This window comes from Henckelia pumila, chromosome 2 (assembly GCF_033568475.1).
Source record: "Henckelia pumila isolate YLH828 chromosome 2, ASM3356847v2, whole genome shotgun sequence".
Lineage (NCBI taxonomy): Eukaryota > Viridiplantae > Streptophyta > Magnoliopsida > Lamiales > Gesneriaceae > Henckelia > Henckelia pumila.
The window spans coordinates 106807050-106875967 of NC_133121.1; the positions used below are offsets into that span (position 1 = coordinate 106807050).

At 37.1% G+C, this 68918-nt stretch overlaps 9 protein-coding genes and 1 non-coding gene across 19 annotated transcripts; 7 read left to right on the plus strand and 3 right to left on the minus strand.

Moving 5' to 3' along the window:
• The first annotated feature begins 19541 nt into the window (after window positions 1-19541).
• LOC140882927 (protein NRT1/ PTR FAMILY 5.6-like) lies at window positions 19542-22425 on the plus strand. The gene is made up of 4 exons (XM_073289190.1): window positions 19542-19731; window positions 20407-20624; window positions 20712-21256; window positions 21347-22425. Exons 1-4 carry the CDS (start codon window positions 19590-19592, stop codon window positions 22203-22205), a joined length of 1764 nt encoding a protein of 587 aa, XP_073145291.1. The 5' UTR covers window positions 19542-19589; the 3' UTR covers window positions 22206-22425.
• Window positions 22426-22897: 472 nt separating this feature from the next.
• On the minus strand, window positions 22898-23951 carry LOC140885329 (protein MIZU-KUSSEI 1). The gene has a single exon (XM_073292298.1). It carries the CDS (start codon window positions 23855-23857, stop codon window positions 23087-23089), a length of 771 nt encoding a protein of 256 aa, XP_073148399.1. The 5' UTR covers window positions 23858-23951; the 3' UTR covers window positions 22898-23086.
• A 347-nt stretch (window positions 23952-24298) lies between these two features.
• On the minus strand, window positions 24299-27619 carry LOC140883238 (protein RETICULATA, chloroplastic-like). Of its 2 annotated transcripts, none has more exons than XM_073289623.1 (8): window positions 27417-27619; window positions 26692-27331; window positions 26497-26595; window positions 25855-26075; window positions 25619-25688; window positions 25387-25466; window positions 25053-25117; window positions 24299-24752 (listed from the first exon to the last, which is right to left on the minus strand). In XM_073289623.1, exons 2-8 carry the CDS (start codon window positions 27262-27264, stop codon window positions 24559-24561), a joined length of 1302 nt encoding a protein of 433 aa, XP_073145724.1. In that variant the 5' UTR covers window positions 27265-27331; window positions 27417-27619; the 3' UTR covers window positions 24299-24558. The 2 variants fall into 2 exon arrangements, with proteins under 2 accessions (XP_073145724.1, XP_073145723.1); XM_073289622.1 differs by having other exon boundaries at window positions 24300-24752; window positions 26692-27320; window positions 27417-27618.
• A 1044-nt stretch (window positions 27620-28663) lies between these two features.
• On the plus strand, window positions 28664-28737 carry TRNAV-CAC (transfer RNA valine (anticodon CAC)). The gene has a single exon. It is a non-coding gene; the product is annotated as a tRNA-Val (tRNA).
• Window positions 28738-28793: 56 nt separating this feature from the next.
• On the plus strand, window positions 28794-32386 carry LOC140881513 (PRA1 family protein A1). Of its 2 annotated transcripts, XR_012149974.1 has the most exons (9): window positions 28794-29179; window positions 29744-29784; window positions 29935-30013; window positions 30647-30733; window positions 30808-30896; window positions 30995-31066; window positions 31148-31266; window positions 31358-31442; window positions 32037-32386. XR_012149974.1 is itself a non-coding variant. In XM_073286887.1 (8 exons), exons 1-7 carry the CDS (start codon window positions 29022-29024, stop codon window positions 31249-31251), a joined length of 630 nt encoding a protein of 209 aa, XP_073142988.1. In that variant the 5' UTR covers window positions 28794-29021; the 3' UTR covers window positions 31252-31266; window positions 32037-32386. The 2 variants fall into 2 exon arrangements, 1 of the variants encoding a protein (XP_073142988.1); XM_073286887.1 differs by lacking the exon at window positions 31358-31442.
• A 4810-nt stretch (window positions 32387-37196) lies between these two features.
• On the plus strand, window positions 37197-38881 carry LOC140883046 (CASP-like protein 5B2). Its single transcript, XM_073289347.1, has 3 exons — window positions 37197-37627; window positions 38297-38429; window positions 38567-38881. The coding sequence occupies exons 1-3, from the start codon at window positions 37497-37499 to the stop codon at window positions 38765-38767; spliced, it is 465 nt and encodes a 154-aa protein (XP_073145448.1). The 5' UTR covers window positions 37197-37496; the 3' UTR covers window positions 38768-38881.
• An 8906-nt stretch (window positions 38882-47787) lies between these two features.
• On the plus strand, window positions 47788-53379 carry LOC140877739 (transcription factor EMB1444-like). 2 transcript variants are annotated; one of them, XM_073281307.1, is made up of 11 exons: window positions 47788-47966; window positions 48111-48717; window positions 49357-49560; window positions 50326-50419; window positions 50513-50554; window positions 50654-50713; window positions 50865-52079; window positions 52176-52277; window positions 52550-52696; window positions 52819-52944; window positions 53242-53379. In XM_073281307.1, the coding sequence occupies exons 2-11, from the start codon at window positions 48620-48622 to the stop codon at window positions 53332-53334; spliced, it is 2181 nt and encodes a 726-aa protein (XP_073137408.1). In that variant the 5' UTR covers window positions 47788-47966; window positions 48111-48619; the 3' UTR covers window positions 53335-53379. The 2 variants fall into 2 exon arrangements, with proteins under 2 accessions (XP_073137408.1, XP_073137409.1); XM_073281308.1 differs by lacking the exons at window positions 47788-47966; window positions 48111-48717 and adding an exon at window positions 48769-49140.
• Window positions 53380-53658: 279 nt separating this feature from the next.
• Window positions 53659-57814, minus strand: LOC140877740 (ultraviolet-B receptor UVR8-like). 5 transcript variants are annotated; one of them, XM_073281312.1, is made up of 11 exons: window positions 57109-57814; window positions 56363-56436; window positions 56173-56254; window positions 55941-56054; window positions 55599-55790; window positions 55176-55415; window positions 55046-55089; window positions 54607-54795; window positions 54096-54186; window positions 53881-53924; window positions 53659-53795 (listed from the first exon to the last, which is right to left on the minus strand). In XM_073281312.1, the coding sequence occupies exons 1-11, from the start codon at window positions 57323-57325 to the stop codon at window positions 53673-53675; spliced, it is 1410 nt and encodes a 469-aa protein (XP_073137413.1). In that variant the 5' UTR covers window positions 57326-57814; the 3' UTR covers window positions 53659-53672. The 5 variants fall into 5 exon arrangements, 3 of the variants coding, with proteins under 3 accessions (XP_073137413.1, XP_073137412.1, XP_073137411.1); XM_073281311.1 differs by having other exon boundaries at window positions 55599-55832; XM_073281310.1 differs by having other exon boundaries at window positions 55599-55838.
• A 2772-nt stretch (window positions 57815-60586) lies between these two features.
• On the plus strand, window positions 60587-61927 carry LOC140883437 (light-harvesting complex-like protein OHP1, chloroplastic). Its single transcript, XM_073289897.1, has 3 exons — window positions 60587-60781; window positions 60872-60994; window positions 61666-61927. The coding sequence occupies exons 1-3, from the start codon at window positions 60614-60616 to the stop codon at window positions 61732-61734; spliced, it is 360 nt and encodes a 119-aa protein (XP_073145998.1). The 5' UTR covers window positions 60587-60613; the 3' UTR covers window positions 61735-61927.
• A 2322-nt stretch (window positions 61928-64249) lies between these two features.
• On the plus strand, window positions 64250-65304 carry LOC140883436 (thaumatin-like protein). 3 transcript variants are annotated; one of them, XM_073289894.1, is made up of 2 exons: window positions 64250-64386; window positions 64458-65304. In XM_073289894.1, exons 1-2 carry the CDS (start codon window positions 64323-64325, stop codon window positions 65135-65137), a joined length of 744 nt encoding a protein of 247 aa, XP_073145995.1. In that variant the 5' UTR covers window positions 64250-64322; the 3' UTR covers window positions 65138-65304. The 3 variants fall into 3 exon arrangements, with proteins under 3 accessions (XP_073145995.1, XP_073145996.1, XP_073145997.1); XM_073289895.1 differs by having other exon boundaries at window positions 64482-65304; XM_073289896.1 differs by having other exon boundaries at window positions 64485-65304.
• Window positions 65305-68918: the final 3614 nt, after the last annotated feature.

Sequence of the window (68918 nt, forward strand, 5' to 3'; positions counted from 1 at the left end):
TTTGAAATTCAGTTCCGTGGTAACTACGGATCTGTTTTATTGAAAGATTTTTCTCATTCTCAAGTCGTTTGACAAAAGTTTTAAAATAATCAAATGCATCATTTTTGTGGGCTAAAAACAGTGTCCACGTGTAACGTGAAAAATCATCCACAATGACAAATGCATAAAGCTTCCCTCCTAGGCTAGCGTTCCTCGAGGGACCACATAGATCTAGGTGGAGAAGTTCAAGGGGCATAGAAGTTGATACAAAATTTTTGCTTTTAAAAGATTCTCTTGTATGTTTGCCAAGTTGACATGTATCACAAACAGAATCTAATTTTAAATTGAGTTTTGGCATACCAACAACTAAATCAAGTTTAAAAAGTTTTTCTATGGTACTAGGACCAACATGACCTAGTCGTCTATGCCAAAGAATGTTTTCATCAACATTCAAGGATACAAGGCTTTTAATATTTGATAAAGATAAATTATTTAAAGAAACCTTGTATACATTTTCACTTCTATATCCTTTGAAATTTACGGATTTGTCAGTCATGAGTGATATAGTGCAGTGTTGGGGAGTGAATTTGACTTCATAACCTCTATCGCACAATTGACTTATGCTTAGTAGATTATGTTTAAGCCCTTTCACTAGGAGTACATCATCAATCAAGCAGGATTTAGAAATACCTATTGAGCCGATTCCTTCGATAACTCCTTTGTTGTTGTCTCCAAAGTGACAGATCCCTTCTCCTTTGGTTTGATGGATTGGAGTAGCTCTTTGTTTCCCGTCATATGTCTAGAACATCCACTGTCTAGATACCATATGCTAGGGAGAACAGTTTTCCTATTTCCCTGCAAAAATTGGTTTTGGTACCCTTTAGTTCTTTTGGGTCCACAATGTTAGAAAAGAGAGATACAAAATAGACTTCTAAGAGTTCAGTCTCTCATAGCAACATCATCGCCACTTTCTAAGAGTGCTCCCAGTAGTAGGTAGGGCTATGACCTCTTTAAAAACCTATTTTCTTGGACAGAGCAGCGTTCATCAGGAAGACCAGTCACAAGTCAAGGCAGTTTAAACCGGTCTATGATGAACTCCCTTAGATCATGATCTCATAATGCCAACTGATGAGTTGTTAAGTACTCTTAGGCCTTCATTTCATATAACTCTTTTGATCATATTAAAATCTCAAGGATCTACATTTATATCTAGCATGACCAATTTTACAACAATAAGAGCATGTAGGGGGTGATCTCATTTTTGCCTTAGTAATTAGGCTAGTAAAGTCAATTGATTTCTTACCGTACCCTAGTCCACCCTTATCAAAACTACATTTCTGCATGCTAAGTAAATTATTCAAATTATTACTACTAACATTGAACTTATCAAAAGATTTTTCTAAGTGAGCTATGTCATCCTTTAATATTAGGTTTTCATGCTCCTTAGTCTCTAATTCATGTTTGAGCTTTCTATTTTCTTTTCTAAGAGATTTAGCCATATCAAACATGTTTTTATATGCATGTAGTAGTTCGTCATAGGAAGGTACCTCATCATCGTCGTTGGAGACGATGTCGTCACTTTTAGCCATGAGGCAGATGTTTGCTTCCTCCTCGTCATTGTCACTATCACTCCAAGTGGCTATGAGTGCTTTCTTCTTTTCCTTGTCAACTTTTTTCTTGAGAGGACACTCATTTGCATAGTGACCTTGTTGTTGACAATTGTAGCAGGTAACTTCTTTATCCGTCTTCTTTTTGAAGTTGTTTCCTTGCATAAATCTTTTGAATTTTCTTGCAAAGAGTGCCATATCATCAACTTCATTTTCTTTGGATTGGCTAGATAGAGCAATCCCCTTTGCCTTGATATCTTCTTTCTTTATTTCCTTCCTTATTGACAGTTCCAACTCATGGGTTTTTAGAGTCCCATGAAGTTGATCAAGGTCATAGGAAGCGGTGTCGCCTTTGTTGGATTCTATGATAGCCGTCTTCTTGGCATCCCACTCCTTGGGTAAGGCGCGTAGAGCTCTCCTCCACACTTGTTTGGTTGGATATTGTTTTCCGAGTTGGGCTAGCTCATTGATAATTTGAGTAAGCCTTCGGAACATAGTATCTACATCTTTATTTGATTCCATCTCGAATGTTTCGTATTTGAGTTGGAGTAGATCGATCTTCGTTTCTTTGACTTGATTAGTCCCTTCATGGCATATCTCCAACTTGTCCCATATCTCTTTAGTGGATGAGCACATTGAGATCCGGTTGTACTCATTCATATCTAAGGAACAATGAAGAATATTCATGGCTTTAGCATTTTGAGATATAAGTTTCATATCCTCCTTAGAAAAGTCGTCCATTCCCTTAGGAATTTTGACACCCTCAACCTCTTTAGTAGGTATGTAGGGACCTTTCACAGTAACCTTCCAAAGGTCATAGTCTACAGATTGGATATATAGGGACATTCGGTTTTTTCAATATCCGTAGTTTATGCCATTGAAAAGAGGAGGACAATTTGTTGATTGCCCTTGAGCATAGTCGCTCGCTAGATTTGCCATAAGAACCTTTTTGAAAATATTTTGAAAAAAGTGGCTCTGATACCACTTGTTAGAACCTAATGGGGGGGATTTAGGTTCTATTGGCAACTTTAGCAATTTAAAGCGATTATGCAAATACGCAAGCGAAAGACTTAAAGCAATTAATAATAAGTGCGGTAAATAAATGCGTAACGTAAATAAAGTAGTAAAAGGGATAAGAGATTTTTATGGAAGTTTGACGATAAATCGTCTACGTCTCACCTTCTTGGTTAAGATCGATTAACCAAGGATCCACTAGCACTTCGAACGACTTGGCTTTGATGGCTCCAAGGATAGCCTTACAACTTGACACGATCACCGCGCCGATACAACTCAACACTTGGCCTTAAGGGCTCCAATGATAGCCACAACACTCGTAAATACACTTGGCTTCACACACAAGTGTTTATAATAACCGAGCAACCAACTCACGAATGAACTTATACAAACAACCCTTGATTTTGAATATATATCTCACAAATATTTCTTTTAACTCTTGTAGGAGAGGAACTTGCTTGCAAAGAGAGTTGAGAGTGAATTGGTAAGTTGAGAAGGCTTCAAATGGCATGTATTTATAGGTGCAAATCCGAACGGGTTTGGGTCGTCCGAACGGGCCTTCGGGTCGTCCGAACCTTATCTGATTGAAATTCAAATTCTTACGGCTGGTGTACTGTTCGGGTGCTCCGAAGTCATCTTTGGGTCGTCCAAACGGCGGCATTAAATTCATTCCGGCAAATTTTCTTCCGACAAAATCTTCATGGCCGTAAAGGAGTTCGGGTCGTCCGAACCTGTCTTCGGGTCATCCGAAGTAGTCATTTCGTGGCCTCCGAGAGTGCCTCCGATCTTTATTTAATTTTTGGAAAATCTTTGGGTCGTCCGAAGTAGTCTTCAAAGTCTCCGAACTTGTCCTCCGATCTTTATTAAATTCTGGAAATACTTCGGAGCATCCGAAGTTGTCTTCGGGTCGTCCGAACCTGGACAGATTCTAACTTTTGAATTTTTATTCCCAATTTTTTATTATCGTTTCTTGCTTCCAATATTGTCTATACTCAAAAATATTATTACCTGCAAATTTCTCACTTTAAACTATTAGTAACGATTAACCGAGTTTTGTAATAATCAAAACAATTTAATTATGAGAATTGTTAATGCATTAAAAACATTAATCTCATTACACGAGATTTGTATGTGTTTAAAGGCGTAACAATCTCTGTAATAAGCTCTGTTCTTGAGCTTGGGTTGTTCTGTTGGTGATTAATAAAAGTGTTGTGTTGCTCTCCCGTGGACGTAGGCAAATTCATTGCCGAACCACGTAAATACTTGCTTCATTTAATCGCTTTCGCGTGAGTTGGTTGATTGATCTGTGTGCGTTGGTTTTATCTGCTTTCTGGGATTATTGTTCTTATCTGTGTGTTTCGTTTGCTTGGTGAATTCTCGATAACCAAATTTCGGATTGATTTCTAACAAGTGGCACCGTCTGTGAGAAACTAAGAAAAGATTGTGGGATCAATGAAGTTTGATATTGAGAAGTTTACGGGCAAGAACGATTTCTTGCTCTGGAGAATTAAGATGCGTGCAATCCTGATACAACAAGGATTGGTGGAAGCTCTTAAGAAGAAGGAGGAGATGTCCGATGAGATAAAGAACAAGGATGAATTGCTCGAGAAAGCACACAGTGCAATTATTCTCTGTCTGGGTGATAGACCTCTTCGGGGGGGTGGCCAGAGAAGAATCTGCAGCGGCTGTGTGGCTTAAACTTGAGAATCTATACATGACGAAATCCCTGGCTAACCGTTTGTACATGAAACAGAGATTGTATTCCTTTGTGATCAAGGATGAGAAGAAACTTGAAGACCAGATCGAAGAATTCACCAAGATATTGGATGACTTGGAGAATATTGAAGTAAAGCTTGAGGATGAAGATCGGGCTTTGATACTTCTAAATGCTCTTCCAAAAGCATATGAAAATTTCAGAGATGCTTTGCTATATGGAAGAGAACAGACAATAACATTGGAAGAAGTTATGTCTGCTATTCAATCCAAGGAACTTCAGAGAAAATCAAACACAAACACTGAATCACATGAAGAAGGTCTTACGGCGAGGGGCAGAAGTGATAAGAGGACATCCAGTGGGAAATACAGGCCAAAGTCCAGATCGAAGAGTCAAGGAAGATACCAGAACAAAAACTTGGGTAATATGAAGTGCTATGCTTGTCAGAAGGTTGGACATCTGCGAAGAGATTGTTCGGAAAGGAAAGGGAAGCAGCAGGAAAAACCCAAAGAAGATGGTACTCTGGCCGTAGCTACAGATGGATATGACTCAACAGAAGTATTGGTGGTTTCTAAAGGTGATCAGAACCACGAGTGGATACTGGATTCAGGATGCTCCTTTCACATGTGTCCTATAAGATCTTGGTTTGAAAAATTGGAGGAATCGGATCAGGGCATGGTACTGTTGGGGAATAATCAATCATGCAGAATAAAGGGCTCTGGAAATATCAGAATAAGGATGCATGATGGGATCGACAGAGTACTCACCAAGGTGAGGTATGTGCCCGAGTTGAAGAGAAACTTGATATCATTGGGAACACTTGATGCTCAGGGATATTCATTCAAATCAGGAGCAGGCAGTATCTCAGTGTCTAAAGAATCTCTGGTAGTTATGAAGGCTGTCAAGAGGAAGCTCCTGTATGCACTACAAGGTGAAACGATTATTGGAAGTACAACAAGTATTCAGGAACAGCAAGACAGAACCAAACTATGGCATCTGAGGCTTGTACATGTAAGTGAGAAGGGATTACATGAGCTATCTAAACAGGGTCTGTTAGGTGGAGATAAGATCGAATCACTTGAGCTGTGTGATAGTTGTGCTCTTGGGAAATTAAAAAGAGTATCTTTTGGTCAAGGAAGTCACACAACTGAGCAACCATGACCTACATTCATTCAGATCTATGGGGTCCTTCTCGGACAGAAACTCATGGTAGAGGCAGATACTTCATGTCTTTAATAGATGATTACTCAAGGAGAGTATGGATATTCATCTTAAAGACTAAGGATGAAGCATATGACAAGTTTAGAGAATGGCTGCTGGCAGTTGAGAACAAGAGTGATCGAAGAGTTAAACACCTGAGAACAGATAATGGGCTGGAATACTTATCAGATAAGTTTGTCAAGCTATGCAAGGAGAAAGGCATTACCAGACACAGAACAGTGGCAGGAACGCCACAGCAAAATGGCCTTGCAGAGAGAATGAACAGAACTCTTCTGGAAATGGTCAGATGTATGTTGATCAATGCTTCTCTTCATAAGTCCTTCTGGGGAGAAGCATTATCTACTGCGTGCTATTTGGTCAATAGGTGTCCATCCAGTGCGATTGGTTTCAAGACACCAATGGAAAAGTGGAGTGGAACACCTGCAGACTACTCAAACTTGAGGGTATTCGGATGTCTTGTTGTGGATTATACCAAAGCGAACATGACGATAATAGAAATTGCGGAATAAAATAATCTTCAAGAACACCAAAGATTTACGTGGTTCACCCAATATAGGCTACGTCAATGGAGCTGCTGCAAATCTTTATTACCGGAGAAATATTACAAGTGTATACAAAACACTATATCTCTCCACACCCAAGCCTCGAGTATTACCGAGAAAATATTTCTCTAACTCACACAAGAGATCATCGAAAAAAAAAACAACTCTTTTTTTCTACTATTTATTTTCTTCTCTACTGTCAATACAAAAGAGAAGAATGGGATACAATAGCTGAAATAAGGGAGCTCTATTTATAGTAGATCCTTCATTCTTCTTTCTTCAAACATTCGATGTGGGATTCTTTAATGGGCCTCACCCTTAACAATTCTCCCACTTGAAGACTTGATTTCAATCATGGCTTCACACAGTCAATGCAGCAACTCATCCCTCCTTGCTTATACTTGCAATCCAACTGAAGTCGAACACAACTTCAGTTTGTCAGTGGTCACCGCCTTTGTGAACATATCAGCTGGATTTTTACTTCCAGAAATCTTCTCAAGCATCAAGATTCGATCTTCCAAAACTGATCTGATAAAATGGTACCGAACCTGTATATGTTTCATCCTAGCATGATAAACAGGATTCTTTGCCAAATGAATAGCACTCTGACTGTCACAGTGTAATGTGCTATCCTCAAGCTTCTGACCCAACTCTTCAAAGAATGATCTCAACCAAATCATCTCTTTGCTCGCTTCCATGACTGCAACGTACTCAGCTTCAGTAGTCGAAAGTGCAACAATCTTTTGCAACTTGGACACCCAACTTACTGCCGTACCACCCAATGTGAACACATATCCAGTAGTACTCTTTCTGCCATCAAAGTCACCACCCATGTCGGCATCGACATATCCTTGTAAGTCCTGATTAGTCCTCCTGAAGAATAGAGATAAACCAGCAGTACCTTTCAAGTATCTGAGAATCCACTTCACTGCTTCCCAGTGTTGTTTTCCCGGATTGCTCATAAACCTGCTCACAACTTCCACTGCATGTGCTATGTCTGGTCTGGTGCACACCATTGCATACATGAGGCTTCCGACAGCAGAGGCATAAGGAATCTTATTCATATAAGCATGCTCCTGCTCCGTCGATGGTGATTGGACTTTGGTTAGTTTGAAATGACTAGACAAAGGAGTACTAACTGGTTTAGCTTCATCCATGTTGAATCTGCTAAGCACCTTTTTCACGTACTCTGCCTGAGATAACTTCAAGACTCCGTTCACCCGATCTCTTGAGATCCTCATTCCAAGGATTTGCTTTGTAGCACCCAAATCCTTCATTGCAAATTCTTTTGATAATTCTCTCTTGAGTTTATCAATCTCCACCAGACACGATCCTGCTATCAACATGTCATCCACATATAGCAGTAGAATGATATAAGAACCATTAATCTTCTTCATATAACAACAATGATCCGTCTGACACCTTAGGAACCATTGTTATTCATGAATCCATCAAACTTCTTGTACCACTGTCTTGGAGCTTGTTTGAGACCGTACAAGCTCTTCTGAAGTTTGCATACCATTTTCTCCTTCCTTCGTACTTCAAATCCCTGTGGCTGCTTCATATAAATTTCTTCATCCAAGTCACCATGAAGAAACGCCGTCTTTACATCAAACTGCTCCAGATGTAAGTCTTCCTTAGCCACTAGTCCAAGTACAGTTCTGATAGTGGTTAACTTCACCACTGGAGAGTTAATCTCGGTATAATCAACGCCTTCCCGCTGTTGAAAACCTTTCACAACAAGTCTTGCCTTGTACCGCTTGCTACTGTCAACTTCTTCTTTGATCCGGTACACCCACTTGTTGTGTAATGCCTTTTTGTCTTTCGGAAGTTCTGTTAACTCCCAAGTCTGATTGGATGACAGTGAATCCATCTCGTCTTTCATGGCTAACTCCCACTTGATTGAATCATCATTTTGCATCGCTTCATCAAAGGTCTCTGGTTCACCTTTATCTGTCAGCAAAATATAATGAAGTGCAGGGGAGTATTTTTGAGGTGGTCTGATTGTTCTTGACGATCTCCTGAGTTTAATCACCGGAGTTTGTGGATCAACTTCTTGTGCAGTTTTTTCTTCCTGCTTACTATCCTCCGACTCATTCATAGGAATATCTATCAATGTCACTTCATTTGACTTCTGGACTTCAGGACATTTATCTCCTGCTGCAATGTATGACTTGTCCTTGTACAAAACTTGCTCATTGAAAATGACATCTCTGCTTCGAATGATCTTTCGATTTTGGTCATCCCAGAACCGATAACCAAAATCATTATCTCCATAACCAATAAAGAAACATTTCTTTGATTTTGGATCAAGTTTCGTTCTACTGGCTGAACCGATGTGAACATATGAGAGACAACCAAACACTTTCAAGAACGAAAGGTTTACTCCTTTGCCGCTCTAGACCTCCTCTGGTATTCTGCAATGAAGTGGTACCGAAGGTCCTTTGTTGATCAGATACGCTGCAGTGTTAACTGCATCAGCCCAGAATGATTTCGGCAGTCCTGCGTGCAATCTCATGCTCCTGGCATGTTCATTCAGGGTTCTGTTCATTCTTTCAGCCACACCATTCTGTTGAGGTGTACCAGGAATGGTTTTCTCCATCTTGATCCCGTTTTGCGCACAATACTTCTTGAACTCAAAATCTTCATATTCTCCTCCGTTATCAGACCGTAAGCACTTCACCTTTAAGTTGGTCTCATTTTCCACCATGACTTTCCACCTCTTAAAGGTTTCGTAAACATCAAATTTTTTTTAAAAAAATAAACCCAAACCTTCCTGCTCGAATCATCAATAAATGTGACATAATATCGTGAGCCGCCAAGGGATGTCACAGGAGATGGTCCCCATACATCAGTATGAATCAAATCCAACTTTGCTGCTTTTGGTTCTCTACCGCCTTTCGAAAAGCTCACCCTTTTTTGTTTTCCAAGAACACAACTTTCACACAATTTGTGTTCGACAGTTTTTAACTCCGGTAGCTTTCCTTTTGATATCAGCATCTTCATTCCCTTCTCACTCATATGTCCAAGTCTACAATGCCATAGACTTGAGTTGGCTCCAGCATCCACAGCTGCTAACATTTCTCTGCAACTGGAAGTCATATAAAGAGTTTCAGTCTTTGTTCCTCGAGCAATAACCATGGCCCCTTTGCTAACTTTCCAAGATCCATCACCAAAGGTCACTTTATGGCCTTCGTCATCGAGCTGTCCCACTGAGATTAGATTTCGGGTCAACTTTGGTACATGTCTCACTTTGTTGAGCTTCCAGATAGATCCGTTTGACATTTTCAAACTGACATCACCCATACCAGCTATTTCCAAAGGTTTTCCATCAGCCAGGAAAACTTTTCCGTAATTACCAACAGTGTAATTACTGAATAGCTCACGATCACTAGTGGTATGAAACGAAGCTCCCGAATCCATAACCCAAGAATCAACCGGGCTTTCCATGGATAGTACTAAGGCATCATGTACATTCTCAGTAACAACATTTGCATTATTCTTGGGTGATTTGCAGTACTTTTTCATATGACCAGTTTCACCACAGCTCCAGCACTTCAATTTTTTTTCAAAAGTATTTTTGTCTTTTCCAGTTCTTGATTTGGATCTGCCACGCCATCGGTTAGAACTTTTTTCGCTGCTCCTGCCTCTGCCTCTATTCTCGAGATTAAGAGCAGATCTCGATGATGTCGCTTCTCCCGAATCCATCCTGCGAACTTCTTCACCAAGAATTCGATCTCTGACATCATTGAATTGTAATTTTCCTTTGCCAGCAGAATTACTAACCGCTGCCCGCATCGGCTCCCAAACATTTGGTAAAGACGCCAAAAGAATAAGTGCACGGATCTCATCATCAAACTTGATTTCCACCGATGTTAGCTGGGAAACAATCGTGTTGAATTCATTGATGTGTGCCGCCACCAAAGCACCTTCCTCCATCTTCAAGTTGAATAACTTTTTCATGAGGAACACTTTATTATTTGTTGATGGCTTCTCGTACATGTCCGACAAAATGGACATCATCTCCTCCGTGGTTTTTGCCTCCGCCACGTTGTGTGCCACGTTCTTTGTTAGGGTCAATCGTATTACACCTAACACCTGTCGGTCAAGGAGCTCCCACTCATCATCCTCCATCTTTTCTGGCTTTTCCCCGGATAGAGGTTGATGTAGCTTCTTGCTGTACAAATAGTCTTTAATCTGTAACCTCCAGAATGTGAAATCTGTACCGTCGAACTTATTGATTCCAGGTCCCGATCCGTCATTTCCGGCCATCGCTTCTCCTGCCTTAATAAAATTTCAAAAAATCTTTTCTCCAAGGCTCCCGAACACCGTTACAGCTCTGATACCAGTTGTTGTGGATTATACCAAAGCGAACATGACGATAATAGAAATTGCGGAATAAAATAATCTTCAAGAACACCAAAGATTTACGTGGTTCACCCAATATAGGCTACGTCCACGGAGCTGCTGCAAATCTTTATTACCGGAGAAATATTACAAGTGTATACAAAACACTATATCTCTCCACACCCAAGCCTCGAGTATTACTGAGAAAATATTTCTCTAACTCACACAAGAGATCACCGAAAAAAAGAACAACTCTTTTTTTCTACTCTTTATTTTCTTCTCTACTGTCAATACAAAAGAGAAGTATGGGATACAATAACTGAAATAAGGGAGCTTTATATATAGTAGATCCTTCATTCTTCTTTCTTTAAACATTCGATGTGGGATTCTTTAATGGGCCTCACCCTTAACATGTATTGCATATGCTCATCTGAAATATGACAAGTTGGAAGCAAAGGCAGTCAGATGTATATTCATTGGGTATCCGGATGGTGTGAAGGGTTATAAGGTTTGGAACCTGAAATCAAGAGGTCCAAAGTGCTTCAACACCATGGATGTGAAGTTTGATGAATCCAAACTGGGATATAAAATGAATACAGATGAAAAGGACAGTCAGATCAATGTGAATGATAAACTACCGATTGAGGTTGAGTCTTTTGTGCCAGATGAAGGTTCAGAAGAGATACAAGATGAGATTGTGACAGCAAGAGATCAAACAGAGGATTTGAGCACTTACAATCTTGCAAGGGACAGAACCAGAAGGGAGATCAGAGCTCCTAAGAAGTTTGGTGAAGCTAATCTGGCTTGGTATGCACTTACAGTAGCTGAGGAGGTGGAGCATTCAGAGCCAAATACTTATGATGAAGCTATGGCGAGTAAACAGAAAAACAAGTGGATTGAAGCTATGAATGAAGAGATGAACTCACTTGAGAAGAATCAAACCTGGAAGCTAGTAGACAGAACGATGCATCAAAAGACATTGGGATGCAAGTGGATTTATAAACAGAAGGAAGGAACTCCCGGTACAGATCAGATCAAGTATAAAGCAAGATTGGTTGCAAAGGGTTTTGATCAAATAAAAGGGATAGATTTTAATGAGGTCTATTCTCCAGTGGTCAAACATTGTTCCATCCGGATTATGTTAGCACTGGTGAACCAGCTCGATTTGGAGCTTGAGCAGATGGATGTGAAAACTGCGTTTCTACACGGTGACCTGGAAGAAACCATTTATATGGAACAACCAAAGGGCTTCATACATCAGAAACCCAGAACAAGGTCTGCTTATTGAGAAAATCATTGTATGGGCTGAAGAAGAGTCCGAGGCAGTGGAACAAGAGGTTTGATGAGTTCATGATTGGTATTGGTTTTGTGAGAAGCCAATATGATAGATGTGTCTATCTTAAGAAGGATGAAAGGCAGGTTATCTTGTACCTACTGATTTACGTTGATGATATATTGATTGCAAGTAAAAGTAGGACAGAGATATCATCCTTGAAATAACAGCTCAACACAGAGTTTGAGATGAAAGCTCTGGGTGAAGCGAAGAGAATTTTGGGCATGGACATAGTGAGAAACAGGAAAAGGCAGGAGATTCATCTGAGTCAGAATAACTATTTGAAGAATGTTGTTCTTTGGTATAACAAGAATCAAGCAAAATCTGTCTTGACCCCTCTGGGACAGCATTTGAAGCTATCTGCGAACCAGTCACCTGAATGTGAGGAAGACAAGATGAAGATGGCTGGTATTCCATATACTAGTGGAGTGGGGAGTCTCATATATGGAATGGTATGCAGTAGGCCTGATCTGGCATACGCAATCAGTGTTGTGTCGAGATTTATGGCTAATCCGGGAACATATCATTGGGAAGCTCTTAAGTAGATTCTCCAATATCTCATAAACACAACTGGGTTGGGGTTGAAGTTTGAAAAACAGCAAGATGGGATTGATCCGGTAGTTGGATATGTGGATTCAGATTTTGCTGAGAACTTAGACACGATAAAGTCATTGACTGGTTATGTGTTCACCTTTTATGGCACAATGATCACCTGGAAGTCAAATTTACAGTCAGTGGTTGCCCTTTCTACCACTGAGGCAGAATTCATAGCTGTTACTGAGGTCATAAAAGAAGGATTGTGGTTAATAGGAATGATAGCGGAGTTGGGTGTAAAACAAGATCAAGTTGTAGTACACTGTGACAATCAAAGTGCAATACACTTGACGAAACACCAAGTCTATCATGAACGATCGAAACACATAGATGTGAAGATGCATTTCGTGAGAGATGTGATTGAAAAAAGAGATGTGATCCTTGTGAAGATAGCATCAGAAGAAAACCCTGCAGATGCTATGACGAAGTCACTGCCGTATGCTAAGTTCAAGAAATGTTTGGACTTAGTTAATGCGGTGATTGAAAATTAGCCAAGGAGGCTAGGATGGAGAGCAACATTCAACCTGAAAGAATCAAGGTGGAGATTGTTGAAGTATGCTTCTATCAGATTGAATGGGAATAGAGAAGAGATCGGATCGAATAGTACAGATCAGATGAGCTCGGTGTTCAGATGAGTTCATGGCCCAGATCGTATACTGGGATCAGATCGATGTGATGGTCAGATGAGTCTTCGGATGAGTTCATGCAGATAGATTGCTCGAGTATTGTGATTTGGTTAGAAGTCAGATGAAGTTTCCGTAAAGCTGGAAGCTTGCAGGCAGATCGATGCAGATCGAAATACGAGGGCAGATCAGACTGATGAATGAAGGCTTATCGGGTTGGAGCAGGTTGACTTTATATTTGGGTCGTAAGTTACTGTTGACCTAAAGCCCAAAATAAAAGTCGGTCTAATTCTCTATATAAGCAGATGAAAGCTGGCCGCAACGAGAATAACAGAAAATCAAAATTCTTCAGAATATATTGAGAGAGAAGAATGAGAGATTTCGAAGGAAAAAACTAAGTGTAGATTGTAACGGGAATATTCAAGTATCAATAGCTTGAATCGTGTATGTATCTAGCTTGATAGTTTGTCTGAGTCCATCTCTGTAATAAGCTCTGTTCTTGAGCTTGGGTTGTTCTGTTGGTGATTAATAAAAGTGTTGTGTTGCTCTCCCGTGGACGTAGGCAAATTCATTGCTGAACCACGTAAATACTTGCGTCGTTTAATCGCTTTCGTGTGAGTTGGTTGATTGATCTGTGTGCGTTGGTTTTATCTGCTTTCTGGGATTATTGTTCTTATCTGTGTGTTTCGTTTGCTTGGTGAATTCTCGATAACCAAATTTCGGATTGATTCCTAACAAAATTAATATGGGGAATTGTATCTAAAGTTTGGGGCTATCATTGTCAAATGACTAACAACGGAAGCAAATATAACGCTAGACTTTGATTAATTTTTGTGAGCAGCTATTCGTACGTAGTATGTTACGCCAGTTGCCAAGTGTGCATGCAACTAAATTATGAGCCCATTTTTCATGGTTGATATATACTTGATATTCATACAATACGAGGGGAAAATATTGCATTTGAGATGGGGGTTTTGAGGTTTAGTTCAACCTACATTACGAGTATTAACTATTATCCTAATTGAAGATTTAACAACTTATGATTTGTTATGCCAGCACTGTAATATTAATTATACATATGTATTGAAACGTACACCCTTAAATGAATAATTTGGATATTACCCATAAGGTAATGTCTCATTAACCGGGTCTTGGGGAATGAGGATCATATCATTTGAAGAAAGGGAATATGTAACATGTGATGTAAAGAGACCTGCATCAAGGCCATTAATTCGTGTGAGATATACTGTATATGAATATGATTCTATATCCACATGGTTGTGTCTATGTATAGCTTCACACAGTGTGTTGTCTTTTTTATTTTATCATTATCAATTACGATTTTATAAAATATGAATCGAAATTTTATTTATAAGCCAAAAATTCAATTTCAACCATGCATGTACATATGCATGACATTTTTAGTTATATATCTAATTTCATTGAATCAGTAATTGGTTCAGCTCCATGTTCTGTCCATGGATTGATTTTCATTAGAGAAGGGGTGGACTACGCCTATAGGCCAGCCAGACCAACTATATTTTTATTTTTTTTGCTTGTAATATGGCTTTCCAAAATAATTAACACCGTTGTTAAGCGTTGTCTTTCTAAAATATCTCAATAAATTACGAACAACCTTAAATCTTGAATCCGTTCCTGACTCTCACGTGATTAATCACTGACATCAAAATTTTATAATATAATATACATCAAGTCATTTCTCTCATCAAATCAAAATTGATTTATAAGCACGTGAGCCAATCGTTTAACATGAAACAATCGAGGTTAACGTTGGGATAAATGGTTTTAATAAAAAGAAAAAAAAAAAAAAAAAGAGAGAGAGAGATATTAAAGTAAATTAATAATAACACAAAAGTTGTTAGTGTCATGTGGCCCATAAATCGCATTTTATTACAAATTAACGACGTGACCAGCTAGCCATGCACGCATCTTTTAATTTATTGTCTTCCACCATTTACAAAAGCTAAAGCATACATTAAAGTTTCCAATTACTAATGCTCCACCACCACATATAATTGCTCTCATAATTGTAACTAGCAAATTTTTGCACGCAATCCGTGCAACTAAATTAAATTTGTTCGTGAAATATATCGAGGTTTAATTAATTTTTTAAGTTAATATTTGATGTTTTATTTTATTGAATTATATATATTTTTAAAAATAATAATAAAATCATGGGAATGAGTATTTTGAAAAAAAAAGGTTGGTCAATTCATTCATCAAAAACTTTTGAATGTGCCCAACGTATTGTTCATTTGTTTGAAGTGCTCATTCCTTGAGTACGTTTCGACTGATCATGACCAAAATATAATTAATTAATTATTTATACAAATAAACCTGTCGATTTTTGTGAGAAATTAAATCACATTTTTGGTTCAATAGCTTATTAGCTTACATATTTTTCGTTTCGTCATGTTATCGTCAATTTACATGCACTCTTATTCTTGTAATTACTTGTATTAATTGTTTTCTTAAAAAAAAAATTATTAGTCTTTTTATCACCGGAACGGACGCTGCCGCAAGTCGCAACATCATTTTCCATGAAACACAATAAATTAAACCACTGCTCAATATATCTATTGATTTTTATAATAAAGACGGAGCTCGAGGTAAAAGAAGCTGTACCAGCCTTACCTTTTTATTTAAGTAAAATATTTTACTTCATTTTGCATCCAGCTTAGTGTCATTTATTAAGAGAAAATTGCTCTCCAACCATGCACCCTTGTATGCATGAGCTAATATATCTTTGAGTAACGAGTTTGAATATTTAAGTCTTTATGTTAAAAATTTTTTAGCATGAAAGTTTCTATCCGTACGATAAAATAACACCAAATACCTCCGTGAAATTATTAAAGAGTGAAAATATTAAAGAGCTAATAACACCACGTGTAATGGATTTGAGCAAATGAACATCTGTATTATTTTTTTTAGTTCACTCTCCCCAAAATATATATTTTTTCTAAAATATATATATTAAAAGACAAAAAATATCTTCATTTAAAAATAATACTCTATCATTTTGTCAATTGATATATTATATATTTTGATCCATCAAATTTGTTGTGCAAAGATTTATTTATTTTTTTATCACTTAAATCGTACAAATCTCAACCGATTGAATTTAATTCTTATGTAATGATTGTATTATATTATCGTATATTAGCTACATGAAAAAATGTTATTATTTAAAAAAAACTAAAATGATATATAAAAAAAAATTCAAATTTTTTGGCAACAATTTTCTTAAAATTTAAATGCCATGCATTTAATTTTAACAAATAATTTGAGCACAGGATAAAAAATTCACAATGAAAAACTTTTTTTTATTCATTTTCATACGTAAAATAGATTAAATATATTTTTAGTAAAAAATATTATCAAACATTTATTTTTTGTGTTATTATTTTAAATTATCTAAAAATTATGTTTTGAAAAAATATTATTTTTTTGCTGAAATTTTTTATATATATCATTTTAGTTTTTTTTAAATAACCACATTTTTTCATGTAGCTAATATAAGATAATATAATCATAACATAAGAATTCAATTAAATCAATTGATATTTATACGATTTTTTGTGATAAAAAATAAATAAATAAATTCTCACATAACAAATTTAATGGATAAAAATATATAATATATTAATTGACAAAATGATAGAGTATTATTTTTTAATGGAGATATTTTTTGTCTTTTAATATATATTTTAGACAAAAAATATATTTTGAGGAGAGTGAGCTAAAAAAAATATAACACAAAATTCATTTGCTCAAATTCATTACACAGGGGTTATTAGCTCTTTGATAATTTTACGGGGTACTTGGTGTTATTTTCTCCATTTATTAAACCCGTATTTAGTTAAGAATGGTAAAAAAATAAAAATAAAAAGAAGGAATCAATGTGAACCCCATGCAAAGATTACGAGAAAGCATAATATATATTTTGAGTTCATTAATTGGTGCTTGTTACTTGTCAAAATCCACTTTAATAATTTTATTTTCTTTAAGGGCTTTAAGCTTTTTACGTGCGTACCTAGCTCGGATAATATTCTCTGTTGCAAGTAGAGCCGTCAATTTGGGTTAGGTCCGCCGGGTTGGTCCGACCCGCCACACAATTTAAGTGGGTTGGGTTGAAATTTTTTCAACCCAACAAAAGGTGAGCCTAGATGGGCCAACCCGCCTAGGCCCGCGACCAGCGCGGGTTGGCCCGCCGCAGGCCTGAAAAATTAATAATTTATTTTTATTTTTATTGTTATATATGCATTTTTTAATAAAAGTTGTATTTTTTTTTGTATTAATTAATTTATATAAAATTTACACACATGAAATCAATAATTAAAATTTTTATTAATATGTTTCTATTAATATTTATTTATGAAATTATATTTATAATTAATTTTAATATTTTTTATTTATTTTTATTTGTCGTAATCCAACCCGTGGGCCGGCCCGCCTAATTCGCAACCCATCTTGGGTTGGGTTGGGTTGAGTTGAGAATTTTCAGCCCGCCAGGATGGTGGGTCGGCCCACCATCGATCCGCCAAAAGATGGGTTTTTGATGGGCCGGCTCGTCCCGCCATGAATTGACCCGTTTAACAGCTCTAATTGCAAGCACGAATCAACTCCGTGGATCAATAATCAAATTCTTTGTTCGTTCCTTCATTAATTTGACCATATTATATATACCAACAATAATCTTTCTTTTTACCTTAAGCACATAAAATCTAGCTACAAATCTGGAAAAATTTTTTGCCTTTTAAACATAATTAATATCGTGTCTGTATTATTTATGTCCACCAACATAGAATCCTGCAGCTTCGAACTAGCTAGTTCATTTTTTTTTGTGGCATGGGAACTCGCAACCGCTATCTTCGGTGCGCATTGAGTAAACCCCCGAACTAACGAAATAGCCTGCAAACTACGTTAGCCAGGTAAACCATACTAGTCAAGCTCTGTGTGACAGACTAGTCCAAGAAGTAGCTAGCTCATTTTACTTTCAAAATCAACGGCTCTAATGGACTGAATTCAACAGTGAAACTAGTTTTTTTTTTTAACTCCAATTCAAAATCATTTTAGCTCATGATAATTTATTCATTTTTTAGTATATAATATATAGCTTATTAATTTATGAATATTAATTATCAATGCAATAGAAAAACTATTTTGAAATAATCTTACTGCTCTCAAATCAATTATTCTAATCTTACTGCTGTCAAATCAATTATTCTAACTTTCAAATTTTTATTTTTTTTTTTTAAAAAGGGTTGACCCCGAAGGGGACCCCATTCCACATGAGTTAGAGGCACATTGGCTCATGCGGAGGGTAAATCGAGGGATGTGCACGAGCGGCAGGGACCTGAAGGAGGGAGCACATGGCCCAATCCCCAGAGCATACTCCCCACAATATTTCAGCAGGAAATATGCTCCACACGAGGATCGAACCCGCAACGCTGGGGAATTTCTTCCCACGTCACCTCAGGTCTTACCAACTCGCCTATGCCCCTGTGGGCTATTCTAACTTTCAAATGATTGTGCTAGAAGGGTACCCGCAATTTTGAACCAAAAAATCTAATTTTATCGTGGGACCTACTATGACACGTCATTCTCATCTCAAAATAAAATTTTCATCTCAAAATAAAACTTTTATAACTTTTCACCACAATCCTAAACCTAAAAAATAACTTTTTTACCGGTCTAACTAATCATTTCTACTCATATTATAAAATTATTATTTATTACCTAAATTTTAATTTTAATTTTATAATATAATAAAATTAATTTTATGTCAAATAATTCTAAATACGTAAAATTATTTAATAAATTAAATTTTAATTTTTTATGCACTTCATTATCTTTGAGTAATTATTTTGTTAATATTTTTAAGTGATTACATAAATTAATGTTAATTATATTTTATTATTTTTCTTTATTTAAATATAATTAAAAAATCATATATATATATATATATATATATATAGATAAAAATCAATGCATTTCTGATTAAAGGGGTGCCGTTCCCAACACAAATTAAATATAATTTTTTTTTTATAATTAAGTATGTATGCTGAAGCTGGCGTCCAACAGCTTCAAAAGTGGAACCTGCAGGCTGCAACGCGGGCAGCCTGCAGGTTCAACTTTTTTGTCTTTTTAAAACCTAGCGTTTTGCAACCACCCTATTATTATTATATTCACGAAAAAAAAAAGAAGATGAAACAAGAACAGGGTTTAAATCTAATTAATGTATACATTAAAATGATTTAAAATATATAATTTTAATTGGATTACGGATAATTTTTTCCCACTTTAATAACTTGAGATCATGTGTTCATGGTCCTTGCTTTTGGAACCAAAACTATTTTTTCGTTTTTTGTGTGTGTGTTGTGTGTGTGTCTGTGTGTGTGTGTGTGTATTATTTTATTTTTTTGTTGGGTGGGGATGGTTCTGTTTTGAGTCATGGTTTGACACGAATAATATAGTCCACTCTAGATTATGCCACTATATAAGAAAAACCAAGCAAGCTTGCCAAGTGCCAACCCACAACCAAGATTACTTCTTGAGACATAATAACACTACAATTGACCCAAAGAAAAAAAAATGCATATAGGGCAAATCAAGAAACAAGAATCAGAAGCCATAGATGAGGAAAAATGGGTATTGGATGCTTCTGTAGATCATAAAGGAAGAGTCCCTCTTCGAGCTTCCACCGGCACTTGGAAAGCCTCTCTTTTCATTATAGGTATTGAATTCCATTAACCATGGCACCAGCTTTCGTTAGGATATTGTATATATTTTTTAAGCATGCTTTCCTTTATAAATACAGGGGTTACTAGGATAGTCGTGTCCCCTAGACTAACTTACGGGCCCTTTGTCTTGAAAACGAGTTCATATTTCTTGAAAATGGCATGCTGGTTGATGCACCTAACTTCGTTACAGATTCTTGTACAGCATGTGTTGCAAGGATGATCTGTGTTATTCGTTAATGGCCAAAACTGAACGAAGATGTTAATGTAATGCTATAACCTGTTGCTTGTTCGCCATATTTCTATTTGTTCAAAACAGAAGGATATGAGCCTTTTTCAAACAGTCATGATTCGCCACTCTTTCCAAGTTATTGAAGCATTACTAGGCAAAGAATCTTTGATATGACATAGGAAATGATAATAAAATAATAAAAAGTAGGAAAGCATTCAGATAGCATAAAAAAGAAAATTTGAGATAGCAAACATATATAAGATTAGCAGGCCAATAATAAGATCATAACAAGTATAAGCAAGACGGGTTTATTTTCATACTGCTAGAAGCCAGTTTTACCAATTAAAACCTGCCATTTGTTCCTTGCCTCTCAATCAAATTTCTGGAAAAACTTATATAAAAAGAGAACATATTCAGTGTTTTTGGTTATCATTTGCAGCGATCGAGTTCGGGGAGAGGCTCAGTTATTTTGGACTTGCTACAAGTTTGATCGTATATCTCACTAAGGTGTTGCATCAAGACTTAAAAACAGCAGCAAAGAATGTCAACTATTGGTCTGGTCTAACGACTATCATGCCTTTGCTTGGAGGGTTTCTAGCAGACGCATATCTTGGTCGATTCTCCACGGTGCTAGTCTCATCAATTGTTTATTTACTGGTAACTTTAACATATATATTTTTTTCTTCCAAATGATGTCAGAACAAAATCTTGAAATCGAAATATAATCATTCTTGATGCTTACAGGGCTTGCTAGTCTTGACCATGTCCGGAACCATCCCGGATTTAAAGCCCTGTGACAAGGGTTCCTCTCAGAAACCTCGAAGAATCCATGAAGTGTTCTTCTTCCTTGCCATTTACTTGATCTCAATAGGCACTGGTGGGCATAAGCCTTCACTTGAGAGCTTTGGGGCTGACCAATTCGACGATGAACATCCTGAAGAAAGAAAGAAGAAAATGTCGTTTTTCAACTGGTGGAATTTTGGGCTTTGCTGTGGTCTTTTACTCGGGGTGACAATTATAGTTTACACCCAAGATCACATTAGCTATGCCGCGGCAGATATTATCCTTACAGCAGTCTTAGCTTTCTGCACGGTGATATTTTGCGTCGGACGACCATTTTATCGTTTTCAAAAGCCAATGGGAAGTCCCCTAACACCAATGCTACAAGTACTTGTAGCAGCTATTGCCAAGAGAAATCTTGCTTATCCATCGGAATCGAACCAACTGTATGAGGTTCCTAAATCAGACAAGAAACAGGGGAGGCTTCTTTCGCATACCAATAAGCTTAAGTAGGATCATCATTTAAATCCATAAAACTAGTAGTTTTAATCTTTGTTTATAGTTTAAGAAACTAATCATCCTTTCACCACATGTATCAGGTTTCTCGACAGGGCGGCAATCATTGGTAACAGACAAAACTTGGTAGATAATGAAATAAATCCATGGAGATTAGCAACTGTAACCAAAGTCGAGGAGATGAAGCTTATAGTCAACATGGTGCCAATCTGGTTAACCACACTACCGTTTGGTATTTGTGTAGCACAGGCTGCTACTTTCTTCATCAAACAAGGAGCAACACTGAATCGTAAAATCACTCGAGATTTTATGATCCCACCAGCCTCCATATATGCTTTGGCAGCCATTGGGATGATATTTTCTGTCACAATCTACGATAAAATCCTCGTACCCTTCTTAAGAAAAGTAACTGGCAATGAGAGAGGGATCAACATTCTCCAAAGAATTGGTATAGGGATGATTTTCTCAGTTGCGACTATGGTAGTAGCTGCCTTGGTGGAGAGGAAAAGACTAAGCATCGTGGAGAAAAATCCACTCGAGGGTTCAGTTTCAATGAGCGTATTTTGGGTAGCACCGCAGTTTATTATAATCGGAATAGGAGATGGATTCACACTTGTGGGATTACAAGAGTACTTTTACGATCAAGTTCCTGATTCAATGAGAAGCTTAGGCATAGCATTTTACCTCAGTGTGCTTGGCGTTGCAAACTTTCTCAGCAGTCTTTTGATAACTCTAGTGGATCATGTTACAAAAAAGGGCGGAAAAAGTTGGTTTGGCAAAGATTTGAATAGCAGCAGGCTCGACTATTTCTACTGGTTGTTAGCCGGAATTACAGCAGTTAATCTTTGTGCCTATGCCTTCCTTGCTAGTCAATATTCTTACAAGAATATAACAACATTAGCATTGGCCAATGGTCGTGAAGATAACATTGTTTCTGCTTAGGATTCAAAATAAGACTCTGATGAATAACCTATTGATTTACTCTCTATAAATCCTAGGTTACAAATCTTGTAAACGTTCACTGTGCATATCCCAAATGCCCCAACAAGAATATTTGCCGTGAATAGTTAAATGAAACACTATGATAGTGAAGCTAATCATATAGAAGTATTTGAATGATGGATATAACCATATGGAAGATCAATAAAATTGTCCATTGAATGTGCTCCAAAGTCTCACTCTCATGACACCAAGATCGTGCACCCATTTGAAAATTTTATATATTTGTATGGCTCGCAATACCAAACATCGATGCTGTGAATACGGCCAGCATCCACATTTTCTGTGTAACATCACCAATTTGTCTAGACTATGTCTACTTTGATTTAAAATTTCAGTTTGTCCAGCCACTAATTTACACATGGAAATGTTCTAATTTGATCAGATACTAAAAGCACTGTAACAGAATAAGCAAACTGTAACATAGAATGAAATATAAGAATCTTCTCTAACAAATGCACATCAGATCACATTATTGAATACTTTTTTAAGTATAGCCAAATAGGGCCGAGGATCTGTTCTTGAAGGGCAAATCAAAGCCATGTGCTTTAACATAAGCAATATAAGCAAAGAATGGAAGTAAACAAAAGACACTATTCTTGAAGCTATTTCTAATCAAAAATCGCTAACAAAAACTCACTCGTAACTTCTTACACTATAGCTAGGAATTCAAGTACGTTCCCACAATTTTTCATATCTTTTTTTTTTTCAAGAAGTAAAAGATAAACTGTATCTCAGAAATGGCAAAAGATGAAAACAAAAACCCCCAAGTTTTCTCATCTTTCACAAAAATCCCATCTTTTTTCTCGGTTGGTAATGAAGAGTCATCTGGTTCTAAGCAAGAAAAAGCTGAGTTCTTGACCCGGGCCATCATCAGGGTTGATCAGATGGAAAGACTCTGAATCAGCACTCCCAACAACACACTCATAGTTAGCCCGCATGTACATGATTCCCTCCGAACCCGGCCCGGACCCGCATGGGATTACGCCAGCCCCGACTGTGATATTCTGCATGGTCTTCAGCATAAGCCTATTCTGCTGCGTGGCCTTGCGGCGGACGGCGAAGCCGAGCTTTCTCCCGTTGCAGCAGAGAGTCCACAAGGGGATTGAGTGAAGGGGGCATCGATTCAGCTCAGATTCGGCTGATTCCGCGGCGTTGAACTCGAGGGCGATTCGCACTAACCCACATTGCATTTCTTGGATAAGAGTGGTTGTGGGGATGGAGAGCTCGAGTAGGAGAGAGGGCCGAGTATTTAGACGGCTGTGCTGTATGCAGAACCGAACGTGGCCGCCTTTACGGCTGCCGAAGATGGTTCCAATCACCATTGTTCTGGAACAACGCGGCGGCGCGTGGGAAATAGCTGTATAGGTGGTGGTGGGAGTGGAAGGATCGGAGGAGGATGAATCACCTTCTTCGTGGGGGTCTCTTTCTTGTTCTTGATGGGCGGCGAAGGGTTTCTTGTCATCAAGATCGTCCCGTAGTGAAGTGCTCAGACGTTTCTTGACGGCGGAGGAGGGCGGTTGTGGGGTGGGGGAAGTGGTGGCTGGGTTGAGGCATGGGAGGAGGAATCGACGGAGGGTGTCGATTTTTGTCATTATTTTTCGATTTTGTTCTGTTTTCTTGAAGAAATTGAAGAAAGGGAACTGAGCAGGGAAGATTTTATTTCATTTTTTCTTTTTGATTTTTACAAGTTTGAGAATATGGCCATTTGGGTTATGCGGAGAAAAAGCAGTGACTGTATGGCCTATATATAGGCCAAGCTTGAAAATAAGCGCATAAAATATGGAGGGAAACGGCAATAGCCGTTAAAAAATGGGTTTTTCTGTAATAATAAAAATTTCAAATATCCGAAAATTAGCTGTATTACTAGGAAAAACTCGAAGCTATGGTGCAGGGTTCGCAGTGACAGGCAATTGCAGAACTTGACCGTTGACCAAAATTGTTTGATTCATGGCATACAACACATGGAAAAATTATGGGGCATGAGGTATGATGGGCCATTATTTTAGTTGTTGAGCATTATTTCGACCACATATAATGTTGTTGATTAATATTAGCAATGGGCACCATCCCGATACTTTTTTAGGCATCGCGGCGACGATTATTTGTGTTCTTGAATTCAAATAACTCACACTAGATTTGGTATTTCTGCAGCAGCTAATTGAATCTCCCAAGAATCCGTTTCATTAAGAACACAACATAACACTTAATGGCCAAGTACACTTTCCCTCGGCAGAGATGATACTTGATTTTTCTGCCAAACAAAAAACGAAAGTGTAATTGCTTCTTCTATTGATCATTGCACACCAGACCACCTAGCCCAATCAACAAACTGCATGCCACCATACACATTGTTGGCGAATCTTACGCCGACCGTAAAAGCCAATGCAACAGGTGGAACCTGCTTTGCCATAGGAGATGCCTCGACTACACGCTCGAGCCCATTGATAATCTGATATCGAGTGTTTGAAGAAACTGCCAGAAACACACCTGGAGAAGATATCATCATTTTAGCATAGGTGGGGGCGTAGGATATCGTTCCGGAATAAGCAATCATGGAGAAAAGGGTTTCAAACTATCCCATAAAACAGTCTAAAAGATATTTAGAAAGCAATGGGAAATCAGAGTTTAAAGAGGATAGGCTATTATTATAACTTCACACTTCAAGAAAGATAGCTTAGCACCCGCATCATTATCTAGGTGCTTTTCCTAGAAAAAGGTAAAATTTTGAATTTACAAAAATTATCATAGAACTTTTAGTTGTAAAGGCCACGGAATAAAGCAGCTTACCCCAAAGTGCTGCACTCTTCAAAAGTGGGGGGACTGGAATGTCATCATCGGATTTTCTAATGCTCCTGATGCAAAAATAAAATAAGCAAACATACCTTAGCATTGATATATGTTAAATAAACAACAGGATCAACTTTGGTAAACCGAGTTCTATCCGCTGAAAGTTTACCAAAGTTGGAAGTTGTAGAAACTGATCGTAAAAAAACAAAAAGACGAAGAAAACATATTTGCATTATACTGAGTGGTGGTTTTGATCTCAATTGATAAATAGATCAGGATGAAACTCAAACTTGATGCAAAAGTTGGAAATGAAGCCTTCTGAACAGAAATATACCTTTTTGCTGTCATAATCAAGTTTGCAATTCCTTGGCCAATAATACCACATCCAAATCCAACAAATCCATACATGATTCCCTGAAAACCATGAGTATATCATTGCTGTATATCAAAGAAAAGTGTCGAGAAAAGGGGAAAATAGAAACCACAGTTATTTTTGCAATACTATCATATAATATTCCTGATTCAGAAAATGGGTCATTTCTATTGATAGAAAATTGCAATGTTACCTTATAAAAATAGGTAGCAATTCTCTGGTTTGTCGTAAATGTTGATCCGGGCCGTTCTGCTTCAAACACGCTACATCACAAACACGTAGAGTATTAAACATTAACCAGTGTATCGATAAAAAAACAGAAGCTGTGAATAAAATAATGTGCCTGATAGCATCCCCTTGAGTAATCTAAAGCCAAATGACTCCAATTTCATAATATAATCCACATTATTTAATAAGAAGGGAGGAAACCTGCTAGGAAGTGCCCCATAAGCTCTCTTCATACGGCTGAGATATCCTTGAGATACAGATGGCTGTCCAATTCGAGCATATGGTGCCAGCATACCAACTAGAGCAACATTAACAACCACCCCGACCAGAAGGTCCGCGGTATAAAGCTCAAATTCAGCCCAGAAGTCTTTTCCCCTCGTTTTCACTTCCGCAAATGTTGCACAGCATGAATCGATAACAATCTGAAGAAAAAAAAAATAAAGACGTACTTTTTGCACAACAATGCGATGAGAAAATGTTAATAATTTTCCTAATATACCATGACATTAAACACATATAACATAGTACATTCTATAATCATGAGTAGCCGCTGAAAGTAAGAAAACATTATCCAATCACACAAGGGAACTGAGAGCTTGAATGGTATCAGTTATAATAGTCAAATTGAGATTATACACAGGTCTACTTCAGTGCTGCAAGTGTACAAACTTAACTTGAGGGGTTGAATCTAAAATGGTGATATTTTCATAATTTGGAGATCCAATGGCCCACTCTAAGCTAGCGACAACATGGAATGAATCCAGATTTTGTTCTTTGTACAAGTGCTTCCACTAACTAATGTGCTCTCCAAAAATGGAAAAGAATGAGAAACAAGGTACAAACCTCAGTTCCGATTTTGAAGAGAAATGATGGATCAGCCAACATCCTGTTTCTAAGCCAAGCTGATGATCTTGTTAGGAATCCAAGGAGCCGCGTTGAACCCTACAATCTCAACATGATAAAACATCAATTATTGAAGTAACAAGTGTGCTAGATTTCTTCTCGGCTATGCTTAGTTTCACATCAAGTAAAAAATACCTGCAAGTCCAAATATCTAACAAGAAAAACTTTCCGGAGTCCCACGGTCTTGGCAGCCTCCAACATATCAGCTGGAAGGCTAATCCCTTGGGCCTCGGCCTCTAGAATCACCTCCTCAAACTTCAATATTGGTCCAAATTCTTCTTCTTCGTTATCACCTCCATTGTAACCCCCACCACCACCAGAAAATTTCCCATTCCCGTTCCCATCTCCACCACTCCCATCAGTGAAATCCCCACCACCACCATCTAATTTACTATCAGGTGTCGATACATAATTTTTTTCCCCGATCCTAACATCTTTTCCTACATAATCACCGTCACGTGCTTCGGTTGTGGTAGTCACTAACACAACAGGTTGGGGTTCAACCTCCCGATTCGACGCATTGACGATCACAAGTCTCTGCCTTTTGTTACTACACAGCAAATTCACATTTGTTCTAAACCCATTAGCATTGAGATTTCGGAAGTTTTTAAAAATCAAACTTGATGCCCCAAAGCACCCAGACGTTAATATCTCATGCTGCAAATTCTTGAAACGGGCAATTCTAGCACTTGAAGAACAACCCGCCATTTCGATAGCTCAACAAGCTATTAGACGGCGAAAAGTTGACAAATTGTAGAAAAATCCTGTTGCAAAACTAAGAGACTTGAAATCACGCCATCCTAATGACTACAAATTAGTGATAAAAACTGAAACTCGATGGGGAAAAAAAAAAGGATTACCTTGGCGAGAAAAATGGGCTGGATTATTACTTATTGGGTCTTAAATGTGCTGGAATGGGAAGAAATGAGGCTAAAAAGGACGAATTCGAAGGAGATCTGCAGTATTGCTGGGGTATGAACTGTGGAGCGAAGCGAGGAGACGTGCTGTCGGCTCGTAATGTTGTTTAGTGTGGTAGGTAAGATGTGGCGGCTGGTGAATGATTTGCTTAATGTGTTCCTCACCTGGGACCCTCATTTCAAGCGTCTAGAATAGGGTTTATTTTTATGACTATGCAAACTGCCATCTGCCAACATAGACTCACCCGCACACACTAACACCATGGTGATGGTTGAAAATTAAAAAAAAATTGTACATGGAAAACATAACATACATTATATTTATGGCGAAAAAAGACTAAAAGTAATATTTTTCATTAATTCAGATCATATCAAATGTCTCAGAAAATTAATCGCGAAACAATGCCATAAGAGTTTTTGTGATATATATTTTAGTGATGAAAATTTATTCGATTAATTGCACTGTCCCAAATAATTTGTCATCTTTACATCCATTTATTGGTTTCGTGCTAGTGCAAAAGTTTCAAAAACTTTGTTTGTTTGTTTGGTTGGTAATAAAACTCCATTTAAAAGTCTTTAATTACAACAACGTGTACCCAAGGTGAAAAACCAAATAAAAACCAAGTGAAAGGACTCAAAACGATTTAGAACAAATTTTGCAAGTGTGTGCTGTTGAATTGGCTCGCCAACGAGTTTTTTTTTTTTTTCAACGCGTGTGTTTAATGCCCTTAAGAAAAGCATTTCGTTTATGGCAATTGTCAATCTCCATCAAATCCCAAATATGTGAGACCCATTAATTTTGATTAATCATGGGGTTACACATCACACGCAGGATAGTGTCTTGCGGACGGCATGTACTAAACCCCCAAGTATTTAGAATACATCACCGTTCAGGTCACCTCTAGAGGGTTTAGTACATGCCACCCGCAGGGCACTACCCTGCGGGTGATGTGTAACCCCATGATTGATCAAAATTAGCGAGTCTCATGTGAAGCCCATTAATTTTAACCAATCATGAACCACCATGTCACCCACAAAACACTACCCTGCGGGTAGCATCTACGCAATCCCTCTAGAGATTCGGAATATGTCCAAATGTTGGTAGTGTTATAAAACAACCGTGCATTTTATCTATTATTATTATTATTACAGATATTATTTGTATAAAGATAGGATCAAAAATCCCTGTTGTCTGGGTGGTGTAGTTGGTTATCACGCTAGTCTCACACACTAGAGGTCCCCGGTTCGAACCCGGGCTCAGACATTATTTCTAGTATTTTCTATTTAAATACCACAATTTCTTAAATTTACCCTAAACCTTATTTTGCATTTTCGCAATCTCACCGATCACATTCCCCTCCATCAAATCTCTCCCGCGATCACCAATTGCACATTTGCACTCTTTCTCTTCTGCCCAAATGATTCCCTTCTTTCGTCAATTAAATAAAAATTAAATTACCTTGTTTCCTTTTTGGTTTTTGGATTGTTTGTGCTGAGGGTTTCTCTCGAACATCCGGATAAAGATATCTGGTTGATTGAATATCAGTAATGGATTGGGGAAACGTCACGACGGAGGATCTGATCGAGGCTCTGCGAGAAGTGGATTGGTCGTCGCCGCCGCGTCCGGTTTCAGAATTCTTCTCCCGATTCACTGTTCCGCGTTCTTATGCTAAATGGAACAGTCGTCTCAAGTGCAATCTATATTAGTACGATTCTTCTCTCTAATTACTCTTATGTACGTTTGTGGCGAATGTGATTACTGATTAGCTTTTTGTGTTCGAGTATGGATATCGATGAATTGTTGCGTGGATGATCAAGGACTCCCTAGGGCTAAGGGATGCTTGACTTGTCAACCGCTGCGGCGATGCTGAAATATGATTTTCGATATGAATGATTTCCAGTTTCAGTGATTTTGAGATGGTTATTCATCCATTAAATGATGTCACTCGATAGTTTTGTGATTGCAGATTGTTTGGTTTCGTGATATTGAGGACTGGTGAGGAAAGAAATATGAGAAACTGTTAGAAATATGGGTTCAATGTCTGATGTTTTTGATCTTTTGTTATCTGAAAATATAAGTAGTATCTGTATCTTGCTTTTCAGTGATAGATATGATGTATTAAGCTTCAAATTGTGAATAAATAAGGTTAAAATTACATGGTCTGAGTTTTCTGCTGTGTGTATTATTTTTTTCTCTACCTGACAAATTTATCAAGTGTTTTTTCACCGCAACTTAACTTGTTTCTTGTGTTGTTTTTATTCTGTTTCAGCTATCGGACCAATTATTTCATAATGATTGTCTTCATTCTTGGTAAGGAGCCAAAGTTGACGCTAGTAGAACTTGAATCCATGCATGCCATGCACTCATATTTCGATGTTTGGTTTCTGTACATGGCATGTGATTCGTATCTATGCTCGTCTTTGATTTCTAATGAAAGTATCTTCATGATTTGAGTTTCAGGGATGGGATTTCTACGGAGGCCACTTGCTATTGTAGCTGCATTGATGACAGCACTGAGCATTGCGTTTCTGAATGATAGGTATGAATTTCCAAAGAACCCGCCTATATGTACTGTTTTCTTATTTGGGTATTTAATCTGTAGTCAGTAAGAATTCCGAATCCGTCAGCAATATATTTAATTTATTTTTTTGCTTTCCTTATTTGGCTAGAAGTTGTTCTTGTTTCATGAAGTTTCCTGAAGGTGCAAAGTTTGATCCTGGATGTGAAAGATATACTCTAGAATCAAATGTATAACACGCAATTGGGATATGGTAGATAATGGCCTCTTACCTTAGTTTAAAACAAATTAATGTTGGTCAGCTGAAAAAATGATTCTCTGTCCCATTAACACAGAATTAGCATGTCTATAGGACACTTTTGAGAACATGGCATCAAATTGTAAACCTCTCCTGTTATGTCTCATCTTCAAGTTAAATTTGACATTATGCTCCTTTTTTGTTGTGCCATCTTGAGCTCAAGATGGCTGCAATTGCATAGCAAGTACTATAGGCTATGAAGAAACGGTCAATTGTAATTTGAAATATGTGGGCTGGTCAGGTCAATATAATGGTTTTGTCTTTCCGTGCCCTGTGAAGCCCTCCACCTGCCTTGATTATGTGAAGCTAGAGCTGATCCATTTAGATACCTTATTTGTTGATAAATTTCCATACAGCTTTGCAGGTACTTTCAGTGAAAAGGTTACGAGAACTGTTAGGAAGTTTTCTCCACATTTAGCTGCCAAAATGAGGCCTCCGCTGACGTAAGTTCATTTTCAACTTAGAAAATGTTAAGCATCCTAACGCTGTCCCTGACCTGGATATGTCATTTATTTAGTCCTGTAATTCGTGGGCGACCATCTGCAAAAAGAGCAATTCATGTATGTGGACAACCTCGTTGGGTATTTGTCTTGTTATCTTCTGTGGGTAAGGAATTTTTTAGCTCTTTCCATCCTTAAAGGAGTATCATCTGAAGAGTAAGCTTGTGATGATTGATTGATTTCTCTATAATATTCTGCTTGCAGTTGGTTTCTTCTTCTGGTTTGTTTCTTGTGGCCTTCTTACTCTCTTGTGGGCACTCGCAATTGGGCTTCTTGGTAATTTTTTTTGTGGTTTTTTTTTTCCTTAGTGGTTCTAATGGTTTGCCTCTAATTGTGAAATCCCCTCTTCCTCCTCAGCCACCCTACTGCATGCAAGCTTTAGAACACCAAATCTCAAAGCTCGTCTGAACACATTCCGCGAGGAATTCCGTGCAGTTTGGCGCAACTATAGTGAACTGTAGCTAGGGAAAGAGCAAGTCAGTTTTTTTTCCTTTGATCATCCTCTATTTAATCTCTGTCTTCTTTATATATTTTGTTGGTCTTATAACTTCTATCTTGTTTGTGTAGTTGCACAATTGTTTCAAGGGGGATTATTTTTCTTTCTAATCTCAAAATGTGGAAAATATTTATGTTCTCCGGAGTGTTTATGTTGGTACGATGCCTCATGTATTATTACTTTATCTTAAAATTCATCGTTTTCTCTGTCTATGATGTTGGGGAAACAGCATAGGCGGGGGTAGTGCTTAACTAAAGAACTCAGCTTCAGTGTTACTATCTGTATATAATGGAATTAATAGTCTGAATATCATGGTACTGCTAGTTAGTGTAAAAAATGAGGAAATAGTGGAAGCAGTCTCACCATTGGTTCCAAAAATTATGGCGTCTGTTGAAAAACAAGCTGCCAATTAACAGCTGTATTTAATATAGCATACCATTCTTTCAGTTTCTAAAATAAAACGTGTCACCCTTGTGATTTATTTGAAATTAATGGTTAGCATGTGTAATGAACAAGCATTTAGGCATCTCGTGAATGAGTTTTTTTTTTTTTTTTTATCAGAAACACAGTGAATGAGTTATTAGTCAGCTAGAACAAATCTTGTCTCCATTGTCATGTGATGGATCTGTTTAATCTTTCTAGTTGCCAGTGTTATGTTACCATGTGAAAATCAAATTCTCTTTTCAATATAATCTCAGGTACTAACCCTGCCGTTATAAATCTTTTGATGATATTTACTTGTTTATGTAGGGTACTTGTTCGTCAGGGTGAACAACACATCTGTTCTCGATTCACCGTTGGCTTTTCAACTTTTTTCCAAGTCGTATCCTCAATTTCAAGAAACATCCGCTGCTAAGATCTGCAGATTGGTAGAAGGTTGTAAATTTCTTGAACTCCTTGTTAGATTTCACTGGTTATTGACGATTGTATTTGGTTATGGGAAATCTTTTGGATTTTATGTTAAAGATTTCCTATTATGGTGCACTCGTTCATTGTCTACTAATTAGCGCAAGACAAAAACTCTTATGAAACGGGCTCAAGGATCATTTTTTTTAGACGGGTTTCTTGTATGGGTATCCATTAAAAAGTATTGTATTTTATATCAAAAGTATTACTTATTATTATATATATGGGTAGGGTTGACCCGTCTCACGGATGAGACCGTCTCACAGGGGTGTTACTCTTAGCGTAAATAGAACTTAATATTGCCGGGTTAAAATTGGTCTCATGACCTCGAAAAAATCGTTAGAATTCTTATTTTTTTAATTAAAAATTGTCGTCTTTGTCCATGTGGTCAATAATACGAACACAAAATCTTCTATGAGACGGTTTTACGATAAATTTTGTGAGACGAATTTTTTAATTGGGTCACTCATGATAAAGTATTATTTTTATGCAAAAAATTATTATTATTTATTATAAATATGAGCATGGTTGATCTGTGAGATCGTTTCACAAAAGATTTACTCTTTACCTTTAGGTATTGTTTGAAAATAAAAAGTGGAAGTATAAAAATGAAAAATGGTTTCACTTATGCTATATTTTATATTTTGGTAGTATTTTAAAATAAAAGTGAAAATATAAAATTAGAATTGGGTTGTGTGTGAGGGTAAACGATTCCAACATTAAATTTTTATCATTTTCAGAGAATCAAAATCTTAATACGATCAGTTTTTGGATTTTAGTTATATTATGTTGGATGTATAAGTGTGTCATGCGATCAAATGAATATTCACGATTGTAAGGAATGAAGTGTGCAGATTTAATTAATCGATCCACAACGACCCAAATAGGACCATACTGTCTAGAGGTCACGGGCAAGTGGGTGACAAAGTCTATATTCAAATGTTCCCACTCTCATTCGGGAATCTCTAGAGTCTGAAGTACGTCACCTGGTCGTCTATGCTCGGTCTTGATTTGCTGACAGACAAGACATTTAGAAATGAATTGATACACACTTCGCTTCATTACTTTCCACCAAAACCTAGATCGCAAATCATTATATATCTTCATGCTTCTAGGGTGAACTGTTAGTTGACTTTTATTAGCGTGTGCTAAAATATCATTTCGCAATTCAGCATCATCATGCACTACCACTTGATTAGACAAACACAATAATCCATTAGATTCAAAATGAAATCCAGATGTATTCCCCGTATTGGCTAAACGTGTCAATCTCTTTGTCGTAACATCAAACATTTGAGCATCTTTAATCCGAGAACACAAAGCTGGCTCAGCTAGAAGGGGATACAAAGCTAACGTAGAATTTGAGTTTAACACATACACAAAATTGGTTTTTTTAAAAAAAATTAAAATATCAAGAATTATTTTTTTTATGATACCGTCAAACACAGGATGTTCTATGCTCCATCGGGTGCTCTTCATTCGGTGGATCTTGGCCCTTCATTGGGCATGGGACCCACACATTTATGATACCGTCAATCACGGTGCGGTTTGACGGTTTTTTAGAAGAAATTAAAATCGAATTGCCAATTGCGGTTCGGTTATATTTTCTTTTTTTTTTGCGGTTTTATATGTAAAATTGTTTTGGCGGTTTTTTGCGATTTTTTGCAGTTGCGGTCGGTTTGCGGTTTTTTATTAAGTCTCGGACCCTTCATATAGTCTTTCTATTTAACCATGCAACCATAACAAATAAACACTGTACATAGTATTTCTTTAAAAAAAATACAAATTTAGTTTAAACATACCAACCATTTGTCACTTTCAAACTTTAATCACTAGACATGTGATCTTGCTCTAAAACTCCTTCATCTACTAGAGAAAAGAATCAAAATCTTCAACTGTATAAGTAATACAAATATAAGCATAATTAAAGTAAAACAATAATGCCTATTGCCTAATAACAATAAATTTAAGAAATTTTACCTATTGTTTTTCGTGTGCAAATAATGATTGCTATATGTTTAATTCTAGTAAATATAAAATATTTGCAATATATTTCTCAATCCTCACGCTAAGTAAAACCTTAAATAAATAAAATTATATACCACGGTTCGGGGCGGTTCGATTTTACCAAAATATTATAACCGAACCAACATGGCGGTGCGGTTCTTTGTTTTTTTTTTTTTAAACCGCGGTTATTTTGAAAAATGAGATACAACGGTTTGGGGCGGTTCGGGCGGTTTTTGAAAAAACTTGATCACCCCTAGCTAGAAGGGGATACAAAGCTAACGTAAATTTGAGTCTAACACATACACAAAATTGATTTTTTAAAAAAAAATTAAAATATCAAGAATTATTTTTTTTATGAACACGGGATGTTCTATGCTCCACTGGGTGCTCTTCACCCGGTGGATCTTGGCCCTTCATTGGGCATGGGGCCCACACATTTATGTGGGCCCCATGCTGAATAAAGGGCAGATGCTGCACCGAGTGAAGAGCACCCGGTGTAGCATAGAACCTGCCGTCAAACACTATCTTGATGGATTTGTACGAACATATAGAAGCAGTTGGTTCATGTTAGTTGCTACACGCCTCCTCCCCCATAAACCAGGCTTAACCTCAATATTTCAATTAACTACAAATCATCAACCCTATATCTTGATATTTACTCATGTATATCTTGACATTAATTACTACAAGGTTTTTTCGCGTATCTTGTATCTTTTTAAAAATAGTTGAGAAAACATTTACCTTTCATACAATCAATGACCAAATAACACTTTCTATTGAACCGTTGTCAGCCACCTTCATATATTTGTGAAGAATTATCATAAATAAAGGGGCTAATTGCATCCACACCCCTTGTGAAAAGTCTAAAAAACATAAAACCCTCTGTGTAAAATTAATAGCATGTTAGACCCTATGTTTTAAAAAAATTAGCATAAAAACCTCTATGAGAGGGTATAAATGTGTCTGAATTTGTATAACATAGGGGTGAAATGTGCTACATTTTAAAAAAAATGAGGGATGCATTAGCCTATTAATATTTCTTAAGGGATTTTATACTTTTTAGACTTTTCACAGGGGGTGTGGATGCAATTAACCCTAAATAAAGAGATAAAAACGGGTACTTAAAAGAATTGTTGCTTATTATGTGACTTTTGTGGTCTTTGGGGGCACGTGAAGAGTTACGTAACCATTTATATATATATATAACTTGAGTTCCCAGTTTTTAGTCTTGCAAATTACTTGTGAGTTTCATGTCCTGTATATTTTTATTATTATGATGATGATGATGATGTTTTAAAATGCTAGTAATGTAATTTCTGTGCTTTAATTTTGTACTCAGCTTAATAGAATTTTTTTCAAAACAATGTTACTAGTAGCTCGAAAATATATGCCCCCATTATTTTGATATATTTTTTTTCTATTAGATGGACTCGTGCAAAAATTGCCAACCGGAAATTTCAGAAATCTTTAGTTTATTTGGAGATCCAAGGCACTTGTGTATGCTTCATACATCAGTAAATAGCTGTCTCCACGAAAAGCAAAACGTATAGAAAGTTGAATTCTGAAAGTATTATCGAACTAAAGATTACATATGTATCGCTGTTTCCTTAATCTCACAGACTGGCTGGCCCCATGTTTTCTCCCTCTCTTTCAAGCCAACTCCATGTGTACAGTACATATTCCATTATTATTCCCTCCCCTCTCGCAACCGATACCTTTTATATTCCCATTTCCCCATAATTACATGCTTAATCACAACTGTTAATTGATGCTAGCTAATTAATCATGGGTTTTTTTTTTTAATCTGTGGAACAATATACGTCTCGATATTAAGCCGATGAGGGGCGTACGTACGTGGGCTCGATCAAATATGGGATATTACTTGAATTGGGCTCAAGCTGTTGCGACGGCTTGCGGCTTCATGCTGTTGATTGGGTTGGCGTGCTGCTGTCTCGGCAGCAAGCCTCGGAGGCACGGGGATACTAGCAGCAGCACCGGGGCTTGTGGTTGCGACGGTGGTGTGTGAAGTGAAAGTCCGATCAAATATACGTTCGGGGAAAGGCTAGCTAACCATACGTTTATTGATTTGGTTACTTTATTCGGGGGAAGTTCCATCGTGAAGATTATTGCATATATAGTGTTCTTTTCTTCTTTCATCTTCTGTTTTGGCTTATAGTTAAAATAGTATTGGATTTGATTGATAGATTATAGTTTATTTGATTTTATTGATGTAAAATAAATAGTTAATATATGGATAAATAATATGGTGAGAAAAACATGGGATGAGATGAATGAGTTATACATATATTAGTAATATGGTGAACACAATGATGCCTAAGGATTAAAATAGGCTCGAGTTTGGTTCAAGTTTTAGTCATGAAGCTCGAATTTACCTTGTTGAATGTACGTAAAAGCTCGAGCTCTATTCGTTAATAGCTTATTTATCATATTTAAAGAGCTTGAATCGAATCGAGTCCAAACTTGATTTTCATTCATTCGAGTCCATCCAAAAACAGTCACGATCTTGATTATGAGTGAGTTTTTTATGAGACGATCGTACATATTTTTATTTATCAAACGAATCAACTTTCTTTTGTTTATAAAAAAAACAATATTTTCAACATATTATTTTTTACGAGTGAACCAAATAAAATGTTCATCTCACGAATTTAACTCATGGAATCGGCAACTCTGTTTTTGTGCTTGCGATACTTCACGAGACATTCTAAAATTAATTTATTTTTTAATAAATAAAATGGTGAATTTAACTTTGATATGCACAGAAATCAGAATAATCAACGAACCGAATTATACGGAACATACAGAAGACAAATTGGTCCCGACCGAGACAAACCATTAAATGAGGAGATTAAAATAATAATAATTATTAACACGCAATTTCAGTCGCTGTTACAGTGTTCTTTCTCCATTAAATATTAGTAATGACTCTGAAAATCGAAGTTTATGAACGTTAACAAGTCAAAAGATACATACTATATGACACAGCCCATCAAGATTTTTTGTCATGATTTTCTTGGAACGAACCCCCAACGGTTCTTTATCACTCCCAATCCAACCAACTCCATTCACGCATTCTGAGCACTACACAAGCGAATTTTGGAATCGTATGCATTCGGAGAATAGTTTATTGAAATGGGTTTGCGAAAATGGTGGTAATCGGAGGAATCTAGGCGTTTGGAGAGGGCCCTTTGCTCTTTTTTCCATTTCTTAGGAGAAGGGCCCTTCAGATTTGAAGCAAGTAAATACATTTTTTTGTTTTTGTTTTTGGAAGTAAAGATGAAGGATTTGTTTGGAAGTCCAGGAACTGTGAGTGGCTTGCTGTTAAGAATTGGGCAGTGCTTATTTGCAGCTGGCTCCATTGGAGCTATGGTTTCTGCTCTTGGGTTTTCTAACTTCACCGCTTATTGGTAAATCTGATTTCTCTTATTTATTGCTTATTGATTTTTTTATTTTTTTTTGCGTTGAGTTAATTGGCAACATCCGCTTTTGATTTTACTGTAAGCCAGATACATAGGATCTGTTGCTACATGATGTTGAAAGTTCAATTCTTGCTTGATCTTGGTTTGCTTGGAAAGCATGGGAATGGCTTGAAATTATTACCTTTGTTTTGGTGATAGCTGAATTTGCAGCATCTTGAAATACATTTTGGGAATTTAAGGTTGTTTATCACATTTGAATGCTGGCCTGGAAATGGTAATAACTGACTGGGACAGTTGATTGATTAAGGTGCTTAGGTTATGTTGATGGAAAAGACCTGGCGTGTCTGCCGTTGTGGAGATTTGGAAACTTGGAAGTTAACTAAAAAAGTATTTTGTTGGTTGCAATCGGTTTGATCTCTGGCCATACCGATTTCAGTCGAGGGGCTGAATTCGTGGTTGAATATACATGCAATCTTCTTCTTTTCCAATTGTTGGTTTGTAATTTATAAACAAGAGGTATACAAGAGACTTCCTTTCAAACTGCGATAACAATACATGCTGTAAATATGGAGCCTGGTGCCTGTTGATTGCTTTTTCAATGAGGTTTGTTGAATCTACTCATTTCATTGTTTTGATTCGATTTGGCTTTGGATTCAGCTATCTTATTGCATCGATGGGGCTTCAAGTTTTATGGAGCTTTGGACTAGCATGTCTTGATATGTATGCTTTGCGGATAAAAAGAGACCTCCATAGTCCTGTTCTAGTGAGCCTGTTCGTTGTTGGCGATTGGGTAATTTCTGCCGGACGCCCTTTATGTTCTACTTGCTGCATCGCTGAACACCCTTCCCCTTGCTTGATGTGATCCAGCTGTTCTTCCTAGTTCATTCGCGACTTTTTGAATAATTATATTATAATACTAAAATGCAGGTAACAGCGACATTATCGCTTGCTGCTGCGTGCTCGTCAGCAGGGATTGCAGTTTTATATGCGAAAGACTTGAAGTTTTGCACTGGTCCGACACATCTTCCATGTAACAGATTCGAGCTCTCTATAGCTCTAGCATTTCTCACATGGTTCCTTGTTGCAGTGTCGTCTTATGTAATGTTTTGGATATTGGCTTCAGTTTGAACGTTGAAATTTTCACCGCGTGTTTTACATGTTTATTTGCCACGAACGGCATCGGTTGGATGAAGACCGATACTACACGATATCCCCGTGATCGTTTATCACGAAAATTTGTTTCTTCTAGTTTCTGTCAGTTTCTTCTTGAAATCATTTGATCTTCTCTTGATATAATCAATACTATATCGAAGTAATTGTTGATGTGATTCGAGATTTCGAGTTAAATTTGAGAAGCACCTTACTTGAGCTCGACTTGGAAAAGTTTTTATACTCGAGCTCAGTCAAGTGGAGTGTTTTAACCTTGAATTAGACTCGATTAATTTTCTAGAAATTCGAATTCAAAGTTCACAAGCTGATGTTGTAGAGCTTGCTTGTAACATTGACGAACGGCCCAAACCACCGAGACATTTATCGAGATTCGAGGGAGCAGAAAGCCCAGAAACAGTAGGCCCGAGTTATAGAAATTTGTGGAACGTGCTGCATGGTGGGCCTTCTCTTTTGAGAGCTAGCTCGGCTAATCAAATCAGGCCCTAATTTTCGAAGCTAGTGGTATGAGGTTGTGTGTTAATTTTCATTCATGTTGAGAATTGGGTTTGAAAAGTATATGTCGTATTGTGTTCTGATCATATAGTTACTTTTTAGTATTACACACACATGTTAACTCTTGTTGAACTTGAATACACATGTATCTGAAACGGAGTCTTATGAACTAAAAATCAATAATCACTAATTTTTAGAGTTTCTAAAAATTTAGGAACAAAAAAATATATAATCACTTATATTTAGAAGTTGCAAATTAATATAAATTTTATTTTTATTTTTTTTTATCTGCTAGAGGAGTCAACTCGGTCTTTGGTCAAAATTAAAATTAATATTTTTAAAATAAAAAATAAAAATAATATTTTCACTCAAATCAACATATATTACACAATATTTTTTTATAATCAGGGGAGTAACAGGATAATATTTAACTGAACCGAATCGATTCGTCTGAAATCCAAATCTAAAAATCGAACCGAATTCAACGGTTTGGTTAAAAACCGAATTTTATTCGGTTTTTTGCTTCGATTTTTTATTTTAACCGAAATTTAATTTTTTTTTTACTATTTTCGTTAGTTTTTTGTATTTATTATTATTTATTTTATTAATAAAAATAAAAATGATTTTAAAAAAATTAAAAAAAAAAGAAGAAATAACAGTTCTGGTTCGGTTAATCAGGAGAAAAAACCGAACTAAAAAACCAAATATCAAACAAACCGAATTTTTGGTTCGATTTTCGATTTCGATTCAATTCGAGCGGTTAATCAATCCGTAAACACCCATAGTTGGTAGCAAGCCAAAAGCTTAATTCAATTCAACACGGCAAATAGTGCAGCAATTCTGAAGCGTATGTGTGAGATGTGGTGTAATGCTAGTGCAAGAAAATACAAATATTTATGACACATGGGCTGATATACCCCATAAATTATGCAAGAGTCCAGAGCCGTACCTGAGTCCTGTGGCGAAAATAAAATATTGATTTTCTTATATTACAATAAAGGTAAACACAAATAATAAATATGATAAACAATATATAAATACACTATAAACAATATATTACATCAATAATATGTCCACAAAGATTTGAAACAATGACATAAATATTATTCATATAGATATTTTAGATGCGCCAATATTTTTTAAATTTGTGTATTCTAATTAATATACCTTGTAATATTTTTTTATCAAATATAATTCTTGATTAGTTCAACTTAAGAAGCTATTTTTTGCTCATATAATTTTTCTTGATATGATTAACAAAATTGTATGTGCAATTTTAGTATTTAAAAATAAATTATTCAGATTGTCAAATATTGTAATATATCAGTTACTCTTTCTCATTTGTTTAATAGCATCTTAATACAATTAACTCCAAACACAACTCCTCACTATTAGTGTCTGAACGGCTATTGTTACTAAAAAAATAGTTGAAACTTCATAAAAGAGTCCTTCAATCTTAAAGTTTATTTATTAATTTCTCCATTTGTTTTTTTAAAAAAACTCAGAAGTTTCTTGATATTGCTTAAAACCGAATTTGAAAAAAAGATGTTGAACAATTATATATAAAAAAATTAAAATTGGTATTATTTTTATTTAACATTCGTTATATTTTTTTTTTTTAGATTTCAATGAACGTCATCTTAGCATGTATATATAATTTTTTTAAAAAAATTGGGCCCCTTCCAAAGTCGGGCGAGGCGGAGGCCTCTTTGACGAGAGCCCATTTTTGCGCTGGTCTGCTTTTGTTGATAACAGAACTAACAAAAATCTAAAATTTTTTAGTAAATAATAATTCTCTTAACATATAGTTAGGGTTGTGTCAGAAATCCATATAACAAAACTAATCTCATTCATAATATTTGAATTAAGGATAAAGTGATTTCAGTTTGTCTTGAATACATATTTTTTTTTGTTGAAAGATTGTCTTGAATACATATTAAGATGCCGAGAAGATACTAGATTGTGAATTATAACGTGGCTGGCTGATGATTCTTTAACAAGTAAAGTCGAATGAAATCTAAGTCTCGACTTGATTATAAAATAAATAACGTATGTAAAAATGTTGAAATTGATGTTGTCTCTATCATATTGGGGCGGTTACCATTGAGCTGTCGTGTCTCCCAACTTGGGAACATCGCACCGTCACATTGGTCGCTCAACAGTTTACTTCAATTTTGTCATGTAAACTTTTACCAGTTATACAAATCACATTTGTTATGCTTAAAAAAATTAGTCAGATAAACAATCGATGCCGAATCACTAAATTACACTGCAATTCATGTATAAAAGAAAGACTTTTGCAAGCAATTTAAATAATAGAAGTGATCGCCCCTCTTGTCGCTTCATTTTTCCTATTAGCGGTATATGATCATCTTCCGATGCGATATCGGATGTGCAATAATGATTTAATTTTAATATTTTTTCATATGATATCAATAATCGTGATATATATTGATTTTTCATTTATATACATTTTTTAATGAAAATATACATCAGTCCATGACTAGCAAAATCAGTATACGTAGCGATATCATGGATAGATTGAGTTTAAACTACTTTAAGTGTTTAACATTGAGGTTTACTCAAATGCGCACTGAATAATAGCGCCATTAAGTAATATATATATATATATATATATATATATTGATGATGGTTGTAAAACCAGGGCCCGGGCTATCAGGGTAGTGTTGTGGGCCTGACGTGGTGACCGGGCTAATAGAAGTGATATATGAGCTGCCCCTCCTTAATCAAGATGAACTGCACACCAAAGAAAGGGATAAAAAGCACGTTAGTGGGACGCCGGAGGAAGTTCCGGCGGGGCCACTTCGATGCTTAAGTTAGACTTAGAAATAGAGTGGGCTTTTTAGAGAAAACGAGTATAGTGCTTTTCAACTTTAGGTGAACATACCTCTACCAATATCTGTGACCAGATATTTAAAGGCCTTGGAATGAGAGTGTCCTTCCGCAATTCCAGGGTAGTGGCCACGATCTGGATCGTGGGTGTGGTAGTTGCCCATGTTTGCCTGTCACGTACGATGAACCCGGAAAGCTTGGGTTGGTGATAATCGTGGGGATCATGCCCCTAAAACACGGGCCTTATATAAGTCCTGCAGACCTGGTATTCCGGGTTCCTGAGGCTACTGGGCTACCTTAATACAGCCCTACCACTCCGGGTCATTCGTGTCACGGGCCCCCTGGCTTACCGGGACATCACTATAATATTTCAGAGCTGACACTGCTTTCTCCGCTTTATCCATTGCGCTAGCCGCTTGCAGCCCGGTTTTCCGCCGCCCTTAACTCACCCGTAGTGGTGGCTAGAGCATCTCGAGCCTGCCCTAGATCAGCTTCAGAGCGGGCACGATCCAGCTGAGCAGAGTGAAGACTTTGCTCGGCCGCCTCCAGGGCTGAACGGATACTAGACGCCACTTGATCATGACTTTGTTGTGCCATCATCAAGTCTTGTTCCAGCTTTTTGATCAACTCCGCGGCAGCCCGAGATTTCTCAGCCTCTACGTGTGCCCGATCAGTCTCAATCCGACCAAATTTGGTCGCATCTTCATAGCTGTCCACCAGCATATGCAGTCCCTGAAAGCAGAGGTGTTAGAAATAGAAAACATGACACGTTCGAGACTAGAAGAAGTAAACTTACGAATATAACCCGGTTGGTGCCCTCGAAATACTTCACGGTTGGGTTTTGGTTGTAGAGGTGGAGCTGCTCCGCAGAAGTCAAGAGGTCCTTCAGCATCCGCACTCCCCGGCCAGAGGCCCCGGCTTGGAATATATTTTCCCTTGCACCAAAGGGACTAGATCCCTGGGCAGCCTGGTAAAAGGGGGCCAATGGGGGGAAGGAGGGAGAGGAAGGAGCCACCTCTTCTGGTTCACTAAGAATGACTATTTCTGGCTCCTCTATGGTTTTCCTCTTCCGCGTCAAAGGAGAGGAGGGACCGGTAGCAGAAGGAGCCGGCTCATTCGTCCACCCTGCCTCCACAGATGGAAATGGCAGGGGTATGGCAGAAGGTGAAGGAGCGGCGACCTCGGAGATGACAACTGCAGTGGCAGCCTCCTCACCTAGGCCTTGTTGAGCCCTGCGTTCCTCCGCTAGTTGAAGAACTCGGGCCTTTCTCGCTGCCTCTACAGCCCTGGCTTCTTCCTTTTCCCGGGCAGCTGCCTTCTCGGCTGCCCATTTCTGAGCAAAGGCCTGCTTCATCAGTCGAGATTTTTTCTTCTTAGGCGGGGCTGGGGATGCTGCGCAAAAATGATAAAAATCGGTACATTACAAACAGCATGTAAGAGAAGCAAATACATGGTAACAGTAAAGCATACCAGGGACTGGGGCCGACTCATCATATTCATCAATAATCCGATCAACCGGATCAGTTACCCGGGCACCCAGCCCGTAATCATTCAAACTTTTTTCCTCCAGGAGAGGGGCTGAAGAAAACTTTTGGTTTTCCACTAGCTCTTGGGTTCGGAGGTAGGGCTCCTCCAACTTATAATTTTTAGGGAGCTCGGGTTGAGGAGGAAGGGCCGTCAAGAATTGGGTAGGTCTGGTTCGGGCACCAGGGAGTTGAATATAAAAGAATCTCTCTTTCCATCCCTTCCACGAGGACGGGGTATCATCTAGAAACCGGGCATTCTGCCGGGCATTCAAAGAAAAAGCCATCTCCGTGAAATGGCAGGCATAATAGTAGTGAAAGATGAGAGGGGTGATGGCTAAGTTGTTCGCTTTAAAAAGAACATAAGTGGCAGCCATCATGCGGAAGGCATTGAGATGAAATTGGTTCAAGGGAACCTTGTAAAAAGAAGCAATTTTATAATAAAAGGGGTGAATAGGGAAACGAAGCCCATTCCTGAGCTGTTCCCTGAAGAAGGTATAGAACCCCTCGGGCGGCTGGTCAGCCCGGCCTAGGGGCCCTGGAATGAGAATTGAATACGCCGGAGGAATGTTACCCATAAGCTTAAGTTCCTCTATGGTTTCTGGGCGGAGGGTACTGGTAAAATGGGAGAACCAGGGACCTTCGGGGTTTGGTTTGGGCAAGGGAAGGAGAGGCCCAGACTCGGATACTTTAGCCTTACCCTTGTCCTTAGAAGGCCCGATTTTAGCCTTTTTCGGACGAGAGGAGGAGGGAGCTACTGTGGATCGAACATGGGAGGTCACAGGAGGGGGAGAATCGTGGCGTAAGGCCTCGGATTCTATATCAGAGGAGCCACGAACGTGGCCACCAGAAGTTGAAGATGTGGAATTCGACATGTTCAAAGGACAAGGAAACTTTAAGATGAGATAGATAGAAAACTTACAGAAGAAAGCAAGCTACGCGGAGTCGCCGGAGCCGGAGAAGTTTGGTAGCAGGGAGGGAATACGTGAATAGGGAAGGTAAAGAAGAAGTGAAGGAAGGGGGTTTTGTTTTTATAGGCGAAGAGCTTTAATGCTGGCCGTAGATGAAAAGATGATCGAAGGGTAAGGATGATCTTGGGAAGTTGAACCGGGCAGCGTAATGATCACGCGGGCAGTCGAAAGGACAGATAACGGCTTCTGACACCTGCCCGTCTTTTCAAAATTCTAGGGTTAACGTCGGCCCTACGATTTTTGGACATTACTGAACGATACACCTACAAGGCCGGGGTAGCAAACCTTTGAACAGCTAGGGGCAGGACTGTAAGTCAGGACAGGGAGTAAGACTCTAGCCCGACTATTTTTGGCCTGAGTAGTGATGCCCCGGCAAGACAGGGGAGCAGGGCCGCATATGCCCTGGGGAACGGGGGCATAAACAGTCATGGATTACAGGGTTGTATTAAAGCAAGGGTGGCGGAACTGTACGTCGGGACAACGATTAAGACTTTAGCCCGACTATTTTTGGGATGAGTAGTGATGTCCCGATAAGCCAGGGGGCCCGGGACACGAATGACCCGGAGTGGTAGGGTTGTATTAAGGTAGCCCAGTAGCCTCAGGAACCCGGAATACCAGGTCGGCAGGACTTATATAAGGCCCATGTTTTAGGGGCATGATCCCCACGATTATCACCAACCCAAGCTTTTCGGGTTCATCGTACGTTACAGGCAAACATGGGCAACTACCACACCCACGATCCAGATCGTGGCCACTACCCTGGAATTGCGGAGGGACACTCTCATTCCAAGGCCTTTAAATATCTGGTCACAGATATTGGTAGAGGTATGTTCACCTAAAGTTGAAAAGCACTATACTCATTTTCTCTAAAAAGCCCACTTTATTTCTAAGTCTAACTTAAGCATCGGAGTGGCCCCGCCGAAACTTCCTCCGGCATCCCACTAACGTGCTTTTTATCCCCTTCTTTGGTGTGCAGTTCATCTTGATTAAGGAGGGGCAGCTCATATATCACTTCTATTAGCCCGGTCACCACGTCAGGCCCACAACACTACCCTGATAGCCCGGGCCCTGGTTTTACAACCATCATCATATATGATAGCTTTTTTATGTGAATATAATCTACATTTTCTCATAATAAAATATTATATGTTTTTTTAGGAGATTAATAAAATATTATAGTTGACAACATATATTCATACTTCAAAACAACTACAGTAATGAACACTCTAAAAAAAAAAACTACAGTAATGAAAAATGTTATCCTTTGATTCAAAAAAAAAAAAAAAAAAAAACACACACACACACACGACAACTAGAGTAATGAAATATACGGATTGTTGATTGTTAGATACGCAACTTGGCTGAATTTTATAAGGAGGCAGACGCACAAACTCAACTTATCGAATACTGAATATGTTCACTGAATCTAGAAGAGTCAGTGATGCAATCTATGTTTAATTATGAGTAATTAGTGCGATTTAGTCAACGTAAAGATAAAATAAAGCCTATGAATTGACCAATAATATACATTTCGATTATTGGTATATGCTTACTGGAAACGTTGTCTTCATCTGATACGTTCTATTCAATTATTGGAATATTATTTTAATTAATTAACTCTGATTAATTGACTATGATATGGACGGCTTTTGAATTTTTGGCTTCTGCTTTTACATCAAACATCAACTGCTTTCGTTTTGTTTTTTAATAAAATTTTACAGCTCTCGGATCCAAACTCATCAAATGATTTTTCGGTTGGAATTGAATTATTTGATGGAAATTGTACAAGTCAAAATGGATTTGTAGTTTGATGTGAATATTTTAGTTATGGAAATGTGTAGCTGTTGGGACTTGGATTCGGTCTAACCAAATGGTTTGAAATTTGGACATTCATTGAATTTCGTATTTTCTATTTGTAAAAAAGGTTGACTTCGAAGGGGACCTCATCTCATATAAGTCAGAGATCCATTGGCTCATGCGGGGTTAAATCGAAAGATGTGCACGAGTAGGCAGGGACCTGAGGGAGGGAACAACATGGTCCAACCCCCAAAGCATATCCCCAAATATTTCAATGAGGAATATGCTCCACACGAGAATCGAACCCGCAACGCTGGAAAATTTCTTTTCACGTCACCTCAGGCCTTACCAACTCGCCTATGCCCTTGTGGGCTTGAATTTCGTATTTTCATAGCCTGCCAATGAGGTATCTTTTCTCATTTAGAGCAAACAGCACGTGTCTATTTTGAAACGGCATCACACCTCCAGTTGGGTTAAAATTTTAAATTTCAATATCTGTTAATTTTTTGATCAAAGACATTCAAACGAATAACAAATTAATCCAATTTTTTACATAATTGATATATAAAAAAATGTTAAAAAAATTTGGGAGTTTCGGGTGGCTTAACCCGTGGCTCCGTCACTGGCCAACTTGACTCTTATTTATAATATGAAATAATATTTTTGACATAAAAAATAGTACTTTATATGATATTCTAAATAAAAAAAAACGTCTCACAAAATTATTCTGTAAGACCGTCACAAATGAATTTTTTTGTGTAAAAGGACATATCTCCCCTCTTGTCCCAGCTTGGAATTTAATAAATTCCAAAAAATATTTATGTTAAGATCAAAACGTTTATGATTTGTGCATTACCATAAAAGTAAGGGGTCTCATTAACTGTTGAATAGATCGTATGAAATTTCACGTTTTTCTTAGCATTGAAAACTAAACTTAAACTTTTGAAATCTCTGCACAATTGTAGCACAAATGAGTCTTGAACAATGAATTTTTTTTTCCTTTCCAGCATATTATTCAAGGGGGAAAATTTATTCGGTATTCAAGACTAATTATTGTTTTAAAAAAAGAATAATTATTATAAAATATATTTTCAGAATAAACAAAAAAAGAGATAAAAACCAACATAATAATTAATTATTTTGATTTCAGTTATTTGGAAAAAATTACGTTAGTGCGCCCGGAAATCGGAATCATAGTGCGCCGAGGAATCATTAAATCCAATTCTGGACGAATTTGAAGTCCGGAAAACGACAAGATATTTTAGAAAAAGGCAGAGCCCACTGGGCCAGGATACACTATAAATTAGAATTACTCCTCAAATTATATTAAGAAGTCAAAAAAGTCTTCCCACCAAAAGCAAAAGCCATTTGCCCCAAATCCAATCCTCCCCACTTTCGATCATTTGAAACATCAAATCGTATCCAATTTCAGATCCTGTGATCAAGTTCGAAACCGTCGGTAATGGAGGCAAACGAGTTTCAATTTTTCCACCATTCTGTTAGTTGAAAGTTTACATTACTGTAAGTCTTCTACATTTTGAGTGTTGGAAAGTTAAGTTTCATTGCTGTTCGCTTTTCTTTGCTGCATCTGCGGATGGATTTGGTGCATATATGTGTTTTTTTTTAAGAAAATTTTGGCTAATACTGCTTGTTTTTTTTTTGCAGTTTTCGAGCTGGTTTACGCCACTGACGTTGTCCTTCCACGCGTTGCTACAACTTTCCATCTTACATTATCACATCTCGGTGGTTTGTGTGTGATACACTCGGAAATTTACGGTTTCCGATTTAGTTTGATAATCGTGGATTCAGCTGTAGTTATTGTCAGCTTTTGATCGAGTGGGATCGCAGCTTCCATCCAGTTCTAATTACCTGTTTAGTAGTTTTTCAGTATCTCTACTTGTAGAATATCATGGACACTTGTGGAAAGAAAGTAATTACAGTTCTCTATCACTGATAGTACCTTTTGTAATAGCTTTTATAACCGGTGTATCCAAAATCGTTATAGTCGAAGATGTTGATTTCTCTGTTATTGAAGCCAATTGAACCTCCAAAGAAACGAAGAGATACTCTAAGGATAGTGCAGGCAGGACGAGCATCGTATAGGGGTAGCTAATGTTTTTCAGTTAACTGGTTGGTTTTTATTTGTAATCTAAGATAGTCCAAATATTTTATCCATGAGGATTAGTTCCTTGAGGTCGTTTCTCCAAAGCCTTTGCTGCAATTCTCCTTGGAATTATGCGGCGTTCTGGAAGCTTAAGTACGAACCTGAAATGTAAGTCAACACTCAGACGCGGCGATCACGTATATATTTTTTTACTGCGCTTGTGTGTGTTAGCTCCCTTCTTTAAACCGTATTACATCCTCGTCATCAACTCAATTATTATGTTAGAAAGAGATAGAGAGACTCATTCACATGTACTTTCGTCTTCGTCTTTGTCTTTGTTGATACTGTAACGTGGAAGCTCAATCTTGTTTCTTATAATCTATTTTAATAATTTGGTAGATTGCAGTGATATTTATGCAGTAGGATCTAGGAAGAAGTGAGCATCAAAAGGGGGCCAGTTCCATGGCAAAGATATCAGGGGGTAGATTTATCTGGGGAATTGCTATTTGGTCCGATCAAATTAATTCTAGGAGTCAGCTCCAAGCTCACTATCGTTTCTAGGAATCAAATCATGCATTGACGATTGAAAGTGTGAGATATGCCAAGGATCCTCTAGTAAATCCTATCTAATGAAATTAAGTCTACGGCCTTATGCCTTTGTTACTTCATTTCTGAAAATTTTATCTAGGTGTTAATTCCACACGTGTGATTATCATTTTGAAGAAGATTATGTCCTTGGTGCTTTTGTTATGGGTTAGTTAATACCTTTATGACAGCTTTTAAATAGAAAATGACTGGATATTTCAGGGTTTTGACATGGGAAGATAGCTTCTGTGACATTACTAATCAAAGAGATTCTATGGTGCCAATGGAAGATTTCTACTTTGACAGCTCGGATGATGTACCTTACTCCAATTTTAATTCAAGATTGCACGATGGATCTCTTGGTGAATATCCAATTGGACTTGCAGTGGCTGAAATGTCTGGCGCTTCTCATGCTTTTGGGAATGGGTAAGCTTTGCTCGTCATTTTTCTTGAGGTGCTATTTGTGTAATCTTCTGTTTTCAACTTTTGAAGCCATAATCATTATATTTTACTGTAAATCTGTGAGGGCTCATAAATCTGGAGCATCATTTTATCTCAAGCTTGTATATGATTTTGATTTACTATTTGTTTTACTTATGACTCACCTTTGGTATGAGAAGTAGATTGTAGTTTCTGTCTTGAACTGTCAAGGCCTTAGTCATTACGTGATCTCAAGCCTGTCTGTGAATTGATTTACCATCTGTTTAATTCCACTTGTTATGAAAAGTATGTTGCAAAGTTTATCGAGAGACAATTTTTATTCATAAATTAAATCCTTCAGACAATCCATTTTCTTTATATTTTGTTGAAATTAAATTAGGAACTCTATCTCGAATGTTATCTGTTGATTGCAATTCCATAATTGTGCCTTGTGGTTGTGGTTACTTTGATGCCAACCTTGGGGACTAATCTCCCATCAGCACTGGAAAAGCGAAACATATGTGCGTGAATCAGGATTGCTCACTTATGTATCAGTAAAATCTGGAAAGTAGTGCACGATAAGGTTATTGCATACTGAAATGGCGATGCAAGGTGATTTGACAGATATAATATATTGAGAATCTGAGACATAAAATCTTGAAAGTAGTGCATCAAAGGATTATCAACTGTTGGAGTTCTGTTTGTGAGTTGGTTTGACGCATGCATCTCAGATTATCTGTTGTTAACTTATTTGTTAGTGCAATTATGTAGGGTTGTTGGTGTAGCAGCTTTTACTGGAATTCCTCGATGGATTTACTCTGACAATATAACGACTGATGTGTTCGATTCTGTTTTTGCTGCTGAGGTGAGTTTCTTTACCAGAATCTGTAGTCTGCACATACATTTTATATGTTATTGGCATATGAAAACAAGTTTACTATGTTTGCCCATTCAACAGGATCCAGATGAATGGCTGCTCCAATTTGTAGCTGGTATAAAAGTAAGATAACTGTGAAAACAAAATCGACAATTTCTAGTTGATTTGAGTGATTTTTCACATTCAATATATATATCTAACACATGATGACTCCTCATGCAGACAATATTGCTTTTGCCAGTTATTCCACATGGAGTTCTGCAGCTGGGATCTGTGGAAACGGTTAGTTTTTTATTTCCAATGTCGAGATTTTGGCAATTTAGTAATTGTAAAATTGGTGTGATCCTTGAAGTATTTTGTATTGGCTCACAAGCTGCAAAGTCAATAGTTATTATTTATTTTTAATAAATCTGTACTCTCATGAATGAATCAGGTAGCTGAAGATTCTGTGCTAACCTCCTTTGTCAAACAAAACTTTGATTCCTACAAAAGATGTGATAGATATGACGCCGTATCTCCAATTCAGAAATTCTCTCTCATGTCTACTGACCTGGAGAATCTTGAGGAGCCATCAATCATCACTATGAATAATAGAAATGAAGACCAAAAGCCCATCTGTTCCTACGGTTCAGAGGGTTGCAACATATTTTTTGCTGATCAGATGGTGCCAGCATTCATGGTTGAAGATTTGTGCAACCCATTTATAGCTGGTTTGGCAAATTCTTATGGAAATCTGATTGATAAAGAAAGTGGTTTGCAGTCATCTGATCGTCTAACATGTGAAGATGACAAATCTGAGGTATCAGAAAGTGTCCTTTTTAAACCTTGTCTCAATGAGAAGGTGAGGCCTTTTCCTCTTTGTGATAATTTCCAATGGATGAAGCATGGTGAATTTGTAAATGAGCTGGGCGATTTTCACTTCGAGGAAGGTTCAATAGAACCAAGTTCTTCTGCCGATGACTTTGTTTATGGTTGTCAAACCAGGGGTATTCTGAGCTTCCCTAGTGAATATGAACTGCAAAAAGCATTTGGGCCGGTTGTAGTGGATCAGTCCAATTATATATGTGACTCCCCTGTCTCAGGTCACAACGCACTTTGGAGCTCAATCAACGATAGAGATCTCACCTATTGGATGGATTTGTCAGGAGTGAAATCTTCTGCATCCACGCAGAAAGATGATGAATTGGAGCACCTTGTAGAAACTGTTGTTGCTGATGCTTATAGCAGCACTGATAATAGTTCTCCAAATCGACCCAGTCCTGCTACGACATTAAAGACGTCTCCTGGAAAAGTTTTTGCTTCCTCTCCTAAAATCTGTAATAAACTCGAACGAAATGCCTCAGGCGAAGGCAACACTGCTCCTTTCAGCTTCTTTACACCAGCATTTATTGATACGGGAATAAATACAGAGCCTGGTTTGTCTCCTTCGGCATCGTCAAATGAAAGCACAATGACTGCATTGATTGATAAGCAACAGCAGCGGAGAAAAGGAAACCATTTTGTGAACCAAAGGAAAGGATCTATGTTGTCGAGTACCCACAAAACAAAATTATGTACTGCAACTAATCAGAGGCCTAGGCCACGAGATAGGCAGTTAATCCAGGACCGTATCAAGGAGCTGCGAGATCTTGTCCCGAACAGTGATAAAGTAAGTGCTACTTGTTCTGTTGTTTTTATCCTATGACTAATACAAAATCTGTATTGCTCAATTTTCTGGCGGTTTTCGTGTATATGATAAATGCAGTGTAGCATTGATGGACTCCTAGATAAAACCATAAAGCACATGCTTTTTTTGAAGGACGTAACAACTCGAGCTGATAAACTACGACATCAGGTCCTAAAAGAGGTAATTTTATTGATCACTTTTATTTAAAGACAGCTGCATCTTTATGCTAGAGAGAGAAAACAAAAGAGGAATAAATACTTGTGAGTTGTGACCACCATAAATTGGTGGCGTTATTTTCATTTTTCTTTTCTGCCTTATTTTTGCTTAAGTTGAAGCCGACCGACGCAGTGGAATAAAGGATTTGTGTAGTTGTACTTTGCTTAAGTTAAAGTATTACTGTTAGAATTTATGCTGCAAAGGAAGACATAAATCACTTTGGAATATCTTCACAGGAAACCAACCACAACACGGAATTTACAGCTGAGGTAAATCGTGTTCATCAAAATGGGACAAGTTGGGCCGTAGAATTAGGGAACGAGCAACATCAATGCCCAATAATTGTGAAAGATCTCGACAATCCTGGACAAATGCTTATTCAGGCAAGCACATAATATATCTAACCTTCAACAGATAAATCGCGTAGTGGCTGATACATATTAAGAACCATGGTTTTTTTTTCGTTTTGGCAATATATTAGCCATCTAATACTTTTTTTTACCAGATGCTGTGTGCTGACCACGCCCGGTTCCTGGAAATTGCCGATGTGATACAGCATTTACAACTAAACATCCTGAAGGCTGTTATGGAGGAATGTTCTGAAAATTCATGGGCGCACTTCATTGTTGAGGTATAGTTCTTAGGAACCCATATTACTTTTCCTCCTAAATCAAATTTTTTTGGATGGCAAATGTTAGCCAACGTCTAAATTGAAATCCAATCAAAGTTTGGTCAAAATACCTAGTACCGCTAAGCTACTTAAAAATTTACTTAGTCGAGATAATTAATGCTTTTTTTACTGTGAAAATTTTATTCGTTTGAAATCATACATCTATTCCTCGGTTTTATGCAACTGCCCCCTAACTCATAACGTTTATAATTTCTACATTCTCCTTCTAACTATGTACTTTGTTCATTTTCCTTGCAGGCAACCGGGAGCTTCCAACGATTGGATATCTTTTGGCCTTTGATGAAACTTCTGCAACATCCTTTGCCAATGGTAAACAAGACAAACATATGAAAGGTGTTGATCTTTGTTGATTGTATTAGGTTTGAGCTGCACACGCATGAGAACCCATAGTTCATATCGACGGGGTGTGCAGATTCGTGATGTGTGTGTATAAACTCGGTGTAAGTTTGGTAACAGCACTTTTGGTTGTATGTTATTGCACTGCACAGATGTTCACTGCTGGTTTTTGAGTGATAAATATTCACAACGCATGCAAATAAGCAAATGACGAGGTTCCTAAAATCTTGCAAGATTGTTCACAAGGCATATGTAAAAACTCAGCAAACTATTCTGATAAATCGACATCCTAATGACACTGCTTGGATATTAAACCAGCATCAGTTGAAATTTTACGTGGTCGGCTCGCACAATGAGAGTGTATGCCACCAGCCACACGCGATTTTCTTAGGAAGGTAGTTTAAGGTAGCTACTGGGGTTGGTGTGCTCCTGTCAATTACGTCTCCAAGGCCAAGCTGTTAGCATAACCAATGAGCAATATGTTGGATGAGGAAAGATTAATATGAATGTAAATAGAAAACATGCCACGAGGTTGTTCACCTGGCCATATTTATTCCAGCCCCAGCTAAATATTTCACCATCGCCTGCAAAGAACATGGAGTGGGGGAAATTATTGTTAACACTGAATACCAAGAAAATAATCGTGCGTCGCCCCTTCAATCTACTATAAGGATATAGTTGAGATTTGAAGTAGCTGAGAACCTAATATAAAACCGGGACAAGTATTAAACTGGAGAGATTGTTGTAAGTTATACCCGTCAGTATGGCACTGTGACGAGCTCCTGCGGATACAGTTTTGGCTTTCTTATTCTCCAGAACTGAAGCATCTAAAAGCTTGGGGACAACCTGTGGCATAAAAAAAAAAATTTGACGTCAATTTACTATCGAAGGAGTTATATGTTTAGAGTAAATCGGAGAAATTTCAACCAGATGGAACTGCAAGCCTATTGTGGTGCGTTTCATCAAAAACTTGAAATCACAAGTCCAATTTATTCTAGAACTGCTTCATAGAGTTTCCACAAAGAGTTCTGACAACAAATGTAAATTCTCCGCTTTTCTTTGCATTTTAACATGACTTTAATCAGTTTCAATTGACCCATTCCTACGTCACAGTAATAATACCTGCTAATCATCTCTTTGCAAAAGTAACTTCACACCGAGAGTAGTTGGTAATAATTTGGATTCTGAGGAACTTCTAAAAAGCACAGAACAGACAAAAACTCGTACCAGGATCAGAAACAGTATAAGAAACAAGTAGTGAAATACCTCAGACCGTTCAGAATTGGTTCCCAAACCTAACTGCCCAAACTGGTTCCCACCAAACGCATGGACGCGACCATCTGCACAAATGCATACTGTATGCCAAAGTCCAGCTGCAACTGCTTCTATCTCAGTTCCCAATAGGGAAGATACACAAGTTGGTCTCAGCGAATCATCGGTATTCCCCTGTCCACACTGCATAATTTAAATTTTCTTTTAGAACTGTCTAAATTGCTTGCTTTGTTCTAAACTCCTATCTCAGCCATGACTACCGTGGTCGAGAAGCCTTTGATGCATAATAATACCGATTCAGCCAATGAATATCAGGAAGCCTTTTATGCATAACGAATTAATGATTTTGTGCAGGCATGCATGAAAATACTTTCTAGAATGTAAAAACACAAGATGTTAAGATATGAAATGCAAAACAAATATGATTGGACACCTGGCCATAAGATCCCCAGCCAAAAGTAAGAAGCACACCAGCATCTGATAATGCAATGCGGGAAATTTCATTTAGAGATGGTATAGTGAATTTTTCATCAGATCATTTCAGTAAAGAAATCGTTGCTCACCTGTTACTACTGCACTGTGTCTGCCTCCGCAAGCGATGCCTTTTACATAATTTCCCATGGATTTGAAACGCTTACCTCCCTTGGTCACACTTTCTTGATGAATCATAGTAGAACCGTCTTCTTCACTCGATGACGGAACTATACAAGGTATAAGTTGAGGAAAAGCCACCACCTTCATCCGAGAACCCAAACCAAGCTGCCCATCACCTCCATAGCCCCAACCCCATACTAGTCCTACATCTATATCCAGTGAAAAAGATGATGCATTAAAATAAAATTCTTCTTGCTAAACATGCTAATGACTTTTTACAGCTCGGTACCTCAAAACACCAGCATAGCTGTAATGTGTAGCATCACAGAGAAAACTCAACAAACATCGGTATCGAGGAGACTGCAGCAGAATGGTGGAAGGAGTAGATTTACCTGATAATGCCAATGTATGTCGGCCACCAGCAGCAACAGACGCAATCTTTACCCCAGGTTCTAAGTTTACAAGACAAGGTGGCATTGAAAGTGTTTCATCTGCAAGCAATGATGCTTCATCGTCGGGTTGAACTTCAAGTCTTCTTCTCTTTATGTTTTCGTCTCCGGATTTTTTAACATTCGAGAAAGATACTGAGCCAGCCATAGATTTCAAACCATTAGAGCTTTGGCTCCCTGTCACTGACAGCTGAGGTGTTAAACCTTTACTGTCGAACTTCCAGATATTTTTTAGCATGCTTATGGAGTAAAATTTCACTCAGAAGATTACTGTCTCCATGTTACCTTGTTCCGTTACTGCTGAACTTTGTTTCGTGGATGTGTCATCATCATATCTTTTCATGCTGGTCCAACCAGAAGGAACACTCTCCTTCCAACCCCAAGTGTATACTTCTCTATCTGTATATGAATGTAAATATCTCATGTTATAAAATCTGATAAAATGAAGAGCCGACAAGCTTCTTGAACAATGTACGTGACAATGGAATAAATCAAACTGTCTACTTATCAATTATACCAGTAATTGACACACAATGTGCCCAACCAGCAACAGCTTTTACAATTGGATCATTAGTGGGAAGTGGATATGACTCTGGAGTCTTATGATATGCAAACAAAAGAAATATGATAGTAAGAAGAAATAGATGCTTAGCCAATCCCAAACAGTTTGAAAAATGATTTAGGAATCAAGATATTAGCCACAGTACCCCATGCTTTCCTGAGGCCAAATAACTTTGACCTTGATCGTCAGCCGAACCCCATGTGATGACTTTTCCGGATGCTGCCAAGAAGAAAGCAAATGCATCATTGTTTCTATGACAATAAGTTGGTGCCATGACATTAGATATATTAATTTCTAGAAATCTCCAGCTGATATTTCCATGCTTGGGAAGATTAAAATTCATAAATTCAAATTTTATGCAAAAGCCACAAGATTCCGTCCAATCAAATTCATGTTGGATTTCAAACCACAATCGTCACCTCTTCGATTCAAAGTGCACACCGTCAATCAAACAGTTCTTTACACCTACTTAAGGAAATACCTTGCCCTGCTCCCTCCTTACTACTCTCTTTGGCATAAGAAGAGTGAAGTTTTACTACGCATCAAAGACCAAATATAGCGACTCAAGTAGATCCTCTTGTGAAAAGTTCAGGATCTAACAAATTGTGCAGATTTTACTTTACATTAAACTCACTGGTATATCATCCCAGTACCTTGTAATCAGCAGCAATCAACACATAAATTCCAATATTCCCAAGGAAAAAAACTAGAAGAATCTTTTGATAAAACAATCAACTCAAATATAGTTTCAGAACAATATCAACCAACTTCAAACTTCTTTCAAGTACCGTCACAGATCCTGATCTATCATCAGATCACGAAACGACAAATATACCTCGTGGACATTGGAAACAAACAAACTAATGCAAGAAAGCTTCCAAAAAAAAAAACCTGCAATAGCCATCCCAAATCCACATCCGCCGTCACAAACATCCTTCCACGAATCGCCGGCGGCGAGCATATCTTCCGGAAACCGCACGGAAGCCGGAGAATTCAAAGAGGACTGCTGCGTCGAAACTCCCGGGAAATATCCCCACATCAACACCTCCAACTTCCTTTCACAATTCCTCTTCATTTCCACATCTTCCATCTCTTCAACGCCTTTCATTTCTCCCTCACAAGACAGAGAACTATAAATTAGTGGTGAATGTGATATCACACACAACAAAAATCACCACAAGTTCACCAAAATCCGGAGAAAATTTTCCGGTTATCGGGAGTGATCCATTAGAAGCTGGAGTGGAAGACTCCTCACTGTGAATCTGGAAACTTCGGAAGGCAGTATTATAAATATTAATATGCATATCGTGCATTAAAATAATGAAAAAAGAAATTGTGCTTCGGGGGACTAAAAAAATGAATATATCTTAGGTGGGGGATCATTTGCGAGCATCCTGTTAATGCTACGTCGGATGCGCCATGGCCCAGGGGAGACACGTGTCGGAATCGGATTTGCGGGAGCTCGTGGATTTTGCGCCACCCATTTCATCGAAGTTTCTGGAATATCATCAAATTTCTATCTTTATCTTTTCTTTTATCTTTGCATTGCTCGCGACAGCTGTTTGACACGTGTAATGTTTAAGGTAGTCCACCTATATGTTTTACCTCTACAATTTTATATTTTATTTATCTTTATTGTTTTATTAAAAAATTGTTTTTGATATAGATTGGACACATCAAATTTTTTTTCTTAATTTACCTTTTTCTTCTCATTAAAAAAATAAATTAATTAATTAATGTCGATTTATTCATTTATTATATTACACGTAACAATTATGTACATCTCATGAATTATAATATATGCACAATGCAATACGTGTGCATCAGTAATTAGTACAATAATAATAAAACGCTTTTGAGGATTATAAAATACTTAAACTGATTGTTAATATTTATTATAATTGAAGTTTTTTACAATGTTATTTATTAATATTTTATCGAAATATATTAATTATCATTTTTATATCCTACATCATTGATCATCTTATCAATGAAAACAAATGATGCTTAGGAGTTAGGAGCAACTTATCATTGAGATATAACATTATTTAGGTAGTGTTTGGGAGAGCTTTTAAGAAGTATTTCTCAACTTTTCTTTAACAAAATTTTGAAATTTTGTGAAGAAAAAACCGAAAAATGCTTCTTAGAAGCTCTCCCAAACACTACCTTAAGACAGTGTCTATGAGAATTTTTAAGAATTACTTTTCACTTTTTTCTTAATAAATTATAAAAAAAAAGTAAAAACTTTTGAAAAAAAAAATTAACAATAGAAACCTGGATGATTACACGTGACAAATAGCTGTCGTAATTTTTAAATTTTTGTTTTTGTACGATTCAATACATGAATTAGATTAGATAAATAGATATAGATATAAATATAGATAGAAGTTTGATATTTCAGAAACTTCCACAAAATCCATGCAGTCCTGCAAATCCCGTGCCGCAACGTGTCCCTACAGGCCCATGGCCCATGTGACCTACGATCAATAATTATAGGAATTGGCCCTTCGGGGTCAACCCTTTTAGAATAATTATAGGAATTGGACCTAAAAAAGGATATTTGAATTGGTGGGATAAATTAATTTTTGCCAAAATGATTAAAAGTTTGATATATTTTTTTTTAATATGTTTTCGATAGATTTTGTCACACATGATTTGTTCAATATAATTTATTTGATCAATGTTGTTTGTAAATTATTGTCTTAGTTCGAGAATTTACACAAGAAAAATAATAGTTGTGAGTTCTTAAATCATACAAAAAAATTTATTAAACTTGGGTTAATAAACAAATTATGTACGATAGAATCTATTGAAAACATATTAATAAAAAAAATCAAACTTTTAATTATTTTACCAAAAATTTATTTATTCCACCAATTAAAATATCCGTTTTGAGGTCCAATTCAGAGGAATTATTGATCGTAGGTCACGTGGGCCATGGAAGTTTCTGGAATATCAAACTTCTATCTTTATCGTTATCTATATCTAATCTAATTCCTGTATTCATTTTTAAAAAATAAAAGAACAACAAATAAAAAATTCCTGTATTGATTGCGACAGCTATTTGACACGTGTAATCTTCAAGGTTACTGCTACCTTTTTAAATTCGTTGCATACCTTGTAATTGTAAAAGTTCATTGTATGCATTTGATTCAAATCATCACACAAACTGTATATATATTATATAGGTTAAAAAAATAGGGAGTGTTATTCATTTACACTCTAAAAATTGTTAATAACGCTCCTCATTATCTATTTAATTATTTAATAGACAATATTGTTCTTTTTAATTGTTTTCCTTATATAATATAACATTTTTATCTACCTTAAATAACTTAGAACTATATTTTGTATGTCAATTAATTTTTTAAGATACATAAAATTTTAAATAACAAAAAAAATCTTAATTTTATCTTGAATACTATAACCCAAGTTTTAGTAGGAACATAAAAATTTATTAGTCAATTTTTTCACAAAATATGTAGAATATTTAGGTGTAAAATTTTTCGATAGTCACGATCTTATATAAGAAATATGACTATTATTTAAAATCTTAATTTTAAGATTAATATTATTTATCAAATTTATTTATTAATATATCGTTATTTTAAAATGTCTCAAAATGAATAATAAAATATAAGGAAAGTAAAGATAAGGGATAATATTGCCTAATAATTAATTAAATAGACAAAGTATAGTATTATGAACACTTTTTGGAGTGTAAATAACACTCCCTCTAAAAAATATACACATAAAGTACTTCTAATTTTCATCGCTATTTATAATTAATAACCTAATTTATCACTAAATCAATTTGATAAAATATAATGGGCCGGGTTTCAAACGAATTCAAGCTTCCGAAATCAAAATACACGGCTTATAATTATATTGAAATTGGACTAAATAATATTTAAGCCCAAAAGCCAACACGGATCAGAATCATAGTCACCTATTGTTTTTATTTTGGATCGGAGGAACATATATTGGGCCACACTCCGACCCAATTGATAATCCTAAATAAAACTGGACTAACCACTCAAACTTCCATTATAGAAAGAATATAACTTTTTTTTTTTTTTTTTTCACATTTCATAGGAAAATTGATAAAATTTGAGGTGGTGTGAGAAAATTTTTTTCAGTGTTGCGACTTTGATTTTTGTGTGGAGCATATTTTATGTGATATGTTTTGGGGGTTGGCCATGTTGCTCCATGTCCCTATTATTATTCGCACACATCCATCGATTTAATTTTGCATGATTCATTGATCTCTGATTCATGTGAGATAACTTTTTTTTGGGAATCAAACTTTTTTTTAGAATATATATATATATATTTTAAAAAACCCAATTCACGTAGATAAGATCGAGAAAGAAGGGGTGTGGCTATAATTTCCCAAATGGCAATTTCACAAACACTATCATCCCATTTCCTCTCCGCCGGTGCACAGGTGATTAATCCCCATAACTACCGCGAAATCGCGCCCTTCCAGTGTCGGAGACAGGGTGCCCAATATTCACACAAACGGCTCTGTTTCAAGATTCAAGCCGCCAAGCTTCCCGCCGGCGTAGGCTCAATTCTTTGGTTCCGCACCAGTGTTTTTTATTTTATTTTTATTTTTATAATTATACAAATTAGGTGGCGAAATAAATTTCAGGTGGAAGTGCCGAAGGAAGAGCCCAAGTTCGAGCCCCCGTTTCTTGGTTTCACGAGGACAGCTGAAATTTGGAACTCCAGAGCTGGGATGATCGGCATCGTTATGGTTTTTATAGTCGAATTGGTCAGTTTTTAGCATTAATTATTGCCTAATGTTCCATTAGTATATATGCACGCAGTTTTTCGTATCATTCAATTTACATGTGGAAAACCCAGTGGAAACATATAAATATTCTGGATATAAATATAATTAGTTCAAGATTTTTCTGAATAATATTTTCTATTATAATGCAAAAAACCCTGTGGCATGTGTAATGTATTAGAATAGGCTCTGGTTGCATTTGGAGAAGGGAATTGAGATTTGAGAAAGTATTTGAAGTAAAATTTTGAAATTGACTCCAAAAAATATAGGTTTTGTGCATGTGTGTTTTGGTTCTTTAAATATTGATATTATTACTAGGCCACGAACTCAAAGTTACTAGTGACAAAAAGCCCATACATGTTATCGAGTTGGGTATTCATTTGACACTTATTTCTTGGAATTTGTTTCCTATTCATAGATTAGAATGCAAGTGTACTGACGTCCGGTGTGGATACATTAAATATCGAGTGTGCAAGTATTTCATAATTTTCAACTTAAATGCCAGAGAGGTAGTCTAAGTTTAATATTGTATTCGAAAAATTCAAGATTTTGGTAAAATAGTTAATTTTCCAAGTGCAAAGGCATTTAATTTAGGGCATCATCAGTTGTTAAAATTATTGATTTCATGCGTATATATATTTTCTGTTCTGTAGATTTTGAACAAAGGACTGCTTCAGATAATTGGAGTGGAAGTGGGGAAAGGCCTCGATATTCCGCTTTAAGAATACGGTTCATATTATTTGACGATGTAATTAAAATTTCGCAATGTTGAATATCCTTTTGCATTTTCCTCGTTTTCATTAATTTAATGTTCAATTTTTAATCGAGTTGGTAATGTATCTTTTAATTACATAGAAACCGCAATCAGGTAAATTACACTCGACAAATCCGGTTCAATTATGACTACCCTTCTCATTTTTCTCGTTTTCCTTAATTTAATTTTCAATCTTTTAAACGAGCTGGTGATGTTTTGTGTTTGGCAAGTAGTTAGTTACTTAGTTTTCCGATTAAAATTCGATTCACTAGATGTTCTTGAAATAGGGCTCGAGAAATTTAAATATTATATATATATATATATATAATAATAATTTAATAGATTTTAAATATTCTTTTATTCAAATCGAATGAGGTACATAAAGGTATCATCCTAATTCAAAAAGTTCAAAAATGATTTGCAGTTGTGGAGTTCACAAAAATAAATTAAATTGCGCAGTTGTTTGATTAAGACAAGCGGCTAATTTCGTTGTCCATAATAACTCGTTTTACTTTTTTATCTACTGACTCGTTTGTTTGGAAAAGTGGAATTTTCTTATTTGGACACAAAACTTTGTAAAGTGAAACCTTTCGTTTAATAAATTTACTCGTTTTTTGATCAAAAATAAATTAAATTAAATTTAACCGTTAGATATAATATAAAGATAACATTTTTGCTAGGGATGTAAATGAGTCGAACAGTTCGCGAGTTGTATGGATCTTGGCTCGTTAAAAGCTCATTTGAGCTCGTTTAATGAGGCTCGTTAAGGCAAACGAACCAAGCTCGAGCTTTAAAATATTCGGCTCGTTAGCTCGTGAACATGCTCGTGAACAGACTCGTTAACAAGCTCGTAAGTCATCTCTTAGACAAAAAAATAATAGTATTGATATTTAATTTATAAATTTACACTTTACTTATGAAAAATATTAAAAAATCTATAAAAATTAATTTATTAGAATAAAATTACAAATTTTAATAATAATATTATATATTTTTTCAAATATATAATTTAGTTTTTAATTAATTTAATGAATATTTAAATTTATAATTTAAATATATTAAGCTCGTTTAGGCTCGATAAAAGCTCGAATAAGCTCGTGAGCCATGAATATATTCGTTAAATAAGCTCGGGCTTGGCTTGGTTATAAATGAACCAAGCTTGAACATTCAAAAGCTCGGCTCGTTTACCTCCCTAATTTTTGCTAATGTCTTACGAATGAAGGTAGTTTTTGGGAGAGCTTTTTAGAAGAACTTTTCAGCTTTTTCGTTAACAAAATTTTGAAATTTTGTAAAATTTTATTAACGAAAAGCTGAGAAATGCTTCCTAAAAGCTCTTCCAAACACTACTGAAGTCTCTTAGAGCAATCTTCCACCACACAGATGTTAAAAGTGGAGCCAGATATTTAAAATGGTCCCCGGCCTCCTTTAGTTCTTTTCTCTTTATTAGGAAAATTACCCGTTAATACTCAAGCTAATGATGGACTCGATACAATTACGAATTAATTGTACTAAATACTAATCCCCCCTTAGAAGCAATGTATATATGCCCTTTTCCGTATAAAAAGAAAGGTTTTTGTTAAAAAAGCAAGAAATAAAGAACTCCCTTGTTCTTAACGAGTTGAACCGATTTTGTCTGAGAAAATAATTTTTTGTTTCTAACACGTCTCGTTTTGATTTTGGGCTATTAGGTAAAATTGATTTGCAACAACTTTGATTTTTTTAATCTTATTTTACTACTATATTGATGTAACATAAAAAAAAAAAATAACGCTGAAAAATATTGACATCATGACAGCGAAATTAAAATTTTGACTTGTCTAATGTTACATCAGATCATGCCAAATTGGCAAATTATATAGAAAATAATAATAAAAATTAAGAACACCAAGATTAAAATTTGATGACTTCGTGGATTTAAAGTTTAGAACCCAAAAAATTAATGGACAAAGTAGTTACCAAAAAACTTAATGTTTTTATAACTTATGAACAATATTTTCAATTATTTAAACATATATACCACAATGTTAGTCTTTTGTAATTATTTTATTTGAAATTTATTATATAATATATCTCAATATATTCTCCTTGAATACACTACATGAAAAAAATATGTCTAACTATAAACAAATATTCGTATGTGACAAATTGATGTAACATTTATGTTATATTAATTTATCACATGTCATGTTTAAAAAAAACTACGTACCAATAGAAATTTAACGAAATTTAACAAGTAAAATCAATTGTCAATGCATATAACAGAAAATGTTACAGGAATTGTCAAAGTTCAGTCTTGAAAGTGAAATGATATGATCATCTATATTAAATATTAATTACCCTCCCATGTAATAATAATAAAAAAAAGAAATTCATATATTTCTCACAGCCGCATAAAGGAACTAGCTACTTGTACCTTTGTTGTACATATGTATATATATGTACCCCGCTGAGAAGTTGCTTTATAAATTGTCGCATATAATTCAACCCAGAAGTGAATAAACATTTCCAAATTCGTTTCTTTAATACGTTTTCAATTTACAAATTTGGTGCTGAAAAATGTTCATTAAACCATTTCTGCTCTTCACTCTACTTACCCTTTTCCTCTTTCTCAGTAGCACAAGTATGATGTTAAATTGTTAATTTATTTTTATTTTTTGTTATGATGAAAAATTTTGTTTGCTTCATTTGCAGATGGCACTGGACACCAACTCATAGTAGTAAACAACTGCAAGGAGAGCATATGGCCGGGAATCTTAGGCGGCGCGGGGCATCCCACCCCGAAAGACGGCGGTTTCCATCTCATCAGCGGCCAAGAAGCAGTCATCGACGTGCCCCCAAAATGGTCCGGCAGAATATGGGGTAGACAAGATTGCAACTTCAGCGCGAACGGGCGCGGCTCGTGCGCCACAGGTGACTGCTCGGGCAAGACGCAGTGCCAGGGTCTCGGCGGCACCCCGCCAGCAACGGTGGTGGAAATGACACTAGGCACGTCGATTTCGCCCCTCCATTTCTACGATGTCAGTTTAGTTGATGGCTTCAACTTGCCCGTGTCGATGAAGCCCGTCGGTGGGGGGATCGGGTGTGGCATGGCGTCGTGTGACGTTGACTTGAACTTATGTTGCCCCTCGGCCTTGGAGGTTCGGGTCGGGGGCAGGGTGGTCGGGTGCAAGAGCGCGTGCTTGGCTATGCGATCGGCTAGGTATTGCTGCACAGGGGAATTTTCGGATCCCAAGAGTTGCAAACCTACGCTTTTTGCGCATTTGTTTAAGGCTATGTGCCCAAGGGCTTATAGTTATGCGTTTGATGATTCTTCGAGCCTTAATAAGTGCAGGGCTTCGCGATATGTCATCACATTCTGCCCGCCAAAGTGAAGTTAATTTAGACTTTATTTTAGTAGAAATCAGTTGCCATACCATATAATATAAAGGAAATATATATTTTCATGCCATTTACATATCAATGTGCATGTACTACTACGGGTGACTCCATATTGGGATATCATGCATGTAATAATATTTATGGAAGTTCAAATATAAAATATGGCAAAATAATTATCTTTGTACGTACGAGAATATTTGAAGCATATGTAATAATGTTTTTATGCTAACATCTGGATCTTATCTTATGCATAGATATGTATGAATCTCTCTCTCTTTTAATTTCTATAACGTGCATTAATATTATATTAGATAATTCTCGTATGTGTTCTGTATATATACATATATATGTATACACAGATACTGACGATGTCAAAATTTTTCTCGGGGTTCGGTCTGGTAGAATGAATCTCCAAATCTTCAATAAACCGGGTCGGGTCGGGCACGATGGTGTTCTGCACAGACAGAAGCTAGGTTAGGAGGCGCCGAAGGTGTTTTCGGCGTGACCCATCCGATGCCTAAGTCAGTTCTCGAAAGTAAAAGAGCTTGACTAAAAGTAAGAACAAGAGAATATGCGTGCGTGAGTGTGTGAACAAGAAGTGAATAGAAGAAATGAATGAATAAACCATGAACCATACCTGTATTTATAGGGGCTTGGAGGGATAGGTTACCTTGTCAAGGTAGAACATGTGTTAGAGCAGGACTCTAATTGATGAGTTCGAAATCATATCAAATCTTGGATTCATAAGATATTGTCCTTATCTGTTGCAGATCTTCATGTGTCTGAGAGTATTGGAAGGTTCTAGATATTGGGCCCTTCACGGGCCCGGGTTGGGCTTCAATCATACCAGTTCGGGCTCAAGCCCTTGAATTTATGATCATGAGCCCATTCCCTAACAGGGCCATCCCAGACTGGTCTTCTCATAAAATAAGACTAGATGGGCCTCAAAGTATATTTCCAAAAATATGGATTATTGAGCTCGGGTCGGGCTTTTATCATGCCTAGATAGGGCTCGGCCCAGTGAGCTCAGCAGCTAGGGCTTGAGTCAAGGGCTCTTCCCTTTATCTTGAATAGGTCCATCTAACTTGAATTGGTACATGTGGCATGATCGAATGTGCTTTGTATTGTCTTAAATCCTATCTCATAATAATAGTAGGTAATTTTTGAACCACGTTCCCTGATTATGGGTTGTCGGGTTCGGGTCGGATCAGACCCAATTATTTATGGGGGCATCAATAGTACCTTCCTTTCTGGTCTAAAAAAAGTATGAAGTTTAGACCAAGTGATCTGGTTGGATCCCGAACCGAGTAGGAAAAATTTTCTCCGTACAGATCATATCTCGAATATGAGTACAACTGTGAGTTTTCTATAAACCGTGTTCCCAAGCTGGAATTAACTAGTATGGGTCATATTCCCGAGGCTGAAATATGACAAAATTTTGCAAATTACTAAACATATTCCCGAGCTGGAATATAGCAAAATTTTGCTTCAGCATTAAACATATTCCCTAACTGGAAACATGATTTAAAGTTCCACCAAGTGCAAAGTATATTCCCAAGCTGGAATTTTGCTAAAATTCAACCACAAATCGCATGATGTACGCCGAGCTGATTGGGCTTTTAAGTTTGATCACGAATTTCGTCTTGTAAACGGAGTTGGTCGGGCTTTGATTTTGACCACGAGTGGCTGGGTGAGTGCAGAGCTGGTCGGACTTTGAATTTGACCACGAAGTGCATGGTAGGTGCCGAGCTGGTTGAGCTTTGAATTTGACCACAAAGTGCGTGGTAGGCGCCGAGCTGGTTGGGCTTTGAATTTGACCACGAAGTGCATGGTAGGTGTCGAGCTTGGTCAAGATTTTGAGATAACCACGAGTGACATGGGTTTACATATTGTCGAGCTGATTGAGCTTTTGAGATAACCACGAGTGACGTGGGTTTACATATTGCCGAGCTGGTCGGGATTTTGAGATAACCACGAGTGGCGTGGGTTTACATATTGCCGAGCTGGTCGGGCTTTTAAGATAACCACGAGTGGCGTGGGTTTACATATTGCCGAGCTGGTCGAGCTTTTGAGATAACCACGAGTGGCGTGGGTTTATATATTGCCGAGCTGGTCGGGATTTTGAGATATGAAAGAGTGGGTGCCCGGTGAGCCAACTTGTGGCTAAGGGCTTATATGAATCTATGTATAAACAATCTTTTGTTTAATATAATTTACACTTTTATAATGGCATTTACTTTATCTTTTATCATATTATTATGTTGTGACATACTATAAGATGTTTAGATGAAAACCTTGAATATACTATAGTGTATGTAAGATGTGGTGGCACATGGGGATGGCTATCATGAAACACATCTTATAGTCACTGTATATTCTAAACAGTTCCTAGTCGATTGAGCCGTCCGTTAATAAGGATAAGAATCGCTCGAGATTGAGACTAGCATTTGCGATGCCGAGTACCACGTTTCATTGGTATGGAACATAGAGATGTTCAAAGCATGCAAATGGATATTCATACGATGAATGATCGAACTACCCTATCCGGACTTTCCAAGTGGTTATCACTTATCGAGTGGATAAAGTCCGCGGTTTTGGTTGTACACCATTAGTCCTTACTACTTGAAACATCATTGAGACTCTATATGCTAGTACTGTACTTTGACTCGTTTACCGACTCTATTGGGGTCATCAGGTGTCGGGATTGGGTACAGTTACGACACATATAGGAGTCGATGCTTTGTTGTCAAGGATTCACCACATACTTGCTAGTGTGGATATCCTATGCAATCTGAGGAGATATTAGTGTGACGAATCTCTGGCCAGAGTACATGATGTGTTTTAAGAAATGGTTTCTTAGTAGCACATGCGATGTCACTATTTGATCTTCAAGATGCATTGCATAGTTATCGAATCTCGAACGACTCTTGATTTACCAATGGTTGTTGATTCGATCGGGATATTTGGATGAAGGGACCGTACTGTACGCTAACCAAAATCTATTGGTTCTTGCAGGCACTATCAGTGATACCTAGGGAATCATGGGGCGATGTTGCTAGGCGCTCTTACCATGATTCGATGGGCAAGTCGGAAATTGTTGTTCCGAGTCACAAGGAGTTGTGAGCCCACGGCTAGCTGTATCCCTGAACCATTGAGGGTCACACAAGTAATGGATTTTTAATCCCCGTTGAGATAGTTAAATTTAAAGAGTTAAATTTAGTGAATAAAGAAGTGGGACTTCTTATATCAGAGTAGAAGAGTAAGATTTCCTAAAATGACATAGGGATGAACATTTTTGGAAACCACTGAATTCGGATTCAAAAAATTTATCTTGACTTTAAAAGATGCAGAAATGGTTTCTGTGCACATTGGTGAAATTGGTTTATCAATCTGAGTCACGATGAATTTTATATTAATTTCTGAACATGCGGGCTTTGCTTGTCAGGCTTGAACTTATGACTAATGGGCCCTAAGCTGTTAGCAGCCCACATTATAAATAAGTTATTGCAGTACAGAAATTAAACAACAGAGGTCACAAAATTTTCGAAAACCCTAGCTGTTTTTCTCTAGTGGCCGCCGCCCCTCTCCTCTCTCTGTCGAAAATTCCAGCCTGTGAATTTCGAATTCGCAGTCTGGTTTAACGGATCAAATTCGTTAATTCTCTTCGTAAAAACTTCTGATAGATTTTCTAGTGCAATCTATCAGAGGGATTAAACTTTTGTTCGTGGACCTGATTGAAGAATTGTTCGTCCATCAGTTCCTGGGATATACAAC

Bases quoted from the DNA above. Each gene is read 5' to 3' on its own strand.
- LOC140881513 (XM_073286887.1), top strand. From the start codon at position 29,022: ATGGATTGGGGAAACGTCACGACGGAGGATCTGATCGAGGCTCTGCGA. The intron at 29,180-29,743 runs GTACGATTCTTC...ATTCTGTTTCAG, and splicing joins CTCAAGTGCAATCTATATTA to CTATCGGACCAATTATTTCA. The intron at 30,014-30,646 runs GTATGAATTTCC...ATTTCCATACAG, and splicing joins ATTGCGTTTCTGAATGATAG to CTTTGCAGGTACTTTCAGTG.
- LOC140877740 (XM_073281310.1), bottom strand. From the start codon at position 57,325: ATGAAAGGCGTTGAAGAGATGGAAGATGTGGAAATGAAGAGGAATTGT. The intron at 54,796-55,045 runs GTGTCCAATCAT...TAAATTATGCAG, and splicing joins GCTGGGGATCTTATGGCCAG to TGTGGACAGGGGAATACCGA. The intron at 53,796-53,880 runs GTGAACAACCTC...TTATGCTAACAG, and splicing joins GCTGGAATAAATATGGCCAG to CTTGGCCTTGGAGACGTAAT.
- LOC140883436 (XM_073289894.1), top strand. From the start codon at position 64,323: ATGTTCATTAAACCATTTCTGCTCTTCACTCTACTTACCCTTTTCCTC. The intron at 64,387-64,457 runs GTATGATGTTAA...CTTCATTTGCAG, and splicing joins CCTCTTTCTCAGTAGCACAA to ATGGCACTGGACACCAACTC.
- LOC140885329 (XM_073292298.1), bottom strand. From the start codon at position 23,857: ATGACAAAAATCGACACCCTCCGTCGATTCCTCCTCCCATGCCTCAAC.
- LOC140882927 (XM_073289190.1), top strand. From the start codon at position 19,590: ATGCATATAGGGCAAATCAAGAAACAAGAATCAGAAGCCATAGATGAG. The intron at 19,732-20,406 runs GTATTGAATTCC...TATCATTTGCAG, and splicing joins AGCCTCTCTTTTCATTATAG to CGATCGAGTTCGGGGAGAGG. The intron at 20,625-20,711 runs GTAACTTTAACA...TGATGCTTACAG, and splicing joins CATCAATTGTTTATTTACTG to GGCTTGCTAGTCTTGACCAT.
- LOC140883046 (XM_073289347.1), top strand. From the start codon at position 37,497: ATGAAGGATTTGTTTGGAAGTCCAGGAACTGTGAGTGGCTTGCTGTTA. The intron at 37,628-38,296 runs GTAAATCTGATT...CTTTGGATTCAG, and splicing joins TCTAACTTCACCGCTTATTG to CTATCTTATTGCATCGATGG. The intron at 38,430-38,566 runs GTAATTTCTGCC...ACTAAAATGCAG, and splicing joins TGTTCGTTGTTGGCGATTGG to GTAACAGCGACATTATCGCT.
- LOC140883238 (XM_073289623.1), bottom strand. From the start codon at position 27,264: ATGGCGGGTTGTTCTTCAAGTGCTAGAATTGCCCGTTTCAAGAATTTG. The intron at 26,076-26,496 runs GTTTGTACCTTG...TTTTTTCTTCAG, and splicing joins TCTTCAAAATCGGAACTGAG to ATTGTTATCGATTCATGCTG. The intron at 25,689-25,854 runs GTTTCCTCCCTT...TTTGTGATGTAG, and splicing joins TATGGGGCACTTCCTAGCAG to CGTGTTTGAAGCAGAACGGC.
- LOC140877739 (XM_073281307.1), top strand. From the start codon at position 48,620: ATGAGGATTAGTTCCTTGAGGTCGTTTCTCCAAAGCCTTTGCTGCAAT. The intron at 50,420-50,512 runs GTGAGTTTCTTT...CCCATTCAACAG, and splicing joins ATTCTGTTTTTGCTGCTGAG to GATCCAGATGAATGGCTGCT. The intron at 52,697-52,818 runs GCAAGCACATAA...TTTTTTTACCAG, and splicing joins CTGGACAAATGCTTATTCAG to ATGCTGTGTGCTGACCACGC.
- LOC140883437 (XM_073289897.1), top strand. From the start codon at position 60,614: ATGGCAATTTCACAAACACTATCATCCCATTTCCTCTCCGCCGGTGCA. The intron at 60,782-60,871 runs GTAGGCTCAATT...AATAAATTTCAG, and splicing joins CCGCCAAGCTTCCCGCCGGC to GTGGAAGTGCCGAAGGAAGA. The intron at 60,995-61,665 runs GTCAGTTTTTAG...TCTGTTCTGTAG, and splicing joins TGGTTTTTATAGTCGAATTG to ATTTTGAACAAAGGACTGCT.